General features: G+C 35.7%; 1 protein-coding gene across 2 annotated transcripts; it reads left to right on the top strand.

Moving 5' to 3' along the window:
• The first annotated feature begins 18,079 nt into the window (after positions 1-18,079).
• LOC131051302 (uncharacterized) lies at positions 18,080-62,887 on the top strand. 2 transcript variants are annotated; one of them, XM_057985756.2, is made up of 10 exons: positions 18,080-18,366; positions 22,848-23,049; positions 23,354-23,463; positions 24,324-24,442; positions 24,682-24,779; positions 46,993-47,080; positions 47,166-47,306; positions 47,475-47,565; positions 47,832-47,980; positions 62,448-62,887. In XM_057985756.2, the coding sequence occupies exons 2-10, from the start codon at positions 22,988-22,990 to the stop codon at positions 62,490-62,492; spliced, it is 903 nt and encodes a 300-aa protein (XP_057841739.2). In that variant the 5' UTR covers positions 18,080-18,366; positions 22,848-22,987; the 3' UTR covers positions 62,493-62,887. The 2 variants fall into 2 exon arrangements, with proteins under 2 accessions (XP_057841739.2, XP_057841738.2); XM_057985755.2 differs by having other exon boundaries at positions 18,100-18,366; positions 22,976-23,049.
• Positions 62,888-72,089: the final 9,202 nt, after the last annotated feature.

Raw genomic sequence — 72,089 nt, 5'->3', positions numbered from 1 at the left:
TGGGTCTTCTTGTATTTAGTTGCTCATCCAACATCTTTGATGCTTCATAACTCTTCTTCAATGTTTCTTTGGATTTCTTCTTTATTTCAAGTTCATTGATCAATCTTGATACTTCAAGTCTCAATGCTTGATTTTCATCATTCTTCAGAATTGCTTCATGATGTGCATAACCTAGTTGATCTGTCATATTTTGTTGAATCCCAGTTAACCTTGTGATTTCATCATTCTTATCAGATACAAAGACTTCAAGTTGTTGTTTCTCTCTTTGTAGATCTCTTGCTTTATCCTCAGTTGTCCTTAATGCATCTAGATTTTCAGTCATCTGTGTACTGAAATGTTCATGTTCTCTTTTCATTGCTTTTAGTTGATCAGCCAATGCTTTGTTCTTTTCTTTCAACACTCCAATCATTTCTTCAGTTTCTTCAGATATACTATTCTCAGATGATGTCTCAATTTGTTCCACTAACTCTTGAGAATCCTGCAAGTCATCAGATAATCTTCTTCTTACTTTCAAAGATTTTTGCATTTGCCTTTGCATGTCTGCAATCACTTGATTTGCATGATCCAGCTCTTCTTGCAGATATACAATCCTCCGAGATTGTTTATAGCCTTCCATTGATAAGATCTTTCTCTTTAGGTAGTTAAACCCTTTTCCAAGTTGCATTTGCCTTTGCATGTCTGCAATCACTTGATTTGCATGATCCAGCTCTTCTTGCAGATATACAATCCTCCGAGATTGTTTATAGCCTTCCATTGATAAGATCTTTCTCTTTCGGTAGTTAAACCCTTTTCCAAGATTCAAGATCTGATACCAATTGTTAGGCCCCATATGGAAAGCTAATGTACTAAGAGGGGAGGGGTGAATCAATACTCCAAAACTTTTCTTGAATAATAACCTTACCGTTATGCGTAAATAGAATAGTGCAGTAACATAAAATAAAGTTAAAACAAATAGATAACAATCATACATGATTCACTCTATAACACATATATTTTGGTTACGCAAAAACTCTTGGTTAGAGAGAAAAACTGCGGTGGGGATGGCACCCACAACTTCACTACTGCAATAATAAAGAATGCTCGGTTAGAGCTACATTTAGCTATTTCTGATAGCTTACCCTGTTAGGAGTAACAAGATCTGTTAGATCTACCTTGCTAAAGGATTTTACAACATTTATTATGAATGTTGCACCTGGTTAGAGGCTTTACAATTTATAGACTTGATTAGAGTCGTTTACCCTGTTAAAGGTTTCTCTTTCAATCTTCACAATATTACAATAAAATCATTACAAATATCTGCAACTTTACATCTGAAATGTTATAGCAGATTCTATGTGCTCAGAAAAAGATTACCTTGCTTATAGCATACCTCGGTAACCCATATAGTAACTCGGTAAACCCTTCTGTTTACTCTGTTCTCTGACTGTTCTCTGAAAACCTTCTCGGTGACCTTTGTGTCTCTGTAACGGTCTTCCTTCATGCATACATGCACTTAACTTATGTTGTATAAATAGATCTCTTAAAACGGTGATCCAATTCATTGCTTCGATCTTACAAACAAGATTCCTCGAATGAATAACTAAACAAAATATTTCATTAGTTAGATTGTCCTTGTAATCATACACAATCTTCTGGTGCAATTTCCAATGTAATAACGGTTAGATGTGCCTCGATCTAGTAACACGTTTTCATATGCATGTCCAGGTTCAATGTATTTGGTAACATGTTTCACTCGGTGAATATCAACTCGGTGTGTCATCTTTGATGCTCGGTAGCCATAAAAAGATACTCGGTAGACGGCTCGGTGTGTACTGTGTTCTGTGACTACTTTCTGCTATAACTAACTAGACTATGCATACCGACTTCTCTATGTATATACCAACTGCATGATTCGGTAGTGGTAACCGACTAGAATATATAGTATGACTTTGAATATAAAAACTAATGGCAATTTGATAATTAGTAACATTGTTATGTGTTCTTAAAGGCCTTCTTATGAACATTATTTCATGTGTTGTGATCTCATTTTATGTGTTACCCTATGGCTTGACATATTGTTAGGGGGAGTGGGCTTCCTTGTGATGATCGAGGTCACGTGAGTTAGGTTGCTTGGCACCTAGACCGCCAAGGAACAATGGGAGTTTTCCTCTTTGTAATTCAGTGATAACATATAATAATTGATTCGGTTTGGGTTTCACCTAATAAGATAATTCTATGTGGTTGGGCCATATGAGATGGCAATTCAATCTCCTTTGTACTCACATAGGTTGAGATGGCTCCACATGCCTGTTAAGGGATTGTTTTCACCCTTCTTTTGTGAAGGTAACTTGTATGACTATTAGGAGTATGGATTGCTATTCTTTGTGAGGATAGCATACATGTCTAATATGGGTGCATATTTACCTTCTTTGTGAGGCTAGCATGTAGGAGTGTGACTAGTAAGGATGGCCATATTCCCTTCTATATGAGGAAAACATGTGATGACACTCCAGTCCTACATGTGACCATGTCCATATGCCATGATTTTATTGTACACCTCTGGGAGAGTCTATTGTTGATTTTAGCCTTGTGTTGTCATGTGATTATTGTTATATTGAGTTCATTATATGCTATGTTGAGCCCCATGGTTTTTAGGCCTCATTCTAGGTCTTGAGTGAGTGTTGGAACCCCATATCATCTCCTAGCACGGAGGGTGGATCCTATTTGGTTCCACATAGTCGGGTGGTTTGATGCCTTCTTCCATTGGGATGTTCTTCTTTGAATGTTGTGTACGTTGAATTGGATTTCTATTATCTCTTCGTGTGGATGTAAATTGGAACATAATCTATGTAATTATGGTTGTTATCATGCGGTATGTAACTCAAAAGGATGTAATTGTAAAGGAATCCATGTAACCAATATCTTGGAATATGTGTAACGAGACTTGTAGAGGATTGATTTCAAAATGAGATACATAGGATAAGATTATTGTAAATGAATATTCATGATGAATGTAATTTCTAGCTAGTAGGAATTAAATGATTGCAATGATTGTGTATATCATGTGGGTGGTAGTGAATATAATAATGATCTTGTATGCCTTGATTTGAAGGATGTTAAACCTTAATGTTAGTTACTCTTGGGATCATGTGTTTGAGTTATGAAGCTGATTTCTATCCATTAGGGTTAATATTGTATCATGATTATTTGCTAAATGTGGATACAAAATATGTGCTCTTGTGATTTGTAATATCCTGTAATATGATGTTGAAAGATTATGACCTTGGAATGTATTAAGATAATGTGATGTTCATTAGGAATGGGTTTGGATTAGTTTATCTATGTGTGAATCTTGGTGGTATCATGTGCTAAGAAGGGTTATTACTTGTTGTTATGATCTGTGTATGAGTATGTGATTAGTAATCTTGATGTGATGATATGTATATTTAAGAAATGATCTAGTTCCACTTATAGAGTTGGATATGTGGTTTCATTGCAAGTTAGATGATTCTTGTAAGATTGTGAATGAGAAGCATTGATGATCTTAGAGATTGAAGTAGAATGGAAATTGTAATAGTGCATTGTTGACATTTCATATGGTATGTGTTAAGAGATGCTATTATGTATGGATTAGATGGAAATGATATATGTATATTAGCTGGCATCGTGCACCTATAATAGTTAAGCATTGATGTTATACTTCATGTACTTGTATATGTTAGTAATCCTGTTGTTAAGTATTGTGAATCTTATATGTGTTTGGATTCATAATGAATAGAATGGATGTGTAATTATGGGGGATTAGGAAAATTTGAATTGGTTCTCTAAAATGAACTTAGTCTATAGGATGTTACTCTTAAAAGTAGTGACTTTGACATACCCTAGGGGAAAAGATGATACGATGTGTTATTCCGCTTGCATAGTTGTGTTATGATGTTATATGCTTTGTTGTAATTAGCAAAAGATGCAATTTGTAATGATTCATTTAGCAGATGATGTATTTGATATGCATTAGATGGATGATATAGATGTATGTGTTGTTTAGTATATGAGCTTTTAATTTATTTTTTATCTTTATTTTTAATTAGATTAGGTGAATTTATCTCGGGTATTTTGGCGGGCATTACAATGAATATATGTATATAGTATGCTACCACCACAACATGTTAGATTCATTGTAAACCTAATTAATATAGATTCATGGTATGTGCATATGTTGTCTTTAATAATACTAGATTATTTAATAACTTTTTTTCATATTTATGTTACTAATTTATTGCCTCAACTGAGGAGTTAAGGAGATTCAAAAACGACATCGACTGATGATTTTGGTCACACTTATTTGATGAGTTGGAGGCCAAATAAGAAGTTGAACCCCTTAAGAGGAAAGACAAAACAATTATATCAATAGATTATTTGAGTTGAATCATTTTAAAATAAAGCTTCGAAGTATAATAGACAACAATAGAGGAAGTTTACTCTTAAAATAAAAGATTGGAAAACTATAAATAATAGCTTTTGAAAAGTTGATGCTACCTTAATACATCTAAAACTTTATGCAAATAAAGATTTACTCCTTCCAGTTATTGAGTTAATAAAGTTTTTCAAATCATGGATGAAAATGAGCTATTAACTCTATTTGAATTATTGTGTAAATCACTAGAGAGATCACACACTGCACATTCTTATTCATAAAGTGCACATAAATAGTGTCATTTAGAACATTGAGAGAAATGACAATATTTATGACAATTTTATAGTTTTATATAGGGTAGAAGCTACAACATTTTGTATTCTTACTTTGAAATAGTTAAACAACTTTAATGAAAATCCCCAAAATTACCCTTAATAAGATGAATCTATTCAAGTTGATAAACAACTACATGGTAAAGTTGGTGTGCCTTTGTGGAATTCTTATGGCTAGTGGCCCAAAATAACTGTCTCACTTGGGAGAATTTGCCAAGGCCTTTCTATCTATGTTTTTTATTTTAACAGTGAAGAATGCACTTCCCATATCTTCTTCCAATGTTAGTACTCCAGGGAGATTTGACAATGATAGTGGGAAGCATGGTGTCATGGTTGTGTTCATGCCACTTCTTTAGTAGAATTTTGGGAAATTTTAGGTAGACCTCTAGCTAAGACATCCTTTCTTCAAGTTGCTTGGGTTATTGGCCCTACTTTAGTTGGGATCATAAGATATTTCAAGATTCTAAACTAGCAGAGGATTATTTATGGCAAAATATTATTAGTAAGCTTCAAGAGACTATTGTTGAAAAATGTGAAATGAATCCTAGTGATTTAGAGGATAGTAATTTGGGTTGTTCTCTTTGTAGGAGGCTTCGACAGGACAAACAAAAGATTCATTGAGAAGGGAGATGGACTTCTCCTCCCGTGGGAATCTTGAAGGTTAATACTAATGGGTCCTCCAGTGGGAATCTTGGACATGCGAGAATTGGTGGCATTGGTAGAGATAATGATGGTGGTTTTGTGTTTCTTTTCTCTATTTACAAAGGACAACACTCTAGCAATCTAATGGAGGCTCTTGCTATTTTGATTGTAGTTGAGAGAGGGAGAGCCCTTGGTCAAAAGATTATTTACGAGTATGATTCATAGAGTGTGGTGGATTTTCTAAATGAGTAGAGGTTAGAGGGAGTTAATTGGAAGTTAGCTTCAGTGGTTAAGGAGATCCTAAACCTTTGCAACTCTTTGGATTATACTTCCTTCTATCGTATTTCTAGGGAATGAAATAGTGTGGCGAACTACCTGACTAAGTGGACCTCTAAGAATTTAGAGGGTTCAAATGTTGGTGACTAGGGATTACTATCCCTAGATTATTCTAAGATTTTGGAGAATTTAATCATGGTGGATAGGAATATGTAATGGCTCTTTCTAGGTTGTTCCTTTTGGAGCTCTTGATGGTGGATGTCTTTTGTCTTTATTGGGCCCGAGGCCTTTACTGTTCTATTATTGAATTTATATTTGAATAAATCTATTGGATTAATTAGGATATTTATCTAATTTTCTAATTAATTAGGTCCATTAATTACTTTTTCACTTAAGCTAAACTCAGGTGCTTTTTGTTATCTAGAGTTTTCTTTTCTAGCTTTAGTTCTAGATGTAGTTGAGATTAATTTAGTTCTTACTTTGCATTGCTTTCATTTTCCTAATTTTAGCATTAGGGTTTTGCACCCAGGGTTTCATTCATCCTTTATAAGGATTCACTCATTTATTATAATTATCTCCAATATTGTTTGTGCAATAATACAAAATTCTCTGGTTGTTATAGAGTATATAATTTTTGCTTGATCTCTTTTGTGTGATAGTTGTTTTGCTTGCAGATGAATCTTGGCTCCTGTGGTTGACCATCAACTCCTACAAAATCTTTTCCCTTAAAATAAAAAATAAAAAATAAAAAATGAAACTATTCAAGTCCTTTAAGTTATCCTTACGTGTATCTATTACTTAGTATTTAACCTATTTGAGGTAAGGATAAAAATTCACCTCATTGAGCTTTTCAAAGAACTTTGTTAATTTTTAAAGAATATTGTTGACAAACATTGGTAACCACTAATATCCTTAGCTAATAATTGTAATTCTAATGGCCTAAGAGGTAGATAATAGATCTCAAATAAGTAGTTCCATAAAAATCATCCATATATATATGGTATGAATTAGTAACTTTACCATGAATCCAAATAAAAATGGGGATCCACATTATATAATTGAGCTCTCAAGCTAGACCATATGATAAAAATGATGAAGCAAGAGAGATAAACATTTTAAATATGAATATGAGTGCACTCTGAGTTGATGTCTTCCATACTAATATTATTTGAATTTTGGTGAAAAAATGCTAAATTATGTGTCACTTGTTGGCCCATTATTAAATTAGTGACACGTAATTTGGCATTGTTTCACCCAAATTCAATTAGTGTTTGAGTTTATATGAGTAAAAACCCAAGTATCTCCCAATTAATGTGACTATCATTGACAGTTTTGACAGTGTTGTGCTTTGTTATCCATATCTTACGAACTGAACATAATTTTGGAAATCTCTCCTGTGAGGATCTATAAAACTAGGTTTTCTAAAATATATCAAAAATTCATTTAAATCCAATGGTTTAATTGAGAGTTATGCATCCCGCACAAAGACTGATTTTTCTGTCTAAAAACAAAAAACTCAGAAAATCAGTGGTTACAGGTTGCATTGAAGCTTGACATTGAGCCTTAGACAAATCACCATTATCAAATTGTTTGGTAAGCCAACATGTTATACTATTTCTTTAAAACATCGAACAACTCATGCTAATGTTATTAGATTATTAAACTCGTTGAATTTTGAAATAACACACTCTGAACCTGCATCTGTTTAATCTGATGAATCTCTGAACTCTAAATTTGAACCTCTAAAATTGAACCTGTGAACTCATTGAACTTTGAACTTGAACCCAAACTTTGAACCTGAAATTTGAACTTGAACCCGAACTTGAACCTTGAACCTACGGGGTTCAATTAGAAGGTTTAAAATTACAACATTTGCCCACAATATACTTCATTAATCACTTTGTCTTCACATTTAGCTTCGCATTGAACCTTTGAACCTTGAACCTTGAACCAAAAAAGGTTCAAAGTTCAAGTTCAATGACCAAAAATTACAAAGACCTTACACTCATAAAACTAAAGTTGCGATACAACCCACTCCAGTTGAGCTCAAACTTTGAACTTTGCAGAGGTTCAACCGACAGGTTCAAGTTCAAGAAAAACTTCAATAAGACAAAAACTGAGAATTATACAAGGTAAGACTGAATAAACACTCCTTATATGAGGACGGGAGAGACATAGTGCAAGCGAAAATATGGAGGGTAACATTGGCTTTGACTGGTGAATGAGGATTGCAAGGATGAAGAGAATCCATAACATCTTTGGGCAAGACTAGTGCCTTATCCATTGGGCAACAGAATCAAATAAATTGCAGAAATAAAGGACATTGTTTTGCAGAAGGGTGGAGGGAACAAGGCAAAAGCTGAATACTAACAAGCCAAAACTGGAAATCCAAAAACACTAAAGACTACAACAAATATGTACAAGGGTGGTAAAGCCCCTTTACCTCAAGGAAACTTCAGGCTGCTCATGCAAAACCATTAATTGGCTGGGAGAAATATGAGTCAATGCAGAAAAGTGGTCGGTAAGAAAGAAGCTTCATTCCCAACTACCAGTCTGCAACCACCGTGAGAAGAGACCCAACAACAATGTATTGTAAAATATTTTCAAATAAAATATTGGGTCCAAAAAGCCACTCTGCATTATAAATTTCTGAAGCCAATTGAGATGTCTTGACATTATGTTGTACATGCTGATTTAAATTTGCATTAGAATGTTGTGCTAGATTGTCTAAATAATTAACCAGACTCTGAATTGGGAAACCTCTATAAATATTTTGAAAACAACACTCATCCTCATGTGCTGATTTATGAGAAAGAGCACTCATTTATATAATGAGATATGGCATCATTTTCAAAATAAAAAGACTCTAGCATCAGGAAACTGCTTGTCTCTTATAGGTACAATCTATTTTCAAAACCCTCATCACCAAATCTAAATGTTTCGAAGTCTGGCTGCATATTAGATATTGTATCAATAGTAGATAATTCATTACCTTCCACTTATTTCTTGATGCTCTCATAATTTCTCAAACACTCAGTTTGCAAGTGTCCTTCACCATAGCTACAAGTGAATTGAAAAAAGTCATAATCCATTTGCATAGCAACCTCCAACTATCCACAATTATCTATTTCTTTCTCATGCTAGTCCTTTATGCTTGCTTGATCATTTGTTGAAACTGCATCAGAAATTTTAAATGTGAAAGATTCAAAATTAGAAGAGAAATTTTTTTCCAGAAAACTTTTGCTTAATTCCTCAATATTCATATCATCAAAAGTTTTATTAATTGTAGATGTGGCTGGGCAAGCTGCCAATTCTTTTGGTTGAGTGACATGATCATCTGCATCTCCAAAAAAATCAAATCCATTAGCCTGAAAATAATACTCTTCCAATGTTAGAAATGCCATTCTCGGTCTCAGAAGATGCTCGAAAATATTTTTCATTAAAAATTGTCAAGTTTTGACAACAAGAAATAGATGATGCTAGCTTTGTTTATTTTGTGACAATATTCTTTTGTGAAGGCTTCTTTCTTGGGTAAAAATTTTGATTATGAAAGTAAATTTCAGATTCTGGAACTTTCACAACACATTTACTCATGCATTTCATTCCACTCAAAATCATATCATCCTCTATCTCAACAGCTTCCTTATGCGCATCTTCTAGATTTTCACCTTCTTACGTTTCAACAAAAACTTAATCGCAGAATGTAATGCAACAATAAATACACATAATTGATTATTTTTCAGTCAGTTGAGACCCATGAGGAATCTTTCCAACACACCGATTAAATCTTTCAATGAAACTTATAATGGGCTCATCTTCTTTCTTTTGTATTTGAAAAAAAATTAAGCAACAAATCATACGTATCAATCACAATTTTGAATCTTTCAAGAAATTTTACCTTTAAATCATTCCAATTGGTAATGCATCTATATTCTAAATTTTGAAACCATTCTACAACATTTCCGATGAGACTTTCAACAAACAATCTCACAAACACATCTTCTTCTTGCACTCCAAGAATTCCACAGGCAACAGTAATTGCTTTAATATGATCATCTGGTTCTTGAATCTTATCTCCAATAAAATTTGGAAAGCATTCGCTTGATCTTTTAGGTAGGGTTGAATATTATGGTAGAGAAAATGGACCAAAATGAGTTCCCCATGGCTGTGTTATAGCCAAAGCCATGATTTCAGATTGGAATTCTTCAACCAGACATAAACAGAGTCACCAATCTCCAATCACATAGAGATTTCTTTAAAACCTAAGGAAATAAAGGATTGATCTTTTGATTTTGAATCCCCAGCAGAGTCGCCAAAAATCTGTTACTTAACAGATTTGTTCTTCTTAAATACCTTTCAAAAATGACTCCCAAATGCCCAAATTGAAAGACAAAAATAAGAACCAACAGTTGAGTCACTTGCAATGGTGAGTGCAAGTGCTCTCTGAATTTTGATTTGAAAGTACAACTCCCTTCGTTGGATAAAAATGTATATTTTATGAATATGCTTTTAACCAGAAAGCAATAAAGGCAACTAACATCTGCTCATAGCCATGACACATATGCGAATAGCATATTTATAATGAAGTGAATGAAGATAAGTAAAACAAAGTTTAATTACCCCCACCCACGAAAATACCCTTTCCAATAGAATCAAAATACCTTGGACTCTGATCGAGTCTCTCTCATGCCTCAAAGGACAAGGGGGATCAGAATACCGAGACAAAGAGCTAACAACATATTTCTTTCCAACATACAAATTATTTCTGAAATCAAAGTTTCAGAATCAAATGCATATACACAGTTTGATGTAACAAAAAATGCAATGAAAGGTAATTACAAGAGAAACAAATCTCATGGTAACCAAAAGAAAATATTGCCAGATACGCAGATCAACAAAATCTTCTTTATTTCATCAATGCCAAAATGTATGCTTACAGACTCAACACTTCTGAAAAATAAAACCGTGTAGTCCAAAAAACTACGCTGCCTTCTCTTTTTTTACACTAGACCAAAAAGAATTCCCATCTTTTTCCTTTCATTACATATATATAACCTCTTTTTTTTAAGAGACTTTCAGTTATCAATAACTGGTTCTTGAAAAGATTGTTTATTTCCTTCTCACTTAACATTCTCGTGAATACAATTCTCACCTTTAGGGAAATAAAGCTCAAATATTTTAATACATAATTGCCCTTTCTAGCCTCGAGGAATACTTTTTCACTTATAGGTGAAAATACTTTCCCACTTTCCTTAGTGTTTGAGTTTATATGAGTAAAAACTCAAGTATCTCCCCATTAATGTGACTGTCATTGACAGTTTTGACAGTGTTGTGCTCTGTTATCCATATCTTACGAACCAAACATAATTTTTGAAATCTCTCCGGTGAGGATATATAAAACTAGGTTTTCTAAAACATCTAAAAAAATCATCAAGATCCAATAGTTTAATTGATAGTTATTCCCTATGCACAGAGACTGATTTTTCTGTCTAAAAACAAAAAACTCAAAAAATCCGTGGTTACAGGTTGCATTGAAGCTTGACATTGAGCCTTAGACAAATCACCATTATCAGTTTGTTTGTTAAACCAACATGTTATACTATTTCTTTAAAACATCGAACAACTCATACCAATGTTATTGGATTATTAAACTCACTGAATTTTGAACTAACACACTCTGAACTTGCATCTGTTTAATCTGATGAATCTCTGAACTCTAAATTTGAACCTCTGAAATTGAACCTGCGAACTCGAACCCGAACTTTGAACCTGAACTTTGAACTTGAACCCAAACATGAACTTGAACCCGAACCCAAACTCGAACCTTGAACCTTGAACCTTGAACCTGTGGGGTTCAATCAAAAGGTTCAAAATTATAGACTTTGCCCACAATATGCTTCATTAATCACTTTGTCTTCACATTTAGCTGCACGTTGAACTTTGAACCAAAAAAGGTTCAATGTTCAAGTTCAATGACCAAGAATTACAAAGACCTTACACTCATAAAACTAAAGCTGCGATACAATCCGCTCCAGTTGAACTCGAACTTTGAACTTTGCAGAGGTTCAATTGACAGGTTCAAGTTCAAGAAAAACTTCAACAAGGCAAAAACTGAGAATTATACAAGGTAAGACTGAAAAAACACTCCTTATTTGAGGACGCGAGAGACATAGTGCAAGCGAAAACATGGAGGGTAACAATACCCATAATAAAAATAACATAGAATATTTTTAACAACCTCAAACCATCCACTCACAAGAAAAAAATAAAATTCAACCATCGAAAAAACTCCAATATCTTAGCTATATGAGAGAGATAGACGTGGAACCCTCCTTAGGACAGATATACCAAATTAAACTTTGGTTAAGCATCAAAATATAACCTAGGATTAGTAAGAGGAGGTTTATTTCTCCAAAATGTAGATGTGGAGTTCCTCTATATTAGCTCTCTCATCCTTGGTATAAAAATGAATAATAAGGTGAAATAAGAAGCTCTCGTAGTAGCATAGTGAAAACACGCTTTCTTAAGTTGTCTAAACTAATTGTAGAAGGATAATCACAAGTGTATCTCTTACAAGAAATGTTAGAGCAGAATTATTATTTAAATTATTTTATATTCTACTTTATGCATTAATCCACCTTGTATAAAAATGTGTCAATTGGAGAGTTAGTTAAACTCTTCAAAGATATTTATCACTTCTCATTTGCCACTTGGTAGAGCATTCTTGTCACCTTGAGTTGAGCTCTTGTACATATACTCAAAACTCAGGATTTTATATGTGCCATATTTTTTATTGTAAATATCAATTCCACTTTATCACTATCAATCCATTTTGTAAATTGGTAACAACTTTGTGCCCTTGTTTTATGTTATATTTTTGTAAGGTTGATGCTTGCTCTCGTCTAGATCAATCCTCTAAATCAATATGGTATCAAAGTTGTCTTTGGTTTGTTAGTTAGGTTGAACTTGCATGATCTCTTGTGAGTATTTTCAACAACAATGGCCTCTCCTTGGACTTTTACATAATGAACTCATACGCATGCAATTGTTTATGAATGTTTTTCATAGAGGAAATCATTAATATATCTTAAGGTTGAGATTCTATTTGTACAGTTGGGCATAAATGTATGCAGTGAAGGTCAATATATTGTTTATCTCTTGTAAGTCCTTGTTTTCATTGTGCAAGTCAATGCCATAAAAGGAGGCCACGATATTTTCTTATTACATTATGAGTGTCAATTTGTTAGAAGGCCTATTCATAAGAAGACGTCCTCTTAGTTTTTATTTGCATCTATTCACACCCAAGTGGTCCCTCTTCTTTGTGACTCACTAGACTTGTCATTTACATGGTCACACAACCATAAGAGAAGGCTACAACTCACTATTGAATCACATTGTTAAGACATAAAGAATGGAGATAAAGAACACTCTTTAAAAAAATTGAGCTATATCACATGCATACATGACATTCAATATTTACCACATCATGGAGAGAGAGAGAGAGAGAGAGAGAGAGAGAGAGAGAGAGAGAGAGAGAGAGAGAGAGAGAGAGAGAGAGAGAGAGAGAGAGAGAGAGAGAGAGAGGCAATAAATTTAATTGTATTGGGATAAGAATGAATATGACAAGATAATATAATAGAGGACCATGCATAAGTGTCTAAAAGTAGAAATGACAAAAATGTGGGTATTAAGGGGATCTTTCAAAGGAGTTGTAAAGTGTAGAAAGGCCATAAGAACACAAATCATATACAATAGAGATGTCGTAAGGGTTTAACCAAATCATTCAAATTTTCCTTATAAGTCCTCTTTCACATTGGTGTTTTTCTATTTTCTATTAGAATGATCTATTAGAATTGCACATAGGAGACAAAATAGTTAAAAGTATTACAAAGTTTATTTTGGTAGGCATGCAAGTTTAATAGAGCGTGGACATAAAATTCATCTAACATATCAAATTCCTAAAAGTGAAACTCACAATGTACATTATCATATCGTTACCTTAAAGATAAACATGAAGAGAAGGGATACATAGCTTAAAGGGCATAATTTATTCAATACCATAAACTAGTGAGAAGGGGGTGTGTCTTATGGGAGTATGTATGTTAGTGCGATCAACCCAAAAAGTAAACAAAATATAAGAGTGCCAACTCATGCCATGTCTGTCAAATAATTTTTGAATAATTAGTTTAATGATTTTATTAGTTCCTTCTATTTTTCCATTTGATTGTGGACAACAAGGAGTGGATAAATTGCTGGCATTGTGTTGTCATTGATGTCAACCGGTATAAGAGATGTATGTGCAACACTGTCATTGATATATACCAGATGTGATGGCTTTGATGTCACCTAGCTTAGCAGGTCACCGGTACACAAGTTAGTGTTTGACTTGTGTTGAAGATATGGATAGGGGACCGATATGATATAACAACCAGTAAATGATGACATTTGTAAGAGAGAAAGATGAGGATGCTGGTCGATTGATTGTGATGAAGAGGGGGAATGTTATCTAAATCACATCAACACTAGAGGAGAAGTATGTACAGGTCATCGATATACTGTGTGGATGTCAATCAGAGGGACTCCCACCGGATAAAGATGTAGTCACCATTTGAAGAGATGACTGATAGTGAATGTGCCCCAACCAGATCACATGTGCCTATTTGAAGATATGTTGCTCAAACAAGGAAACCACATTGGTGCATTGCAGGATGCAGATGACAAGGACCCACTCCCACCGGTAAGTGGAGCTTATCTCTTATTATGCATGAAATTTATCTTAGTTCTTGGAGATAAGACAACAAAGTTAAAGGCAAGTGATTGAAGGATCACACCGGATGAACTGGTGAAACACTAAGTTGCCTTAGGTGCATAAGATCAGGGATGTGTACCGGATCAGCCAGAGAAGGCATGATGGGTTATCAGGACAGATGAAGAGTGAGGGGTTTGTCACTTAGACAAATGAGTCTGCCATCTTGGCAAACTGGCTAAGAGGAAAATCGGTCAAATGATGACGAAGGCAAAGTTGGAACAACTATAGACAGAGGACATTGTCAGATTAAAGATGGAGTTTGGTGAAGGTTGATGACATGGTGTCATCAAGGTGGTTACCGATAAGTATGTCCACCGGTAAAGCTAACAAGATGCAGAGATGTTCGACTCTCATATGTTGAAGATGTGCATAAGGTAGGTTAGCAAGTGTGCTGATTTGTTGAGTGTTACACTGAAAGAGAAGCATAGTGCAAGGTTGAAAGCAGACCGGTTAGGGTATAACCGACAGGGTTTGTGAACTGGTTGATGAACTTGGTTTTGGGGTTGGTCAGTGATCCTATCCAGACTGACACGGATGACCTAGCAAAGGTGGATGCCGACAAAGTGGCCACGTAGAGTTGAAGTGGCATGTATGCATAGGACGATGAAAGTGTTGTTGGTGAAGTAGGTGGTAACTGGTCAACATTAATGTCAATAGCGTGTTTCACGGGTCGAAGAGCAGAAGAGTGTGGATCGAGACTGATGAAAGGACATAGATCTAATTTTATGACTTCATGATCGAAGGCGAGTGTCCAGGTGCTGATTAGGGTATGTGAAGCTATCTGCATGATCGCTTCATAGGTGTTTGGCAAGTGCAGACCGAAGAAGGAGCCGTGTTTTTTAAACTTAGCAAACGTGTATTGGAAGTCACACGATTGGTGGAGTTGATTGATCCATTGCAAGAGGTAAATCTTTGGAACGAGATCTGATTGGATTTGGTTTGCCTCAAGGTCGATGAAGAAACCCTAACCGCTTGAAGTTTGAAATGGTTTTTGGCGGGAAGACTTGTTTATAAATATGCAAGTCTAAATCGATGAAACTGTTGCTGAATGAGAGAGTGTTGTTGTTGCATGTGAAAGAAGAAATCAGTTAAGTGCTCAATGAGTATCAGGGGAGAGACTATGTGAGAGAGAGATTCGGGTTGAAGAGTTCAACCGGTAAGAGTGAGGCAACCGGTAAACGACCATTGATTTTGACAAAGGAGTAAACCGGTGGTGACCAAACTGATAGAGAAGAGTTGCAAGAGAACCAACAAAGAAGGCAAGATGAGAACCAACAAGAATCAGATGGTAGACATCTGACGAAGTTATCAAGACCGGTGGTGGATAGTAGCAGTGTGGCAGAGAGATAACCGATAGAGAGAAGAACCAATAGAAGGCAGAATCGACAGAGCAGAAGAAGAGGTTGAATCAACGAAGGAGAAAACGAGGAGAAAAGTGAAGCATAGAGTGGGTCGCAACAGGAGATAAGGTTCCTGCAGAGAAAAAGCAAAGAGAGAACCGACAAACATCTGAAGAGAGAAGATCCGACGGAGAGACATACATGAGAGTTATAAAGTTCTTTTGTAACAAGAAGATAACTTTGGTATTCAAAATATGATTTTGTAATCACTGAGTTAGAGCTCAGTGCAGGGGTTGGTGCCCTAAAATCAGGGGTTGGTGCTCTTTGGGTTGGTGCCCTAAAGCAGGAGTGGTACTCCTTGCGTTGGTGCCCTAAATGTTGTAACCAAATGTTTCATTGTGAGGCTGGATTGGAGCAGTAGTCTCCAACAACACTTCTCATCGAGGTTTTTCCCATCTTGGGTTTTCCTCGTACATCCGGTGTTATGTGATGTCCCTTTTATGTGTGGTTGCATGTGTGCGAGTCTCCCATTTACCAGAAATATCTTCTTTATGATTAGATCTGTTAACCAGTATACACGCATAGGATTGAAAAGGGAAAAGTTTGTAATTCACTGATTCACTCCCCCCTCTCAGTGACATCTAGTGTTCAACATAAATGATGTTTACATGGAATGTTCAAGAAACATTTTGACTTCTCAATTTTAAAAGAAAACCTGCTATTTAAATCAAATATAGCCACTAATACAAATCATTATCTAATATTTATATATACAAAGTTATAAACGTCCTTGGAAATGGTCATTTTAATAGGGATATCTTCCACCCATTTTGTGAAATAACTGATATTCTTTAAAAGGAGAAATCTTATTAGTGAGGTATAAACTTGTCCAATATTAAAGTGGAGGCAAGATAGGGTATTACCCTAAGTGATAGAACATGTGTTAAGGCTAGTTAAAAAATATTACGATCAAAAGACACATCTCTTCGTATAGGAATATGATCTAGCAATAGTATTAGTGTAAATAGGCTAAGATTGTAATGAAAGTTGACTAAAATTTATAATTTGTAGTTCAACTTTATGCTAGATGTTGACAAACATTGAGGCATATGACAAGTGATGGGGTGTCATCTAACCTTGTACTTTAATCAATTGTTATTTTATCAAACCGAATGATGTCTAATAGATATGTTTAATAGGAGGTCAAGCACCCTAATGTAATGAGTACTTTTAAGCTAGGAAATAAAGGAGTGCACAAGTTGTAATAAAATCTAACTCATAAATTATTTAGAATCTCAACATATTGAAAACATTTAAAATTTAATCTACAAAGGAAACAAACTTTCTAGGCTATTTGATAATTGTAATAAATGTTTTAGTGGTCATGTACAAATCCATGACCACAAACTTGTCCTAAATCTATGAACTTATTTGTAGGCTACCCTTCTTCATTTCTCTTGATGCATCTTAATATCTTCAATGCTTCTTTATAATTATGAATTGGTAGTATTTAGACTACCTTTGTAAGATTGTTAATATGTCATAAGGCTACATGTTCTTCTAGGTCAACTTGGAGAAATGTGCATGAATAATAAAAACAACAACAAACTTCACTCATGCATATGTTCCTAGAATGTTTGTGCAAAATTAATTCCTTTTAATGCACCAATCAAGTGTTTTTGCTCCTTTAGAATAAGAGATGATTCTTAAATATTCAAAGTTGTAAAATACGTATTGAATGCCATTAAATACAAGATTCACACAAAATTTGTTTAGAGTTGGCCCTTGGAGGGAAATATTGAAATTTAAATTTTCGATCTATAATAAAAAATATACGCATAGGTAAGTGTAATTAGCACATGGAAAGGGAATATGTTTAGAAATGTACAAATATCAGGGTGGGACGAGGTAGATGAATAGTAATGGGTGAATCATACAAATTGGACATGAGCTAAAGGCATAGATGGATGTGATAAATGCCCCAAGACAAGATGAATTTATAGATGTGTGTGTGGATAAGGATAACATAGCACCAACTTTATTAGGATATATGTGTATGATAGATACAAAATTAGAAAAATGAACCTAATTTTATATAAGATTGTGTTATTTATTACTATATTTACATTCATTTCTTTGAAATATATACAAAGTAAATTAAAATAAATATAAATTTGACTATATAATAAATAATAAAAATAATTAATTAAACAATTTTTTCAGAATATCGAAAAGACCAATAATCCATAAAACCAAAAACAACTAAATGTGTAAGGTCAAAGTATGTGCTTTAACCCTTACAATAACAAAATTCAAAAACCTATACTGACAACGTTCATTTCTCTTGTGCCCAAGACTTCTTAGAGTTGAAGTCCGGAACCCTCGTAGGGTTTTGAGGTTTAAGACTTCTCGCAACAAAAATTAGCTCTTTTTCCGAGCGAACTAATTCACATAAATTGCTTTTTAACCATACTCTGTTACATAGAGAGAAACCAAGGCGGTGGAGATACAATGCATACATTTAATGCTCCAGATTATATTGCCACCTGACACTGAGGACGAAAAACAAATTAGGTATGCCGATAGTCAATTTTGCTAAATTTATTCGTGTTACAGTCAGTCCTCGTACCTGCAATTGCATTCACATACACCCCATACATGACGAAAAAAATATATTTACGGATGCTTTTATCTCTCTTAAAGCATTTCTCAAGTTTGGTCATTGCGCGTGCAAGTTTCAGATAGTCTGTTGAAATTGGGGAGCATAAATTGGTTTCATTATGTTCAAATAGATGGCTTAAATAGGAAACATTTATGGATAGGTATGTCTCTTGTATGTATCTTGCATAACATAGGTATGTCTTCATGGCAAGTGTATTGGAGTGACAAAATTTAGTTTATATTTTCTTTAACATTGCTCAAACTTTATTTTATCACGCAACTTAATTACATGATGGGGCCGTGTATAACAAATAGGTCTATTAGCTAGTCATATACAAATGAAAAATATTTAATATCAATGCCTTAGCATTAAAAAACTTATCCTTGTTTTGAATAGCCTTGATTACTTTTGTCCATCATTATCCAGTGTAAGATATTCTTCATGGTCATATCAATAAAGAAGGTGGAGCATTTTCAATGATCCCAAACCTTCATAGATTTAGCAACGATCTTTGTGATCAATTTCAATAATGATTTTTGTGATCAAAATTTTCACAGATTTAGCAATGATCTTTGTGATCAATTTAAACAATGGCTTTTATGATCAATTTCAACAATGATCTTTGTGATCAAAACTTTCACAGATCTAGCAACAATCTTTGCGATCAAAACCTTTACATGTTTAGCAATGTTCTCTGTAATCAACACTACGACTTTTAGGTTTAACAATAATCTTTACGATCAACGTTACAACCATTCAATAATGATCTCTATGATTAACTTAATGTTTTTTTAGGTTTACCGATGATCATTGCAATCAACGTTACAACCATTCAACAATGATCTTTGCGATCGACGTTACAACCAATTAGCAATTATCTTTCTGATCAATGGTAATATTTTTGCATATATGAGTGCTCCAATTTCAATTCTCACACCACTACATGGATAGAACTGAAGTAGCCCTTATAGTAGTACAAAATCTGCAGTTTAAATTATATGGTTTATAGGATGATGTTTGACCTAGCATGATTGTTATTTTGTTTGATGTGGGAATATTTATGCTTGTACAACATTTTGACCATAGTCATGAACTTTTTCCAATTTGATACACCGATCCATCCACAAATACTATCTTTTAAAGGTTGTTTCTTCCACTTTCTGGTCCAACACAATTTCTCAGACTGATTCTTCAATCCACAAATAGTACAAGGATGAAGACATGTTTTCATTTTATGTCCTTGTATATGACAATGAGAATATTGCATACATTGCATTCTTCTAGCTGATTCATTTGAACTTGTAATACTTATAACATCGATTTTATTTCTTTAACCACTAACATATCCAAGGATTTCATTCTTTGGCCTTGCTTGGTTCAATTGGCTCTTTAATTCCTTGCCCATGTTTTTTCAAACCTTTTCCTTTATTTCCTATTCTTTCTATAATCTTAAAACAAATTTTTGTTGAAAAGTATCTTTTTTCATTATCCTCACAACTACCAAGATTTGTAAATTTAAATATGTTGTTATCTCCAATCGTACACTTTTTTTTATCAAAATAACCTTTAACTATATCACATGATGCATCAATTGAATAAAATAAATCATTTTTATGACACGAGACATTGCACAGTGTAGGTTTACAGTTTAGACATTGATTTTCCTTTACGTATGCTTCAAGCAATTGATTGAACAAATTAGTTTCTTCTCTCAATTTTGATATTTCTTCTTTTGTGACCAACTTTTCTCTTCTAATTTTTTGTTTTCCTTTCTAATTTTCTTCAGCTCTTCTTCCAAAATACTCTTTTTACACATTAAGTTTTTATTTTCCTTTTTTTCTCTTTTACCAATCTTTTCCATTTAAAACAAATGACTTCAACTTACTTTGGTTATACACTTGGTTATGATTCAATCAAGTGCTGTGATTCACTAGGATTTAATGGTAGCTTTGTGTGCCTTCACTCTTTAAAGATTTGAAATGATCTACCACTGATTTTGTATGTCTTCAAATAGGCTTTAACAAGTACCACAAACTTGATCAAATCTTGCAAAAATTTTTACTCCCTTTCAACACTATGATCTTTTTGATCTTCAGGTCTCTTCCATGATCTTCTTATGATTTCTTTTTCACCTTGGCTGTTGTGAATAATGCTCCAGCTGACTAAAATGGTAACAATTTCTATCTTTCAATCAATGCTATACTTTTCTTCGATAGCTGCAACTTATTTCAAGATTTCACAAAAAATCCTTCAATTCCCTTTAAAAGTGTGTTGATTGTGGCTTCAAACCTATGATTGCTTTGACTTTGATGGCAACAATCTTTTGAATACTGTGAATCTTTGATTTCCACTTCATAGCAATAACACAATTTATCTTCACCTCTTCATGTTTTAAATTAAGGACAGTTTCACCCAAATTTGACAGCCTTAATTTCTCTCTTAAAAATAAACTTTTATCACAATCAACAATCACCTTTTTAGAGCAGTGGCTGGTTTGGCGGCTTCAACCTTGATTCCTCCTTGCATGGCGGTTCTATTTTCCTTGACAGTAGATCTCTCTTACTCCACCTTTCGAGTGGCCTACAACTTATTTGACTGGCAAAGCTTTCAAACTTGGGCAAATCATTGAATGAAAGAACTTCAATCCTCTTGACTTCATCTTTTACTGGGCAAACTTCACAAAATAAACTTTGACTTATATTTTTACTGCTGGGCTGTTCAAGGCATGAGATCTACCTTGTCCTATGATCAGGCACTGATCACATGGTGCTACAGTTCCAATATTCAATGGCAATGATTTAAACCTTTATTCATGATATCTTCTACCGTGAACTCCTCTTCAAACTTTGCAAACAACAATCTTCGAGAACTCTCAAACAATCAGCCCTCATATAATCTTTTGATTTGCACTCCTCACCTTACATTTCTTCTCCAATTAGCAATTTCTCTTCTCCAAATGTCTGATCTTTCTTATGCTTTGGCAATGGCACCCTTTACTCCTTGGGCTAGCGTAATATCTTTTTCTTAATAGCGGCTTTTTAATTTTTCTTTAATACCTGCAATCTTTCAAAACCTTTTGCAAATCTCCTATAGGTTTGGCTTTCAAACCTGATCTGATATCCTTTGCCGACAGTGGCTGTTGGCTTTTTGATTCTAAAGCTATTCCCTTCAATATCTAGGATCTACTTGATCTTCTCTCGATCTCTTCTTTAACATTGCCCTGGTAATTTTCTTGAAGCTAGATCTAACTTGGCTTATATTGACAGCAAATCTCTTTGACAGTTGTACTCATCCTCAAATAGCAAACCCTGGATCATCCTGCTTTGATACCAATTGTTAAAATTGGAGAGCATAAATTGTTTTCAGTATGTTCAAAATTTAAAATAGATGAATCCAGAGATCTTTAAATAGGGAACATGCATGGATAGTTATGTGTCTTGCATAAGACATTACTCTCCATGACAAATGTACTGGAGTGTGATGAAATACAGTTTATATTTTTTCCAACATAGGTGAGATTGAATTACATACCTTATTAAATTCTGAGATTCCAAACACCTCTATTGAGATGCATAATTCTTGCCGCTGGTGAGAGCCTGAACAATTCTTCTGAGGTGTGAGAAATAGTTATATTGGAAAATGAAAAACATGAATGTATCTAAAGCTATTCCCTTCAATATCTAGGATCTACTTGATCTTCTCTTGATCTCTTCTTCAACATTGCCCTGGTAATTTTCTTGGAGCTAGATCTTACTTGGCTTATATTAACTGCGAATCTCTTTGACAGTTGTACTCATCCTCAAATAGCAAACTTGTATCATCCTGCTTTGATACCAATTGTTAAAATTGGAGAGCATAAATTGTTTTCACTATGTTTAAATAGATGAATCCAAAGATCTCTAAATAGGAAACATGTATGGATAGGTATGTCTCTTGCATAAGACATTACTCTCCATGACAAATGTACTGGAGTCTGATGAAATACAGTTTATATTTTTTCCAACATTGGTGAGATTGAATCACATACCTTATAAAATTTTGAGATTCCAAACACCTCTATTGAGATGTATAATTCTTGCCGCTGGTTAGAGCCTGAACAATTCTTCTGAGGTGTGAGAAATAGTTATATTGGAAAATGAAAAACACGAATGTATACTCAAAACAAAAAGCAAATCTACCAGCTTTAAAGTATTTTTTTTTTCCCATTTCAATTTGAAAGTTAGCGCCAGTCACAACGTTTGAGATAAATAAAGCAGCATTATCAAATAGTAGAACTTTAGAGAGAAAAAAAGCTAAGTTTATTTTTTCACAAGCTTATCTTATCTTATCCTAAATGCCTTTTGATTTTATTCTAATTCTTATCTTATCCGAAATGCTTGTTGATTTTATGTAGACAAACTTTCAAACCCCATTCTGCAACTGATAAGGCCTCTCGGCATAATAATTATTTGAGGGCAAGGGAGTTTTTACTGTATTTTACAGTTGAGGATAGTGCAGATATTCAGTTTTTTGAAATTGTAGACAGAAGCCGCTATGCAGCACGACGAGGTAATATGGCAGGTTATTCGCCACAATCATTGCAGCTTTATGGCCAAGTAAGTGGTAATATCTCCCTTTTCTTTGAGCTCAATAGAAGCTAGGAATTTTTAATGTTTTCAAAATGTCAGAATGGGGATAGTTTTTGTGGCTTCAATGGTAAATTTAAGTATTAGCATGACTATAAATGATTTTCCTTGCTTCTGAAAATTAAATTTTTGAAAGCTAAGAATTATGGTGGTTTCAGTAGCTTCTTGTGAGCTTTTCTTTTGGACGCTTTTTGTTAGCTTAATTTTTGGTGGCACAAGAAATATGTTGAATTCTGGAGCTATATCTAAATCACTCTTTTTTTTTTTGAAACAGAACCCAAACACAGAATTTTTGTCGAAACGAATACAATGTTACTGGGCTTTGCAACAGGAGTTCATGTCCACTTGCCAACAGCAGATATGCGACTATTCGGGAACATGAAGGTATCATATACATTTCTTATTTCTTTTTCTGGTTTTCCAAGTTTTCCTTGCCAAGTGACCTTGTACTTTGGCTCTTCTGTCAAAGTCTCCCAGGTTTGGTCTTGTTAGCTGGATTCAAACACACCTAAAGGTTTGAATTCAGGGCTTTACTAGGAAAACCTTAATGATTTGCCCATTTGAGCCCATCCCATTTGATCAGGAGTATATTTTGTGAATTTTACCGCTAGTCAACACTTCATCCTGGCCCCTTGAGATGTGTCCATAGGGATTCACTTTGAAAGCTCTAATGCCTTAACATTTGGGCCCATTCCATTCAATTGAAATATATTTGTGAATTATTAGACTATATTTATGAATTATGTTAGTGTTTTTCTACCTTGTTTTTGAAGGCCATTGCTTTTGTATCATTGTTAGTGGCATGAGTACCATGGAATTTGCCTCAGATTTAAAACCCCTTTAATATAGACTGCTGAACTAACCTTCCATTTAGATTGATACTCAGAATTAATACTTAAGGGTTATTTGGCCTAGCATCATTGACCAATCAATTTTCACAATTTTCAATTTTCTGAATTCATGTTTCCTGCTTACATGGCTTTGTATGCTGTGTTATATGTAACTCTGATCATTTGTATATTATTTGGACAATATACCTTATAGGTTTGCTGGTAATAGTTCCAGTCACACAAATTTCCTCAAAAGTGTCCCAATGGCCATTTGCCAAGTTGTTTGTGACATTATTTTGTATCTTGGTTTGCATTTTTTCTATTCAACTACATTATTGCATATCAAGTTGATGAACTGGCAATTCGGTCAGCTTGTGATGGATGACATAAGCACTGCATTGCATTCTTTTGCAGGAATTCTCTATCTGTACATGAAGTCAATTGAAAGAGCTCACATGCCAAACAAGCTATGGGAAAGGGTTAAACTTCCAAGAAATTATGAGAAAGCACTGGAAACAATTGACAAATTTTTGGTATGCATCCTATCTTATGGTTTGTGTGTCTATTTTAAATGCTTTTATGAGAAGGCAATTATGCGGCGTTTTTTTAATCGTACAATGTGAATGCATCGAGAATTTCACAATTAGATTCTTTCTTCTTTTGAAATCATTGCTCTTATATCTCATCACAAAGAACAAAAGAGTTACAGAGCAAAATTTGCTGGTTAGTGGAGTTTGCATTCTCATTAGTTGTTTGTTCTTTGGATGGGCAGCAATATTGGCCAAAATTTCTCGTTCACAAGAACAAACAACGGCTGACGAAGATGACACAATATTTAATACGTAGGAGGAAACTTGCCTTAAAAGTCAGGTATTTTTTTTTTCATGTCAGGCATGGTTGATGGGAATATTGTGGTGAAGATAGTCTTTTAGTATGCTGAATTAAGCAGTATGTTGTTTTATTTGAAATTAATTTCTGGAAAAATATTAAGTTGATTGATTGTTTCCTTAAACCAAAAGCCATAAAATGGTAAACATTACATCTTTCTCGATAGATCTAACTCCACAAGGAAGAGAACAATAGGTAACCCTATGCAGAAGATAAACATTAGACAAATCCACTAAGATAAAAATTAGACAATATGATGACTGAAGATGAACAAAATTTGCATTGCAGTACAAACATGGGATATGCATTTAATTTATATCTTTTATTATATTCAAATCATGACCAAGGGTTCTAATGATTTCTATAAGTGCTCCAATGCATATTTCTTGAGTGAATGTATTCTACAATTTTAGTGAGTTGAGAATATAAAATTCATCCAAAAGCTCTATTATTGTGTTTGCTTATAACCCATGCTGTAGGTGGATCAGACAGATTGTGGTCTTAATTTGGTTAGGGTTCTGGTTGAACCTGTGGGTTCAGTTTGGGTGCATCTTAGATTACCTGGGCCAAAACCATAGGCATGTGTAGAACCACGGGTGTATCTAGAAAGACCAGAGATGTACCCGAGTCACACCCACAGGCATGTGCAAAACCTTGGATGAAGTTGGTCCAACAGTGTGTATATATATAAGCAATCATATATATTAATATCATTTCCCTAGGCGGTATACACATCATTCAGCAGTGAGCAGTCATAAACAGATTCAATATGTTGTATACATCACATGAAAACCCATATCAAATCACATATAATATTAAGCTGTTATATGCCTGAATTGATTATCAATGTCAGATCCGATCTGCCTTCTTTTATTTTCTTTTTTCCTATTTTCTGATGTCCTTGATGATCCTCAAGACCTCTCCTTAATACCCTTCAAGTGCCCTTTCCCCTAATGGTCGCCTTGCTTCAATGCAAGTTGGCCAAGTATAAAGAGTTATTTAATTTCTTATTAATTTCTTTCTTCCTAGCCAGGTCGACCCCTTAGAATAATCTTAATCTGCCAATAATTATTATCTTCCTGGGCTGGGTTGGCCTTAATTGTATGGTAATCACCCTTGCACTTGTTTTGACAAAACCCTAGGTTGGCCCTTTTCATTTATTTGCCATCACCCAAGCCTTAATCACTATTTAAGGCTGCAGTTTAAGTTTGAGAAGGCTGCAATTTATACGTATTTTGCCCTAGTTTCAGGTGGGGCATGACACCTTTGGCAACAATTTTTTGGTCAAACCACCACAAGCTCTAATTCCTTGGCCAGAATCACATACAAGCGAGATTCTCCTATCCTCATTTTAGCATTTTTTACAAAGACAAAGATAACTCCTGCCTCTAGAAAGCTGCTCAGTCTTGTCACATGTCACTAAAGAGGTGAAAATGGTTGTCAACCCTTGGTCCATAGATATTAAACTCGGTCGTTTCAGACTATACCTATGTCTACACATTTTAAAAATAAATAAATACCAAGAAAAAGAACAGTAACATAGCCCTGGCCTGCCATTACTTGTTAAAAAGAGAACAAGAAATTAAAAAACAATAACAATCTATTTTCAAGAAAGCTCTTGTAGAACTCGAAAAGAACTTTTTTTAAATACAAAAACAAAGCAAAAAAAAACTAAACTTGAATGAAAATTCTCCTTGACGCAAGTTCCTTGATCTTCCTCACAACTACCTAACACTACTTGAGGTCTAGGAATAGTGAGAGCATGGAGTTTGAAAACAAAGAAAACTTGCCTAAGTAATGAATAGAAATGTAGTTTTTACTGGAGGAGGAATGAGAGATAGGAATTTATTTTTGCTTTTGTTTTGTGTGATTTATGTGTTAGTAACTTAAAAGTCACTTATAGGGTTTGTTAGTTGTTTCTTCAATAAAAAGTCTTTCCTTATGTTTTGGAGGCAGGCTCTTCTTGGGTTCACCTGGTTTGGACTAAAGTTTTAATACTCGGGCTTGCCACGAACTCAGCAAACCAAAAAATTGGACTCAAGACTCAGACTTGCGAAAGGACACGGCAAAAAAAAAAACCCGTAGTTTTACAAAAAAAACATAAAGAATTTAATGCATTCAGAGAACATAAGAGCCATAATTGAAACATTACACATGTCATATGATCTCCAAACACTCAATATTTGAAATTTCATCATTCATACTCATAGTTTCAAAATTTAAAATGTATAATAGCAGCATAAGTTTATAAATGTTTACAAAATTACATATAATGATACGTCCAAATGTGAAAAACAACAACGAACAAACTAAAGAGAAGGCTACATCTTCCTCTTTGTTCTCCTAATATAGCTCAATTTTTCAGGCCTTGAGCTAGTAGTAGTAGTAGTAGGTGTTGAGGTATCTAAATGGTGAGATGATTCTTCTTCAAAATCAAAGTCCTCATCTTTGTCCTCATCTTCATCCTCCTCCATTTCATCCAATCCTGTTGCTTCTGCTTCTTGTGCTGCTCCTCTCTCTATTTCTGCAAGTTCTTCTTCGGTAAGGAGGACATCACCACCATCATTTTGTTCATTGACAGTCCAATCACCATATGGATCAATTTCATCCAAGTCAATGGCCTCATGTGAAACACCCTCCACCTTTCTAACTCAAAGGCGAAGGTTGTACCAAACAAAGACAAGATTGTTGAGGTGCTTTTGTGTGTGTCAATCTATTTCTCTTCTTTGTGTGAATGCTTTCAAATACACTCCAATTCCGTTCACACCTAGAAGCACTGCATGGCTAAGACAAAACACGGATGGCTATCTTTTGAAGATTAGGCGTGCCAGCACCATAATTCTCCCACCATAAATCTACAAAAAAACATTTAGAAATATTAGAATTGAGAAAAAAATGTAATAATCAAGTTTGTAATTTTTTTTCAGTATTGAACTAAATTTTTTACCTGCTTGTTGTCTTCCTCTCCTATCAATTGCTTGTGAAGAGAAGAGTCTCCCCTTTGCACTCTTGTAGATCTTGAACAATGAACATTTCCAAACTCATAAATAGATAGTCAAAGTGTCAAACTTAATAATGAACATTTCCAAATTCATAAATAAAGATATAGCAAATGTCAAATCTCACCTCCAACTCATCAAGAACCCTGTCTCTCAACTTAGGATCAGGTGCCATCTTATCAATGCATGCAACAAAACTTGCCATGACCTCCTCATTAGCCCTAAATGAATTAGAGAAGTAGAATTTTGGGTTCAAGAAGTAGGCGAAGGCATGTATCGGTCGGTGGACTTGGTTTGTCCACCTATGATCAATGGTGTGCTGAAGGATTTCACATTTTCTTTTATTTCCACGATAGTAATGTGAAATGGCCTCTTTGGCCCTATCCATGGCCTCATAAATGAAACCCATTGGCATGCCCTCTCCATCCACCATACGAAGAACCCTTACCAAAGGTTCTGTCACCTAATTTAAAAAAAAAAAAAAAAAATTAGTACAAAATTAACCCTTAAAAAATAAAATCAGCAAATAGATTATCATGTATAAAGTTTACATTTGTGTTTGTTACTTACCCTAGTCAACTCCTCTCCACTTTTGGTGAACCCTTCATCAAAAACAATGCTTACAATCTTCTCTGCTTTAGGTCTTTTGGAGTATGTAGACTCCAACCAAGCATTAGACACAAACATCTACTTAAGATGAGGAATGGCACCAAGAATGCTCTGCAAAGTGATGAAGTGGCTAGCAAATTGTGTCACTCTAGGTCGCACAAGGTCCTTGCCATTTGTGTGTTTTCTCATCAAAGAAAGGACCCAAGTATGGTTGTAGATGAATTTGGTGACACTTCTTGCATCTATTAGAATAATATCTTTCTCTTTGTGTTATTAATGGTCATTTAAGTTGTTTCTAATTTCACCTCTAGTTAACGATTGTTTCTTTTAGAAACATTGTCTTTGTAACTCTATTTAAAGGAGCTTTGTCTTCTTGATTAATTGAACAACATCGATTCTTTGAAACCCATATGCTTTTGCATCTGTATTAGAATAATATCTTTCTCTTTGTGTTATTAATGGTCATTTAAGTTGTTTCTAATTTCGCCTCTAGTTAACGATTGTTTCTTTTAGAAACATTGTCTTTGTAACTCTATTTAAAGGAGCTTTGTCTCCTTGATTAATTGAACAACATCGATTCTTTGAAACCCATATGCTTTTGCATCTGTATTATGGTATCAGAGCCTTGGTTAATTTTCGAAATAATTTTTCAATTAAAAATTTGTCATGAATTTTTAATAGTTGTTTTTGAAAAATTTCTTTGTTTATTCGAAATTGCTACTTTGGCAGTTCGTTTTGGCTGCAACTACTAGGGTTTTCTTGCTATTTTCTGCCCTCTCCCGCGACCCGTCTCTCCTGCATTTCGCGCAACCACGCGACGTGTTTTTTTCCCCGCCTGCAGATTTTTTTCTACCATTTTTGGACGGAAATCTGCATTTTCGGCTAGGGTTTTGACCCTCCAAATTCAGTCGAATTTTTTTTCCGAGCACATATTCGTGGTGGGTTTTTCGAGATTTCAATTGGGTCGTCGTCAAAATTTTCTAGGTGCCTCGATTTTTGAGCTAGCGGATCCAGATTCCGACAGTAGATTCCTTCTGGGTTTTTCGCAAGGATTTTTGGTTTTTCTTCGGATTTTTTTGGGTCAGCCGAATTTTTTTTCTTGAAATTCGTGCCAGCCGTACTTCATTTTTTTGAAGTCTGTACCTGCATCTGCCTCTATTTTTGCATTGGGATTCAAATTTTTTGAATTCCGTGCCAGCACCTCTTCTCAGTTTTTCGTTTTCCGTGCATTGGGAAACGTGCAAGATGGCGTCATTGACCAACTTGATGCTGGAAGGCAGTCAGGTTTTGTGCACTAAGCATCTTCTCAGTACCTCGTTTTTCGTGCCTCGAAAAGCGTGAAGATGGCTTATGGGCATCGATGTTTGTTTCGGTTTTTAATATTTTTTTACCTAAAAAAAATTCTGATGGGTTTTAATATTTTTTCCCTTGAAAAAATCTATGGGTTTTAATAATTTTGTCCTAAAAAATTATTTGTGGGTTTTTAAATAATTTTTTGTCCCTGTAAAAAAAAATAAAAATCATGAGGTTTTATGGTTTTTTCCTCAAAAATTGTACTTTGCTGCAGTCTGTTTTTCGTTGCACCTGGAGTTGTTGTGCGAACATCTGCAATAGTCTCTTGTTTGCATTCTATTTTCGGGCATCTTGCTCATCTGCAATAGTTTGGAGGGTTTGCCGATTTTTTCCTCAAAATCGTGACATCTGTTCTTGGTGTGTCTCTGGTTACAGGGAGGGATAGTTCTCCAACATCAGGTTGGACGGTTGGTGTTATTTTGGGTATCTCTAGAAGTTCTGCAGTTTCTGGTGGGTTGGTGGCAGACTCATCTCAAGTGGCAGAGTTAGTGGCATGCTCTTGTCTTCTGTTGCAGCGTGTTTTGAGAAGAAGGGGGCAACCTTCTCTGTTATTTCTCTTGGTAGTTAGAACGATGACCATTAAGGGAGGGTATTAGAATAATATCTTTCTCTTTGTGTTATTAATGGTCATTTAAGTTGTTTCTAATTTCGCCTCTAGTTAACGATTATTTCTTTTAGAAACATTGTCTTTGTAACTCTATTTAAAGGAGCTTTGTCTCCTTGATTAATTGAACAACATCGATTCTTTGAAACCCATATGCTTTTGCATCTGTATTAGCATTTTCAACCACCTTTTTCACCCATCCAATCTTCCCAATGTCCTCTAACAACAAGTCCAAGCAATGTGCAACACAAGGACTCCATGTAATCGTAGGATGCCTCTCCATAAGCATTCTACCTGCAGATACGTATGCAACTGCGTTGTAAGTGATAATATGGACAACATTCTCAACTCCAACTTCTTGAATCACCCCATCCAATAGATTACACAAAGTCTTTGCATTTTTAATTTCATTTGAGGCATCTAAAGACTTTAGGAATACCATTGAACCATTTGAAGCCACCAAGAAGTTGAGAAGAGTCCTATTCTGTCCATCTGTCCATCCATCCGATAAAATGTTGCATCCTTTTCTCTTCCAAAATTTTTTCTGATCATCAACCACAACTTGTGTATTTCTTATAGCTTGCTCTAGCAATGGCCCACTGAAGTCATGACCTGTTGGGGCCTTAAACCCCTCACCTGCAACTGTTAATGCATTAACCAAACCTTCCCAATGTTAATGATAGAACTAGAAAGGTAAGACACAAAAATCTGAAACTTAGAAAATCTCACAAGAACAAGATACATAGAATTTATCCTGGGAAAACGCTCTACCTGAGGGTGAAAAACCTAGCCACATAAAGTTGAATTTTATTAAAGACACGAATCTAATACAATGTTCTCATGTAATGAACTAAACATGATTGTTATCTCCTTAACAACCATCAGTATAAGCCAACAAACTTCTCTGATAAATGAAAGGCTTCTATCATACATTCGTCATATATCCTTTCTGCAGTATGAAGGATCACACATCAATAGAACACAGAGAGATAATACAAAAAGACTGATGAAGATGCAACGATTCTGAAGAAGATAATATTCCCGAACTTATCCACGATAAAACACCAACACATATTTATGTAAAGAACTATTCTCCTTAAGAATTTCACCGTGCTAAATAGAAGAACCAATGCACAAAAGGATATCTTGTGATGAAGAAAGGCAGAAAGTCAGGACACCATCCACTTGACGACAGTTACAAAACTTGACGATACAAACTTCGGCACCGACAGGAGACAAAAAAACGTTGCCATAAAAGAACCTCTAATCGGAAGGAATGCAAAGAGAAAAGGTAGACGATGCCAGCAAGCATGATTCGATCTTAAATATACACGCAATATGGGATGGTTGGTGACAGGTAACAAGAAACCGGAAACACTTCCAGCTAAGAAGGAACTCATAAATGCAGAAATCAATATCTTCATACAAAGATGAACTGATAAAAGTAAGGCACGATATCAACAAAATGGTTGTTAGTTTTAGTACTTTCAGATTAAATAAAAATTAGAAAATCAGAATTTGTTTCTACCTAGGTTAATTAGATTTATTGTTTTTCAGATTTAAGCATAGTAAGAAATGAATGCATAAAGACAAGACAAACTTACTCTGGGAAAACCTCCTAGGAGGAAAAACCCAGCCAGAAAAGATCCTCAGATTTGATTATGGTTTTAGATTCAATTGATAATTACACACTTATCTGGAGTATAGATGTTGCAGTCACAAGGAAGATGACATAGAAGACTACACAACTAGCTTACTGACAAAGATCATGATTTGCATTCCTTCTAATCTGTCTTGCTGTGCATAACAAGAGTTAACTGCACCTTTTAACTAGTTCGCAGTCCTTTGCTTTAGCCTTCAATGGAGATCACTGTCTTTAATGATGACCTACTGTCTTAATGAAGTTCGCTGTCATCTAAATGGTAATCTGCTGCACATAAATGGAGTTCGCTATGATCTGCTGCTTACAAAGAAGTTCGCTACCTGAAGATGTATTTCGCATTTACTTGAAGACTGAATCGGTAAGATTGTGAAAAGTATATGCCTTATTTATATGAGAGCAAACACTTCTAATCAAGTCGGCTTGCCTTGCATTTGAACCTTTTAATTTGTCTTTTAATTTATTTTATTTCTTTTTGTGCGAAGTGGATAGGGTCGGCCCTATCATGGTGGCGTGTTGGGTTTGTAGCGTGGGGACCTTTTGGAGTAGCCGAAGGGTATAGGGCCTGGCCCTATATGTTGGGGAAGGGGCTGGCCCCCTTAGGCGGATTCCAATGTTGTCCAAGGCAATTGGAATCCGCCAGCCCTAATTACAAACAACACTCCCTCTTAATTAGGGAAGAGAATCATAACCATAATCTTCCATCTTGCACACAAGCAACATATGGAACTACATAATCATAATCTTCCAGCTTGCACACGAGCATAGATTGGATCCACCTTACATTGCCCGCAGAGGGTGGAGAGGATCTTTTCTACCATCTTACATTGCCTGCAGAGGATGGTCAACAATTACACTAATACCATCTTACATTGCCCGCAGAGGATGGTTTAACAATTACACTTCTCCTTGAGAAGATTTATAATACCATCTTACATTGCTCGCAGAGGATGGTTAACATTTACAATACCATCTTACATTGCCCGCAGAGGATGGTTAATAATTATACTTCTCCCTGAGAAGTTTACAATACCACCTTACATTGCCCGCAGAGGGTGGTTTGATACAACACAATGTATCACCGAGATTGAGACTCCCTCTCAATTAGAGTTTCATTTTCCATAATACCAAGTCTGTCCCTGAAGTACACAAACTTCACTTTGGATAGAGGCTTGGTAAGAATATCTGCAATTTGCTCATCAGTGCTGACATACTTCAGCTGAATAGCACCTCTTTGCACCATATCCCGAATGAAATGATAGTGGGTTTCCACATGTTTTGACCTGTCATGAAACACTGGATTGATAGACATTTTAATACAACTCTGGTTATCACAGTGAATAACTGTAGGATCCCAAGGCTGACCAAACAACCCAGCAAGAAGCTTACGAAGCCACACTGCTTCTCTGGAAGTTACACTTGCTGCAATATACTCAGCTTCAACAGTACTCAATGCCACTGAGGATTGTTTTCTGCAAGCCCAAGAGATCACTGCAGATCCCAAGATAAAACAAATACCGGAGGTGCTTTTCCTGTCTTTGACGCTTCCGGCCCAGTCTGCATTAGAATAACCTTCCAAGGTTATTGAAGTGTTAAGTGGATACTTCAGCCCAAAGCCAACTGTGCCTCGCAAGTATCTTAGGATATGCTTGGCTGCAATAAGATGAACATGTTTGGGCATGCTCATAAACTGGCTGAGAGCATTCACAACAAAACATATGTCTGGTCTAGTGTTAACTAGGTACATCAGTGATCCAATCAACTGCCGGTACTCGGATGGATCTGCAAAATCAGAGTTAGCTGCAGAAACACTTAACTTCTTTAAGTTAGATTCCATAGGAGTAGACATGGGTTTACAATCCATCATTCTAAATCTTTTCAAAATGTCAATAGTATACTTTCCTTGACTTAGAAAAATTTCGTTAGATCTTTGCCAAACTTCTAGACCTAGGAAATAATGCATTAGGCCTAAATCTTTCATTTCAAATTCTGAAGCTAGTTCTTTCTTGCATCTAATAATAAGTTCATCTTTACCAGTAAGGAATAAGTCATCCACATAAAGAACTAGGATTAGCATTTCATCATTGGCTACCTTAAAGTATATGTTAGAGTCAGCATCATTTTTACAAAAGCCTAGACTTAGCAAGTATTTATCAATTCTTTCATACCAAGCACGAGGAGCTTGTTTAAGGCCTTACAGAGCTTTCTTCAACCTGCACACATGAGTTAATCTATCCCGAATCTCATAACCCTCAGGTTGCTCAATATAGACCTCTTCCTCAATGACACCATTGAGGAAGGCAGTCTTAACATCCATCTGATGTAGTTTCCAACCCCTAGCAGCAGCAATGGCTATTATCGTTCTAATAGAAGTATATCTAGCAACAAGATCAAATATTTCTTCATAGTCTATGCCTTCCTTTTGAGAAAAAACTACGAGCTACAAATCTAGCCTTATATTTTTCAATACTACCATCAGCATTATGTTTAATTTTAAATAACTATTTAGAGGAAACAACAAATTTACATTTGGGTCTTGGCACAATGTCCCACACATCATTCTTGATGATTGACTGATACTCTTCATCCATAGCAAGCTTCCGGGCATGATGAATCAAGGCTTCTTCAACATTGCAAGGTTCAGTTTCAATGAGATTGCACATTAATGCAATGTAGTTGGAGAATACCTGAGGTCTCTTAGTTTCACGGAAGGTGCCACTGGGAGCAACAAATCTTTCGGCTTCTTGAATGGTGTTTCTTACCCAAAGAGGCCTCTTTTTGGTAATGACAATGTCACTAGGAATATCAGTGGGATTCATGGGCTCTGGAGGATCATTATGTTCTTCTTGAGGTGGAGGTTCAATCCGCTCCCTCTGAATTTTAGGGTTAGTATCAATGTTTATATCTTGATTGTCAGTAGCTTCATCAATAACACAAGAACCTTTCGATTTCTTAAAAAGAATGTCTTCTTCAAATGTAACATCCCTACTTACCTCAACATACCTTTGACCCGGGATGTATATCCTGAATGCCTTGGAGGATTCACTGTAGCTGACTAGCATGCCTTTCTTTCCGGAGGGTTCCAACTTTGATCGCTTTTCCTTGGGCACATGGACATAAACGGGACTTCCAAAAATTCTGAGGTGACTAATGTCTGGTTTGGATCCTGAGAAGGCTTCTTCCAGGGTCATGTTCTTTAGAACACGATGAGGACATCTATTTTGGATATACACTGCTGTTCTAGAAGCCTCAGCCCATAGGAAGGTCTGTAAGTCTTGATCGTGAATCATAGCCTTTGCAGCCTCCACAATAGTCCTATTCTTTCTTTCAGCAACACCATTTTGTTGAGGATTGTATGGAACACAAAACTCCCTCTTAATTCTTGACTCAACACAAAAATCATAAAAGCTACCGGAGGTGTACTCACCTCCATTGTCAGATCTTAAACATTTAATTCTTTTACCAGAGGAGTTTTCAGTTAATGCTTTAAACTCTTTAAATTTACTTAAGACTTCATCAGATTCTTTAGATTTCAAGAAGTAGATCCAAGTTTTCCTAGAGAAATCATCTATGAAGATTACGTAATAAAGAAATCCACTAGGAGATGCTATAGACATAGGACCACATAAATCAGAGTGAACAAGTTCTAGTTTGTCTTTAGCTCTATTTTCACTTTTATGAAATGGACTTTTAACATTTTTACCTATAGCACAACCTTTACAAGTGTTATCATGGATTTGACTGAGTTTAGGCATACCTTTGACTAACCTTTCAAGGGATGGAAGAGCTTGATAATGCAAGTGTCCAAGTCTTCTATGCCATAACTCACAGGATTCAGGAGCCCCATTAATGAGGGCTTGAATAGGGTTAGTAGAGAGCTTATAAAGACTATCATATCTATGACCAATTATACGAGCAGATTTAAAACTAGATTTCTTAGGCCAAGCAAGAACTTTTCCCTGAGAAAAAGTAATTTGATAACCTTTATCTTCTAGAGAAGAAATGGAAATTAGGTTTCTTTTAATTCCAGGAACAAACAAGATATCATTGAGATGCAAGGAAATACCAGAGTCTAAATTTAGAGAAGTAGAGCCAGAACCTCTTACCGAATAACGAGTGTCATCACCAATTACCACGTGAAGGCTGGTATCCTTTTCTACTAAGTTTGAAAGGTGATCACAGTAGCTTGTGATGTGTCTGGAGGCACTTTTGTCAATGAACCATGTATTGCTATCTGAAGGAACACTGCTAGACAGAGCGGAGATGAATAAGAAATCATCATTTTGTTCTGAGACTTCATTTAGGTTGGCTTCACTTTGGTTAGGGTTATTCTGACATTCTTTAGCATAGTGACCAAATTTGTGACATCTAAAGCATCAGACACGTGAGGTATCTCTTGGTTTCTTCCAAGGGTGTTGGGAACTAAATGGTCTGAGTTCCCTATTTCTTTTTGGATAAGGTTTCTTCCAATTTCCCCCTTTCTTGCATTGAGCTGCAAGCATGTGATGATCATCTACATGGGAACTTTTGGTTTGCCCTCTTGTGATGAGGCGAGACTCTTCTTGGATGCAATCATTCTTAAGGTGATCAAGGGTGGGTAACTCAGTCCTGCCACTTATGGTTTGGATAAATGACTCCCATGAGTGAGGTAGACCATTTAGGGCAATCATGACAAGGTCTTTGTCTTCCATGTTATGACCAATTAAACCTAGCTGATTCTTTAGTTCTGAAATTCTCATAAAGTAGGAAATAACATAATCTTCTTTTGCCATTTTGATATTAAGTAGTTGCTGTCTTAAAGTAATTGCCCTATTGAGATTGTTAACTTCATATGTACCTTGTAGATGGCTGAACATTTTCCTTGCAGTGGTAAATGAGGCAATAGAGGTGACTAGGTGGTCTTTGACTGAATCAATGAGAATCTTCCTGGCCTTGACAACATCCTTTTTGAATTGTTTTAGCTCGGCTGCATCTATAGGTTCAGTTAGCTCTTTCGCTTCTATGAATTGGAGAAGATCTTCTTCCTCTAGAGCCAACTTGATTCGAACTTTCCATGCAGTAAAATTGAGATTTCCATCAAGCCTATCTTCAACTTTCAGCCCCATTGACCTAACCTGCAAATGCGACAACAATCTGGAAATAAAGGAGTACTGATTTCTAAATCTGAAAGTTTGATCTAGCCTATAGCTCTGATACCATGTTAGTTTTAGTACTCTCAGATTAAATAAAACTCAGAAAATCAGAATTTGTTTCTACCTAGGTTAATTAGATTTATTGTTTTTCAGATTTAAGCATAGTAAGAAATGAATGCATAAAGACAAGACAAAGTTACCCTGGGAAAACCTCCTAGGAGGAAAAACTCAGCCAGAAAAGATCCTCAGATCTGATTATGGTTTTAGATTCAATTGATAATTACACACTTATCTGGAGTATAGATGTTGCAGTCACAAGGAAGATGGCATAGAAGACTACACAACTAGCTTACTGACAGAGATCATGATTTGCAGTCCTTCTAATCTGTCTTGCTGTGCATAACAAGGGTTAACTGCACCTTTTAACTAGTTCGCAGTCCTTTGCTTTAGCCTTCAATGGAGATCACTGTCTTTAATGATGACCTGCTGTCTTAATGAAGTTCGCTGTCATCTAAATGGTAATCTGCTGCACATAAATGGAGTTCGCTATGATCTGCTGCTTACAAAGAAGTTCGCTACTTGAAGACGTATTTCGCATTTATTTGAAGACTGAATTGGTAAGATTGTGAGAAGTATATGCCTTATTTATGTGAGAGCAAACACTTCTAATCAAGTCGACTTGCCTTGCATTTGAACCTTTTAATTTGTCTTTTAATTTATTTAATTTCTTTTTGTGCGAAGTGGATAGGGTCGGCCCTATCATGGTGGCGTGTTGGGTTTGTAGCGTGGGGACCTTTTGGAGTAGCCGAAGGGTATAGGGCCTGGCCCTATATGTTGGGGAAGGGGCTGGCCCCCTTAGGCAGATTCCAATGTTGCCCAAGGCAATTGGAATCTGCTGGCCCTAATTACAAACAACAATGGTTATACAATCATCGCAGGAAAAATAAAATCTCCTGAAGCGTATGCAAACATTAATACTCCCTCTTACCAAAGGAGATATTAATTTCTGATTTTCAAGTCATGGAGTCTCTCAACATGACAAACACAATGGCTACACCCATGTGTAAAAAAGTAAAATTTTATCACGGATTCTCTCAACGTAATAGCATCATGGATTCACTCAACATGATGTTCACCATGGCTACTCCCATGAGTGAAATAAACACAAGCTCTCATCAGGGAGTCACTCAACGTGATGTTGTCAAGGAGTCTCTCAACATGACATCCACCATGGCTACTTCCAGAGGGTGGAACAAGGGCTTTCACCTCAAACTTCTCCATCACAGAGAAAAATGCATTACAAGGGCTTTCACCTCAAATTTCTCCATCACAGAGAAAAATGTATTACAAGGGCTTTCACCTCAAATTTCTCTGTCAGAGAGAAAAATGCATTACAAGGGCTTTCACCTCAAATTTCTCCGTCACAGAGAAAAATGCATTAACCTAATGTTCATGATGACGAGCTCCCTTTGAACCTGATATCAACCTTCTGACCTCCTCGTCCAATGTTGCCTCTAATGAAATTTCAGGTCTTTCTGAAGTTGGATGTCAGGCTCTCTCTGAAGCTGAATTGTCAGGCTCCCTCTGAAGCTGAAATGTCAGGTTCCCTCTGAAGCCGAAAAGACCACAATCCAGGAATATGACCATCTTAAGATTAGAACAAAAATCTCCTTGCAGTCTGCTCCCTCTCACTAGGAGAGCCTTCTTGTCTCAAAATTAATATCTTCAATGTTGTAGCGATCAAAACATAGTCCGTATAACACCAAACAATGAATAAGCAACCCTCCCAGAATCCCGAGGCCTCCTGTGAGGGAGACGGCCTCAAACCTGGCTCTGATACCATGTTAATGATAGAACCAGAAAGGTAAGACACACAAATCTGAAACTTAGAAAATCTCACAAGAACAAGATACACAAAATTTATCCTGGGAAAACCCTCCACCTGAGGGTGAAAAACCTAGCCACACAAAGTTGAATTTTATTAAAGACACGAATTTGATACAATGTTTTCATGTAATGAACTAAACATGATTGTTATCTCCTTAACAACCATCAGCATAAGCCAACAAACTTCTCTGATAAATGAAAGGCTTCTATCATACATTCGTCATATATCCTTTCTGCAGTATGAAGGATCACACATCAATAGAACACAGAGAGATAATACAGAAAGATTGATGAAGATGCAACGATTCTGAAGAAAATAATATTCCCAAACTTCTCCACGATAAAACACCAACACATATTTATGTAAAAAACTATTCTCCTTAAGAATTTCACTGTGCTAAATAGAAGAACCAAGGCACGAAAGGATATCTTGTGATGAAGAAAGGCGGAAAGTCACGACACCATCCACTCGACGACAGTTACAAAACTTGACGATACAAATTCCGGCATCGACAGGAGACAAAAAAACGTTGCCATAAAAGAATCTCTAATCGGAAGGAATGCGAAGAGAAAAGGTAGACAATGCCAACAGGCATGATGCAATCGTAAATATACACACAATATGCGATGGTCGGTGACTGGTAACAAGAAACCGGAGACACTTCCAGCTAAGAAGGAACTCATAAATGCAGAAATCAATATCTTCATACAGAGACGAATTGATAAAAGTAAGGCACGATATCAACAAAATGGTTATACAACCTTCGCAGGAAAAATAAAATCTCCTACAGCATATGCAAACATTAACACCCAATACACATTGTTTGCCGCATTGAAAAGTATATTATTGTAAAACCAAAAGTTTGATGTTGCTATCCTTGCTTGTTCATGCTTCTCTCTATTCCATCCTGTACCTTCAAGTGAAGGTTGTGCTCTTGGAACATTGCGTGGAACAAAAAAATTAGGGTCTGATCTAATAGGAGTGCTACTAGCCTCACCCTCATTGTCACCAAAAGATGAAAGTGACTGACGTAAATTTGGGCTTCCACGACCACGAGTGTGACCAATGGGACCCAAAGAGGACAATGTGGGATTCATTGCAGCTGCCACAACTTCTTTTGTTTTTTGCCTTTCTTCCTTTTGCATATCATGCTCAGCAAGAAGGGCCTTCATCTCTCTAATAATCTCTGGAGTTGATTGGGGTATATCTCCGCATCATATCCAGGTATTTGTGCAAGGTGGTATTTTAATCTATTTATTCCAGCATTCATCCATTTTGTACATTCGGTTCAAGTGACCTCCCCCTTTTTGTTTTCTGGTATCCCATACTTCCATGCTTTGTCTTCCTGACCTTGGGGTTGCCCTTGGAGTTGAACTTGCCATTGCTGTTTTAACATGAAAAAATAAAAAAATCAGCAGGGTTTTGTGGAAAATCAACAAAAAAAATGATAACGAATCATTTGGAAAAAATAGCATTCAAAAACAAGAAAAAAATATAAGGAAATAAGTTAGGAAGGGAAATAGAATTTTTTTTGGCAACATATCCCCTTGTTTTTCAAGATTTTTTTGATTTTCAAAACATGGAAATGAAAAAAAAAGATAGGAAAAATCCTTACCTAGATCTCTTTTGTTGTGTTTAATCTTATTTCCTCTCCTCCTTCAAACCCTACAAACTTGTTTTCAGCAAGCAACAATGCCAAATGAGTGAAAAAAGAAAAAAAAAACCACTTCAAACCTTGGCTGGGCGTGCAAAACTGGGTTGCGCGAGTCCGAGTGAAAAACTTGCGAGTCCATTAAAAAAACTCGTGAGTCTTTTTGAAGGACTCGCCACAACTTGGTTCGTGAGTCCTTGGTGAGTCCATGAGTTTTAAAACTATTTATATATGTCCATATACATGTGTGTGTGGGTGTGTGTGTGTGTGTATATATATTGCATTTTTTACTTGCGTCTTATAGTCAACTGCTGTAAAAAAATGTTTCTCCTTTAGGGGTTATTGCAATAACATTCATTAAAGGCTGCCTTTTGCAATTTTTACATCCATTGGAAATGTTGGACACTCATGTTTCAGTCCATATATCTTTGATTGGTTTTAGTGGTGTCTACAATTTTCATTCTTTTGCAAATGAAGTGATGTCTACCTTCTCATACCCAAGACCTATGTAGCTAGAGAGTGTTTGACTAATTGCCATCACCATTTCTTGCTAATATGGTGATCTCACCAGGTTAGAAGGAAGACCATTGTTGTAAATGCAACATGCAATTTCTTTATTTTCATTGTACCTTGTCAAATTTGAAATGCCTTTTTCCAATGGGCCTCTTTTGTGGAAAGAAAGAGAGGGGTCTTCTTCTTGGATAGAGGGTGTCTCAAGAAAGGATATAGGGTAGCTAATATTGAAGAACTTATAAAAGGCCCCACTTGATCTTTCTTTGCTAAATCATCAGATTTTAGTTTTGCTCTCACTCATAGTATTAACTTTATATTCTCTAATATATGCCGTAATTTGTTCCTTTGGCAACCCCTTCTTGCTTGGCCCTTGAGAAATTCTCATTCTAGGGCCAGTCATAGCATATAGGTGAGTTTTCACTTGACTGTATGAGCTCTTATACTCAATCCTGCAGTGACTTAAATGCCAAAGAAAAAGCTTACTGTCGAGAAGTTGTTCAATTATTATGACACATTTTCATAGAGGTGACGTTAGATTTATTTTAACTGTCTAACTGCTTCTGGAACCTTTGAACTTTGATAGAATGCATGGTAAGAAATGTGAAGAAGCTAATATAATTAAAACAAACAATACGATGCTCTCATTATTTTTCAACACTCAATACATGGCTAATATATAGCCACTTACATAGCCAAACAACTTCCTATTTAATAGGGAGGTGTTATAACAAATATCCCGGAATACCATTCACGGGTATAACACATTAACCACTAACTATTGTGATATATTATTATTTCAACAATATATACAACTAACCATCCAAACATATATTAGTGAGTTGTTTACTTCTACATTAACACCTGAAATATAATGTAAACATTTAATTTTCCTAATATTCCCCTCCTTAATGTTTACATGGTAGAAAAACATTCACACTCTCTTCTGCAGTATGCTCACCCTCGTGGCATGTCCAACTATGCGACTCGTGACCTTGATCCAAAAGAAAGGCTTTCTCCTCCCATGGTTTTAAACAGGCTTACCACAAACCTTGATATGAACAGGAACCTCCACTCATCTATTCACCTCGTGTGGTTTTTTGGATCCTCCCACAAACCCTTTCAAGATCCACGAACTGACTTACTCTGGTGCTTTTTTTCGCCACTATGCTTGCACATCAGGGAAATTACATAGAAAACACCATACATATCACAAATGGGAATGGAACATTGGTTATATTCCCCCCCACAATGTGAAATTCCACTTATTCACAAAACCAAGAACACTGAAAAACAAAACACATCATGCTGCATACTAGAAAATAACGTGCCACCAAAGCTGATAAGTGGCCCCGTTGTTGGTGACTGATGAGAGGACGCTGAGTGTCCTCCAGCCTCCAATGCATCCTACCTCCAATTTTGAGGTTATCTAAAGCACATATTCTTCATCACTAGGACATGATAACTCTTCATCCTTCGCATGGTTTTCCCAATCAGTTTCTTCAGCTAAGGAAGCATGATGATCCAGTTTATCATCTAATAGATCTTGTGCCCTCTTCTTGCAATTCAAGACTACATGTCCCATTTCATTACAATAAAAACATTTAATTTTCCTTTTGAAGGAATAGTTTGAGATTTGTACTTTTCTTTTCTTGCTTTATTTCGTACAAATAAGACCTCTTCAGATTCCGAGTCTTCATTATGATCAAGTAGAATAGATATTACTCCTTCAAGACTGATAGTTACCTTGCTTAATGTGAACACCATTCCAGCCATATGTTTAGGCAAACTATTTAGAAGTATTGCTTTAGCATCATCATCTTTTACCTTTTCATTAATCCCAGCTAGCTAATTGAGAAGAGAGTGAAACTTACTGATATGATCTGCCATTTTTGTACCTTTCTCCATCTTCAGTCCATACAATCTTTGCTTCAATGTTGTCTTGGCACTTTCTGCTTCAGATCCAAAAAGCTTGTTTAACGACTCCCAAATCTCTTTTGCTGACTTCGCAAAATCCACATGGTGTAAATATGCCTTTGATAAGCCAAGGCCCAAGACCAATAGTTCCCAAAGCTTTCTGATTTTTTATATTCCACTTAGCAAGTTCACCTTCATCAGTTGGTGAAATTGAGTTTGGTTTGACGACATCCCACAGATCTTTTTCAATCAAATGTAACTGCATCTGTATCTGCCAAGTGTGAAAGTCTCTTCCTTAATTTCTCAATGAAAGTTAATTTGTCCATGATTACTCTTTTAATCAAAGAGTTGGGCTCAACCGATAATGCACCTTGACTATAACAATTTGAGACATGGATAATTAATTTTCTAAAAACAACAACAGTACTACTATAAGACTTTATAAAAGAAATAATTTTTAACCTACGGATGTCGACTTTAAAAAAACAGACTAAGTAATATAAACTTACTATTTGAAATGACTTTACTCACACAATGAACCATCACAACCTTTATGCTCAAACCATTCTCCAACTTGGCACCAATCTGACTATAATAAACCATGAGCTGCTATAAGTTCAACCACAAAATAGATATGCGCAATATCCTATGAGAAGCCAAAGACAACAAAGGTCGAGACAAATCAACCAAAGATCGCCACCAACGCTTCTGGACAATGCACAAGTTCTCCTCAACTTAACATCACGACCTAGGTAAGGTAGACAATAAGAAGCGACATGTCTGAATAAATATGAACCAATCAAATTGATGCAACAAAGTCCATGACCACAATATTAATGGCGTATGTTGGAAAAGTTGAAAAACACAAGCCAGATAGAAGGCTCTCCGCAGAATGGAAATGGCATTCACGGGCCTGATGATTAAAAATTGTATGTTTATCGATCCATTGATCTGTCAGTCATGCCAATCAATTTTCTATCATTCATGTCTGGCATAGATGCATAGGAAGGCACGGAACACTTAGCAGCTTATAAATCAAACTCGTCTGGTGGAGGATAAATCCGCTAACAAGAAACTGCAACAAATGCGAATTGAGAGACATCCCCTGCCAGCTCCAGAAATCACAGCAGAGATTGCATCTCACCCAGACGTGGAGTGGAGTTATTGCCCAGAATGTGACAGGTGGGAGTTACTGCCTAACAACTTTGTGAGACAGAAAAGCTCGTGAGAATGTGATTGAGCTTTGAAAAATAGAAACCGCCAATAGAGGATCTCTAGCTGATCAAGTTGCAAAAGACTCATCCAGTAATATCATCCTCGGACAAAGGCCGTAAAGCTCATACGAAAAGTACCCAGGCCGCAGAGAATGAAATGGCCTGTCAAGAGTATGAAGACCAATAAAACATGAACCTTTGGTTGATAAATGGCCTAACAAAATTATATGTAGAACGCCACTTGCGCTGACCTCCAAATAAAACTGCATAATCCTTTCTCCTAATTTTCTGTCATTTAATTCCAACGCTCAGTTCCTAAGGCGACTCCAATGAATCTGCACCTTATCTGAGAAATGCGGACAATATGCCCATGTTCCGCTCTGATACCATAATAGAATATATGGTAAGAAATGTGAAGAAGCTAATATAATTAAAACAAACAATATGATGCTCTCATTATTTTTCAACACTCAATACATGGCTAATATATAGCCACTTACATAGCCAAACAACCTCCTATTTAATAGGGAGGTGTTATAACAAATATCCCGGAATACCATTCACGGGTATAACACATTAACCACTAACTATTATGATATATTGTTATTTCAACAATATATACAACTAACCATCCAAACATATATTAGTGAGTTGTTTATTAACAACATCACTATTACAATAGTAATTACCCTTCTACATTAACACCTGAAATATAATTAATTTTCCTAACAACTTAAACTAGCGACTATATTAAATAAATTGCTAATATAAAAAAAATAAAAAAATGTAACCCTAAAGTACACGAATTTAGAAAAAAAAAAGAACAAAAAAAATACAATCCTACAATACATATAAAAGTAACAAAAACAAAATTCAGTGAAAAAAAATTCAAATTGTTAACAAAAGAAAACCTGAAAAAATTCTTCAAAACTTTGAAAGAATCTCACAAAATACTTACCTTTGGTTGATAAATCTCCTTTGTGCAAGCTAGATCCCTCTCATAGCACTCAGCAAATGCCTTTAGCATCTTTGCAATCCTTTACCTTTTAAAATCCAGCAAGCTTCACAAATACAAAATGACAAATTGGAATGACATTGGTTATTTTGTGCTTTATGATTTTGAAATGAACGATATTGGTCACTTTTAGAGTTGTCTTTCATGTTTTAAGGTTTTTTAGGTTAATAAAATGTATTTTTAATGTTTAAAAATCACTTTTCCAGTCATGAAATGCCACTGGGACTGTGGATGTGCTTGGGAGTGCTTTGGCATGTTATAAATGAACCCACATGGTACCTAGGGCGGCAGGGACCTGTCTTGGACATCTCATATGCGAACGAGACTCCACTCTTGAATCAGAACCCATTGGGCCCAATACTGCAAGAACCCAGTAATGTGGGAAGTAATGCATACCAAAATGTGTTGAATATGGATCAACGTAGTTGAGATTAAGTTACACCCACAAATCATGGAAGTCCCAAATGGTTAAGTGGGTGCTAATCTCAAATAAGATTTGCTGCAGAGCTAGGCCTTATTCTTCAATATAACTATGCCCTTTCTACACTGATCTCTCTGCTGCACGCAGGTCTTTATCTGCTGCTATCACTATTGTACCACCACTGTGAGAACACTAGTTGAGCAACTCAAGGTAAAAATAACATTTTTCAGGTGCCAACAAATGTTTTTTTTAGATGCCATGGAATGGGTTCTGAGACACTTATGAAAGTCCTGTTGGTCATCAGAAATGAGTGATGCTCAGATGCCTGCGATTTCTAGAGTCCCACAAATAAATACTGCTTTGCCTTTTTGCAATCACTGCTACTGCTTAATGTATACAAAAATTAAAGGAATTAATGCATGCTGGAATGTGTTGGAATATGGATCTTGGGAATCATTTTTCAGAGTTGACATGATTGAAGATTTTTTATTTTATTTTGGAGTCCATAGGTGATGCCATCATTGTTAGGAATCACTTTTGTAGTCACTGCTATGCAAAACAGTAGATATTATATTAAGTATTCCTGCAGTGTTTTCAGATGGCACCAATAATATTTTTGTACTATCATATTTACTATTTATTCTTGTGGCATTATTGGATTAGTTTCAGACTCTATAATTAAATTGATAGTATGTTTATGTTCATTGATTTAGAGATTTTATATGTTAATAACTTAATATCTATTGATTTAGTTTGGTGTAGCTTGCCAATCTTGGTGTTTTTCTTGCAATAGATTCCACCAAGAAAGTCTAATATTATGGCACTTTCCTTCAAAACCATTTTTTATGGTTTCCATTTTATTCTTGTGTTGTGACGTTATTTGGTATACTGTTTCAGGCCATTCTGTTTCATTTATTCAAAGGTCAAAGTTGACTCTAAAGTTCTAAACACTGTATTTGAAATTCATCTTCCATTTAGTGACCACCTCGAGTGTACCCATGATAATTGATATGCTACACCCTATATTACCACAGCACATTGAAGCATAAACATTCTGTATTTGGTCACGTTTAAGATATCGAAGTAATTAAGTTTGAGTACCTTCATGTTCTGAGGGAATTTGTATGCTTATTTTATGTAGAGGCTAGTGAAAAATGGTTTTAACAAACTATTTGCCGGCTGAGATAGTTGTTTCTTATGCCTTCCGGTTCTTGTTTTTCAGGGAGAAAGTTATGACTATGCCTACCAAGCAGAGGAAGAGAGAAGCAAGGAGAGAAGCAAAAGCTGAAATTGCAGCTGTTCTAGATAGAGTAGGATAGCTGTATTGTTTTTTCTCATGTGGATATCTTTGTGCTCTTTTTTATCAGTTTACTGATGATTTTGAATCTTGACCAGGCCATAGAGAGAGAACTAATAGAAAGGTTACAAAGTGGCACTTATGGTGACATATACAATTTCCCTGTCAAAGAATATGAAAAGGTCCTAGAAATGGAGGAAATGCAGGCAGCTAGTGAGGAAGAGGACAATGCTGAGGAGGTTTGTAGCACTATTTTGTTAGATGTTTGATGTCTCTGCAGTAGGTCCATTGTCTGATTGCTTCACGTTTATATAGTTGTTTTTGCATCTTTTGACTTTCATTCTGATGCATAATGCTGCTTTTGTTTTTCGTTCAGTAAAATCTTCTTTATGTTCTTTTGTTAATAGGAGCCAGAGCCTGAAGTAGAGTATGTGGAAGACTATGAAATGGAGGAAGATGACATGGAAGACTTTGTTGTTGCCAGTGCTGATGATGAAGGTGAAAGTTTGAAGAGTATTCGCAGAATTCTTCAGATTATAGAACTGTTGTCATTATAGATTTGTGTGCTAAGGAAAATAAAAGCTTGCTATATTTTATCAAAATACTTTGGAAAAACAATAATTATTATGAATGCAAATATTGGTCAAGAGTAAATGTGAAGATAAATCTAAGATTGGCATTGTGTAAAATGACTATTAGCTTCAATATTTACTGATTTATTGTAATTATTATTTCTCTTAATCATCTACAAAACATTTACACAGATGACATGGATCAAGATACCGAAGATGTAAATATGGTTGGGGCTGTGAAGACAAAGAAGTCACGGACAGAGTCAGGGTCAGCTCAAAGAAAGGTTGATACAGATAATTTTAAAACAAAGTTGAAGAGGAAAACAAGACCCTATGTGGAGGTAAGCTGTAAAGTGTCCTGTGATCAATTTCTCAAAATAGCATGAAATACTTCATATAAAAAGCTTGAGTTGGGATTTAAATATTTATTTCATTGCAGCTTACCTGCTAAAGCACTATTAACACAGTACATACCATGTGGTATCACTAAATAATAAGATCAACCACATCCTTACAATTTGCATTCTTTTCAATGTATTGCCATTGTTTCAGCTGTCCTTTTATCAAATAATGAAATATATATAACGTACCAAGTTACAGAAAAGCAAGCAAATATATGATACAAACTCAGAAAATGTAATGTCCCTTTTTGTAAATTCCCTAGGTTTTGCCCTAAAAGCACAATTCCAAGACCCTTTACTACTAGGGTTAGGAACATAATCTTAATCATAAGATATCTCTAATTTATTGGGGAAATTCAATCATATGGAAGCTAGAATAAGGTGACTCGATAGGGTGCCCTAGAGATCCTCTACCCTAGGCCCAAGAGCGGATATACCATCCCTCTTAGCCTCATCTGGCCCGTTGCATCCATATGAGGTGGTGTACCTAGTGAGGTGTCCTATAACTGTTCCCCTCAATCTTGACACTTCTATCCTACTTCCCATGATTGAACATTCTTGATGCATTCATCTACCATGATAGAAATCATGAGGAGCATTCACAATAGGGTGCCCTGGAAGTCCATCCTTTCTAAGCCCAAAGGCAGTAAGTACCCTTTGTACCCCTCCCCGGTCTTATACCATGAGGTGGCGTACCTAGAAGATGACCCCATCACCATTCTCCTACTTGTAATTTCCCCCCAATTTCTCTACCATGGCTGGTTATATTCAGAACACATGAAGTGTTCCAGTATTATGCACACATTCTACATAAACAACAGCAAGATATTAGTAAATGTTCGTTCTGATACATATATACAGTCATAAACATATAGCCTATTACAAGCAATCATAAACAGTCATGTATATTATAAACAGTTATAACCAACAGCATATTATAAATAATCAATGAGCAGATAACATTCATCATGCTGTGCTTAAAGAATTCATACCCCAAACCCATAAGTATTTTCAAACTACTGTATATTTAGTTACTAACATTCAATCTGATTCCATTCAATGGTTGCATATACCCCCCTTTCCAAATCTGCTGATAACATATTTATGGTCTGCTGTTTATACTCAGAATTCTGCATTTTTTCTGCACTTTAGGATGGCATCCCGTATCCTCCTTTCTGCCCTTTTTGTCTGCTCTAAAACGGAATCCCCTTCCACTCTCCTTCTCAAATGAAACCTTCTCCCCCTTATAACTTCCAATGTGAAGGACAGTCATACCCCTTCATCATGCCTTCCCTTTGCAAGGGTCACAACCTTTCACAATTACCACCCCTTCAAAATGTCGCAACCTTTCATCATTTCTATCTTAAAAGTCACTTTTTTATTTTCTGCCCTTTCCTTTCTTCTTCCATTAATCCTTCCTTAATCCCTATTCTCCATTCTTTCTTCCTTTTTTCCATATCCCTCCTCTATATTAATTGTTTACTCTTTTTATACCCTCATATCTCATTGAGGAGATACATCTCTTTGGTTAGAGATTTCCCTTTAAAAGGGTCATGTCTCCTCATTGTTGTCTTATTTAATTCAGATCTGCACTTCTGATTGTAGATTGAAATTGTTGTTTCAAATGAAGTTCTCTTCTCCCTTTTATACCTCTAGTTTGAGGAGGTCACGACTTTTCATTTCATGCCTTTTGACCATTCATTAAACCTAACTAATTTTTAATTGTTTTAATTTTATTCTTTTATATTTTAATTTTATTTTTTATATTTCTTCTTTTAATTTTATTATTAAATCCTATTTCAAAATGGGGACATTACAGAAAATGGAGAGAGAAAGGGTTATCCTGTTCTTTGAGTCCGTCAAAAAATATTAATTATAGTGAATACATAAATGGAGATAGACAGCAGGGGGATGGTGGGGGAGCAGTTATACATGTGTACACACACACACACACACACACACACACACACACACACACATACATACATACATACATACATATATATACATACATATATATATATATATATCTTGATCTCTGCTCAGATGAAATTAAAAAAAAAAAGCTTAAAATAGCGCTATTTTATTGTCCATGCATCGCAGAAATCTGGGGCTGTTGGATGCCATTTGTTTGTAGTTAGAATCCCAAATAAAGATCTCAATTTACCCCATTGTCACTGCTATTGTTGCTATTTCATTTTCTTACAGTGCCCCAGTTTTGGCTGGACCTCCTCTTTGAATGGCATAGTAAATGGATTATGTATGGATTCATTTCTCTAAGTCATGCCTATTTTGTTTTGGATCACCTTATGTAAAAAAAAATTTAGTTCTTTTTTGATATTTTGATTGAGTTGATAAGGTCTTTTCCTTGTTAGTTTGGTGTCACCCCTCACCTGAATTATCATAGCGTTCGCTTCCTTTTGATCCCTTTTAACTCCATGAAACTTTTTGTCATTAGATCTAAATACTCGTAATTTTTTTAATAGCTCTATAATTTTATCTTGCTTGCCTTTGCCTCCTCTTAGTAATTACCTATGATTACAATTTTAGGATTTTCTGCATCCTCAATGTTCTCTTTGCTAGAAAGGCTGATAAAACTAATTTTTTGTGTCTTCATCTACTGTCTCTATTAACTCATGTTCTCTCTCTTCAAATTGTAAATTTAGGTGCCACAGGTTATCTTCTTCTAGGTGTTATCCATCCTTAATGACATTAATGATTACTGCACTGGGATACCTTCTCCATCTCCCAATTTCTAGTAATAAATCTAGTTTCCACAAATTGCTATGACCAAATGGTACTTACATACTCCTGATCTGTAATTTCTCCTTATATTAGATTGAAATTAGAGACTCAAGCAAATAAATTACCGTTCTACTTGGACATCCAAATGTTAGTGTTAATTTGAAGGAATTAAAGACTTGTTCAGAAAGCAATGAAATGACAAAATGTAAATAAGCAACAGAAACACAAGGTTTTATACTTCAAATTAAAAGCCTAGTTGGTAGTGTCAATTTCTCTTCTACTCTAGAGTTTATTGCTCAAATAGACAAGTACATGTGTAGTACATTCTCCGCCAATCCCTTCTACTTTTAGATGATACAATCTTTTAGTTCTCTTCTTTATAGATCACTATGAAACTATGAATAGAAAAACCAATACTTTCCATCTTTCTTTTAGATGCTGCTGTTTGCTCATACCTCTTGTCGACATGGAGGACTCCTGAACAGGATTGTGTTGTGACCATTTCACACATCGCCCCATTAGAATGGGGACCCCCTCTTTTTCGCTTTTGTTTTGCCTGTTCTTCTCTCTGCTTTTAGGGTTTTGGGTGAGTGAGTTGTCTGTCTGGGCTAGGGCTAAACCTTAGGGGTTTCTTTTGGATGTTATTCAAGCTGAGTCCAGTCAAATTTTGAAAGTTGTTAAGCGTCCTCCCGAGGATTGAGATTGTTGAAATGAGGTAAGCCTGTCAGGAGAGTCAGATAGGTCTCAGGCTAAGTCTAGATTGAGGGTTTTCAGGGTAAAATCCAGTTTTGACTAAGTGTTAGCATTTTGAAGGTGAAATTGTGTGTTTTTGCATAGGTGAGTTTTGATCAATTTTTTGAAGTAAGATGATGCCTGAAACACAAAAATCGCTCCTGACCCTTGCTAAGGGTCCAGGGCGAAATTCATCCTGAGTGCAAATTCTTGTTTTGAGAAGGCTTGCTAACTGGTTCCTGGCCTTGAGAATGACCTAACTTTGCCTTGTGAAGTGATTGGAGACTTAAATTTTGAATAATTTAGCCAGAAAGGGTGAAATCGCTCCTGACCCTTTCTCAGGGTCTAGGGCGAAAATGTTATCTAAGGCATATTTGTCACTGACTTTTTCTAAATTGTTTGTGCAGGGTCTCCAGGAGGGATGATTGGACGTGGTTTGATGCTTCTGAAGATTTGAAGGCATGAAAAATGGTGAATTTTGAAGGCTAAGGGAAAAATCACTCCTGTCCCTTGTTGAGGGCCCAGGGCGAAATTTTGATTTCCCTCATCTGGCAGTGAAAGAGGACAAAGTGTTGAACATGAATGGAAAACAAATGACTTTCTCCACCCGCCTGTAGGAGTTTTAACTTGAGATGATGAAGGATCTTATTGGAATCATCAAATTCGCTCCTGTCCCTTGCTGAGGGTCCAGGGCGAAAAAACTTATTAGAGTCATTCCTGACCTTGTTTGGTCAAATTGAGATATCAAAGGCGTGGTGGAAGACAAAATGAGCATGATGAAGCATCCAGACTTGATTGAAGATAATGAAATGATGGAGTTTTGCCCAAGAAGGGTAATTTCGCTCCTGACCCTCTCTGAAGGTCCAGAGCGAAATTTTCAAATGGCACAATTTTTTGCAAAGTCAAAGTGATTTTTACAATTGGAATAGATAAAGGCAAGTGTGTTTTACCCATTGAATATAATTGGGACGATCAACAAGGAGGCAATCAAGCCAGGTTTGCAAAGTCGCTCCTGACCCTCTTTGAAGGTCCAGGGTGAATTTCTAAGTTTCTCTCCTTTCTTTGAAGAATTAAGACAAAATCTTGCTTGAATGAGTGAGGAAGGGTGTGTTTTGACCGTTGAAGATAATTTGGAGGGCTAGCAAAAGATGGATAAACTTGAATTTGCAAAATCGCTCCTGACCTTCACTGAAGGCCCAGGGCGAAAAACCTAATATCCAACCTTTTCCTCCAAAATTAAATGAAGCTAAGCCTTCACACAAGTTTGAAACGATGTTTGAAATGCCTTGAGGTGGAATTGAGATGCTAAGATTACAAATTTTGATGACAATGGGGAAAATCGCTCCTGACCCTCTCCAAGGGTCCAGGGCGAAATTTCCCAGTATGCCCACTTTCCTTGCATTTCGAGATGATATTTTTGTTTCCAAGACTCAAAAGGGAGTGGAGAATGATGTTCTACGCCTTAAGAGTAATTTGAAGTTGGAATGATCAAGAATTTGTGCAAAAGACTCAAATTCGCTCCTGACCCTCACTGAAGGTCCAGGGCGATTTTTACAAAACCAACAACTTCCCTCAAAGATTACGCTAAGGCAAGGTTATGCAAAGGTGGAAAAGGTCTTCTAAAGCGTGGTGAACAAAGATTTGACTTCAAAACTTGATAATCCTAGGCTAAAATACAAAAGTTGCCCTTGTCCCTCACTGGAGGCCCAGAGCGAAAATCTTTGGAGCACCTATTTTGCCTTGCAAAAGCAAATTAAGCATGCATGGAACGAGTGAAGGAGATCATTGCTTATCCCACAAGGAGAATTGGCAAATAAAAGGATGAAGGATTGAGAGCAAAAGTGAAAAATCGCTCCTGACCCTCTCTAAGGGTCCAGGGCGAAAAAATCCTAATAGCACTTTCCTCCTAGAGATCAAGTGAAATTAAATTCAAAACTCCAATAAGAAATGCCATTTAAATGCCTAAATGAAGTCTTGGACAAGAAAAATGAGGAATGCAAGGCCTAAATTGAAAGTTCGCTCTTGACCCTTGCCAAGGGTCCAGGGCGAAGTTAGTGGCATTCTTTATTTTTACCATATTTGAGCATTAATATCCTCCAAATTGTATTAAATGCCAAAATTGCTAACTTCGAAGCATTTGAAAAATTAAATTAAATTGGCATTTAATAAAAGACATATTGGCATTTAATAAATTAATTTTGAACCTTAAAAAAAAATCGAATTTTTATTGTAAAGGCATTTTAAATTAATTTTTATCAAATTAAAATTAAATATGGAGCGCCTAAGGTCTTATTTTTATTTATTTTATCAAGTCGACCCCTCCTTTTTGCAAATTTATTTATTTTTTTAAGTCTATTTTGCCAAGTCGGCCTAGGGGGAGCAAGGTGGTAAGCGCTCTATATATTGGAGGTGTTTTTTCATCATTCAAATCATTCACTCATTGCTTCAAGTGCGAATTTGGAGAGCAAGAAGGAGGTGCGAAATCTGGTCTATTTGGAGCGAATTTATCTCAAGTGTTGGAGACTAGAAGGAGGTGGAGTTGATTCTTGTGAAGACTAAAAGAGGCGCATTCTATTCAAGGGAGAGCTTTGATCTACATTTTGCCTAGCAAAATTCACCTATTTTTGCATCATTTCTTAGAATTAGTACTCAAGTGGAGGTATGGCGTAATCACCTTAACACCATTGTTGAAGATTTGAATTTTGAGCTTTGTTTTGAAAATTCTAAGTTTGACGTAGTTAATTAGGAAATGATAACTCAAGATTTATCATGAAGTTTCCTAATTAAAATCCTAAATCTTCTTTTCTACTCTATATTTCTACGCTTCAAGATATATTACTAATTATGAAATGTTGTGTAGGTGTCAAGATGGCGACTCCAAAGGCAGGAGCATCTACTAGTCGTCCAGCTCTCATGAAGGAAGATCAGAAGAACGAAGAATTGGAGACCAGGATCGTGTCCAAGTGGAGCAATATCGGAGATACCAACTTGGGAAACTTCAGTGTGAAGAAGTTTCGAGAGGTCCCTTACATTGGCAAGCCATCGCCTGTCGCAAAGAAGATAATTGAAAGTGGCATCATCAAGGCGGCCGGTTTCCCTCCAGCAGTCCAGTGTCATGAGCTGATGATCGAGTGTGCCCGCGATTATGACTCACAATCAAGATCGATCGTATCCAAGGAAGGAAACACTTTGGCTTACCTGTCAGAAGAGGCTATAAGTGAGGCTCTCCATCTTCCAGAACATAAAGATATGATTTACAAAAGCCTAGAAGGAGCCAGGTCAATGTATGAGGATGATCCCGACACTTGCCTAAATCTCATCAATAAGAATTGGTTGCTCAAAAGTCGTCCTCGTCTGAGCAAGATTCCCAACACACCACATAGGATTGACTTCCAGGAGGAGTACAGAGATTTGATAACTTTGCTCAATCGAGTTACAGGGGCTCCTCAAGCCTTCTATTTCGAGAAATGGATGTTCTACTTCATCCAAGTGATAGTCCAAGGAAAAGGAACGATTCATTGGGCTAGAATTATTAGCCATTGTCTGGATGTGCAGTTGAGAAGACTTAAGCCTACTAGATCATTCCACATGAGCTCATATGTCATATATGCCCTGATCAGGAGTTTCGAATATGTTGGGCTATCTCACAGAGGAGTGATTGGAAGAGGACCCGGAGAGATGAGAGTTTGTGACTCTTATGATCATTTGCATCATCCACCTAGAGGTGACTACAAGTTAGTCAATGACACCTTCATGATGAACATCACTAGGATATTGCAAAGGTGGGATCCATAATCGACTATCTCTGGATGCACAAGAACTGGTGAAGAAGTATGTTGCATGGTTTATCCAGTTTCAAAAGTTTACATATATCAGAGTTCATGGGTGTCCTTTACCTCCCTACATGTTGCCGAGGTATCCGACAGACAGGATAGTGCTACTTGAGGTGACTAGACAGTTAGCAGCTTATGCAAAGGCATTCAGACACAAGCATGGAAATGGAATTCCCGTGCCCATCATATTGGAGAATTCAGTTGAGGTATGTCCTAATACTCAAGCCTTGGATGATGCAGAGAACGAATTGGCTTTATATTCATTCACATTCTTTGCCTCGAGGGAGAATTTTGATCCTCACGGTTATATGGAGGACACAGTTGGTAAGAGGTACAAACACGAATTTCAGGTAGAGGACTTTTGGATGAATCTCTCAAGTGATTTAGAGGTTAAAAGAAAGATGCATTCCAGGCTACCCTTAGATCTTATCAGAAAATGCAAAGTTTATAGGGTAGCAGATCAAGCACAGGATAGCGGCAGACATCTCCAATCATCTTATGACAGAGAAGACAAAGCTGTGAAGATAGATTGGAATGAACCTGAGGTTTTGGACTTGAGGGCTTTGATGGCTCTAGTTTTGTCATGTACTCGCAGATGGCTGGATGTACAACATCAGAAGCTAAGAGAGCAGAACATACCAATGACTTTTACTTTGGAGGAAAGACCAGAAGAAGGAGGAGCGAGCGTAAGTGAAGACAATTCTCATCCTAGAGGCGCAAAGAGGAAAGAAAGACCTGAGAAAAGAGAACCTTCCAAGAAGAAGCAAGAGGCCAATTGAGATCGCTCATCAGGCACATCTTCTCGACATGGAAAGAAGGCAAGTCAAGCTGAAGGACAAGAGAAGACGGTGCCTGAGGTTGATGAATCTATGGAGTCCATGGTACAGAATGATAAACTTGGAAAGGGGCAGACACCTCAGCATTCATCAAGTCAATCTCCCCAAGTTGATGAGCTACATGAGGAGAAGAATGATGATGAAGCGACATCTCCTCTCCGAGAAGATGAACCATTGCCTAAAGAAATACAAGTAAGAGAGATGAGATCTGCCATTCTGGATTGGTTGAAGGAGAGACTGACGAGGGTGATTGTGATTGAAGATGAAGATGATGTAATTGACTTAGAGAGCCTTATAGGAAATTCTCAAGAAGTAACGGAGAGGAAGAAGGCCACCAAGATGTCCAAGGTGATCAGAGATGAGACAGGATCCAGGAAATTGCAGATAGCTACGCTAGTAGTGGACAAATGTGAAGGTGAAATCCTTGCAGATGAGTATGATGTAGAAACATTTGAGCTTGGTCCCCTGACTACTGAACAGGCACTGGATGAGGCAACCGATTCATTTGAAGCACTTAAGGACAAGCTTAAAGAAGAAATGGAAAAGAATAGAAAGCTTGAGAGAGAAGTTGGTGCTTGGAGAGGCTACTTTACCCATCTCATTCAGCCCTTGGGACGTCAGGATCCGGCAGTATCTCCTGTGCAGGCACTTCCCCTCGAATCAGTTGGCGAGGCAGAAAGAGTCAAGAGCTTGGTTCAGCTTATGAGCTATTGGATTGACAAATCCCACACGGTAGTTGTTGAATTTACAACAAGAATGATGAAGACAATCCACCGAGCTATCCAGGTCCTTGAGATCGTCCACAATCTAATGATAACTGTAGCCGCTTTCGCTCACACTAGAGATGTTATCATTCCTGTTCTGCAAGTAATCAGGCAAACACCAAGGAAAATCCTAGCACAAGAAAAGATAATGGATGGAGGAGCTCATAACCTACTTCAGTGGTCAACTCTACTCCAGATGAAGGAGGTTCTTTTCAAGGACATCAGCACCAAATGCAATCAAGTTGAGGGCGTCATCCATCCAATTCAGGATAAGGTGTTTGAAGTGTTATGTACCATTCTTGGCAGGAGGATCGAAGTTGAGACGGATGTGGACCTCCAAGAGTTGGAAGAGAGAGTCAAAGTCATCTTTTGCAAAAATGAGAATGTCATCACAGATGAGCAACGGGATCTAATGTTCACTACTATGCTCCTGATTGAGAAGATCAAAGAACTCGAACTTGGATGGGAAGCTGCCCTTCTCACTGCCTTTGATTAGGTTATCCACTTTGAGGAGCGCATGAAGAATATCCCCGAGATTCCTATTGCTGAGATTGAAGGAATTGTGTCCAGATTCGTTGCATATGCTAAGAAAGAACATTGGAAAGGGAATAAGATTCTAGAAGAAAGGTTGTTATAGAATGATGTGGCATCTTAATTATCATTGGTCCATGTTTCCTCGACTTTTGTGCCAATTAAATATTTGGCTATGCATTTAATAATGTTCATCTAAAAAGGGAACTTTTTGTAACAAACCCTAATTAGGGTTTAGGTGTCAAAATCTCAGCCGTCGATCTTCGTTTGATCTGGGCCGTTCATTGTAATTGAGGATGCTATATATACCCTCACTCATTTTCATTTTGTCATTAGAAATTAGAAGATTAGAGATTAGATATTAAGGAGATAGATAGTTAGAGCTTTTGGAGAGAAGAAAATTATTTTGTAGCAAAATTGAGTAGTGAAGAAATAATTTCAAACAATTGTTGTCTATTTTGGCTTTGAGATCAATAAAATATTGAAGTTATGGTGTTTTATTGCAATTCTTGTGGCTATCTTCATGGTTGTTTACTTTCTTGAATCATTCTCAGTCGAAGTAGTATTTAAGTTTGAAGGACTAAGTGTTGTGCTTGATCTTTGGTGAGATTCATGTTCCAAACCACTAGCTTCTTACTGATTGTAAGGACGCCTTGCGTGGTCAACTGGAGATATTTAGATTGCTTGAACCTTCAATCATTATTGAACTATTGATATGTATCTTTATGGTAGTATCTATAATTCTTGATGATTTGAAAACCACTAATCACCTTAGAAGATTGCATCAATTTCAGTGGAGTTGTAATTCCTTGGCAATACTGAAATTGGTAGAATCTTACCAAGTCTAGCCTACATTGAGTCATTCTTAGGATTAGATTAGAATTCATCTCTTGCAAACCCTATCTTTTGATCTTTTTTGAGAACCTGTTAGCTTTAGGAAAATCCTATTCCTGCAGATCGAAAACATAAGGCCCCTTGAGGAAACAGCATTTACAACGACCACTGGTGCTTATCCACACGTAGAGATCCTACAACGAAGAACCTTGAAGTCATCTTGATTGATCCTTTTCGCGATATCTTCAGCATTCAGAGGCTTTACTCAAGAGAGGATAAGGTACCCTTGGGTATTTTATTCTGTGTTTGATAGTGTACAAAATACACATCAATAGATTGGAAGTGGAAGAGTCGGCTGTTTGTTCTACATTCTGTGTTTTGTTGTTGATGGTTAATTCTGTATCTGGAATTGACTTGAGTCATTTCTGCAGTTGTGGATTCGATCCACATTATTTGATACTGATTTTCCTATTTTTTTCTGAAGTGTTTACATTCTATGAGTGAGCTTATCTACTTCTGGATCTATTATAGATCACATCTCCCTTCTTGGAGAGCTTTTGGTCCCACAGGTTAAATTTTAGGATTTCCGATTCAGCAAATCTCCTCCCAATCATGAATTTGTTTTTGGTGTGTAACAGCTTAACAACTTCTGTTGTGCTGAAACTGCAATAGCTAAAATCTTTTGTGATGCTAATGGCATACTACAATGGCTGCTAGTCAGGAACAAGAATTTATCCTCCCTATGCATGTGAAGTGTTGCCACCTACATATTGTAATAAAAGACCAGCATTCTACAACCCTTGTGCGTGCTTCTTAAAGGATTTATGTTTCTGCTGATTTTCTTCAACCCCTTGTGATGTATACATGCTATAGTGCTTTCTTTTTTCCGATTTTCTTCAATCTTCTGTGCTGTATAAATAGTGTAATAAAGATTAAATGTTTCCATGGCCACTACAAGGTACCCAAGGTCCTTTAGAATTGAGACCTTGGCTTGTGAAGTGAAAATCCTTTTTACTCACTATTTTACTTCATCATTGGGCTTTAATGCTAGGGTTTTTAACCATAGTTCCTAGGAGACTGGTATTGGTACTGGGTATGGGAGATTAGTTATTGTTAAAAATATAGGAGATAAGTAGTAGTAGATGACAAATATGTAAGTAAAATAAAAATTGTTTATATTTTAAAATTTAAAATAAAAAATACTGAAGTAAAAGTAATGACTAATATTTAAATTTTACATAATTTAAGATGTAAAACTTAAAAAATAAATTATAAACATAAAGTTAAATATTAATTTTTAATTTTCAAGTATTTAAAACTAAAATTTAAAGTATAAATTTAAAAATATTTAAAATTAAAACCATAATTAATTTATTGGATTGGAATCCTAGCAATTTAAGAAATAAGAAACTATTTTTTATATTGAAGATAGATAGTAAACATACATATAACCATATGACCGCAAGTATCAAGGTTGACTTAGTCAATCACCAAAAAGAATCAAAATTCAGATCATAATTGATAATAGTCACGCAGGGCTCAATTACTACTTAGAGTGCCATAACCTATAACTGTATAAGCTTCTAAACTACAAAAATATGTATGGCAGCATATTAATAATTGTCTTGATCATTATACCCTTCTCCATCCTGTGATATTACATTGATATTGCACTGTGGGTACCAAGCTAGCTCCTAAAAAGGTATCCTTTTCATCATATTCATTAGAAGTTTCTGCTCTCGCTGAATTGATCCAAGTCCCTCCATCCAATTGGGGGGTCAATATTGGAGATTTCTTCTTTAGAGTTCACTACCTCCATGGCTGAACACCCCCTTGGGTTCATGCAGAATCTGGTTCCCTTGGTCCTTGCTTTAGGTTTCTTTGGCTGTTTGCCTTTGGGCTTCTCATCAGTCTGTTTCCCATCATTTTATTCTCTTACAAACTCTTGAAGACCTCTCACAATGGTTCATAATCTTCTCTGGTATGCGTCCAAGTGTGACCATATGAAATCTCTGAGGAATTGACTCTATTTGTACCATCTTCCAGTTGCTTCTCAAATTTGAATCTTGATATTTTCAGTGTGATGGAATCTGCATAGCAGACATAAGAAACTTAGAAAACAGTACTGAAGTTATATAAATAATAATATGGAATATTAAAAGTAAAACTTAAATGGTAAACCAAAAACATACCTAGAAATGCCAATGGTATTTTCAGGAAGGACCCAGAAATTTGGAGTTGTTTTTGAGATGAACCCATGCTATATGAAACAACAACCATAGTTTCTGATAATTTTTTTGGATTACACTATATTGTTGTTTTTACAAGTTTTTGTGGTAGGAAGATCTTGTAAAAATTAGGCACTAACAACGAGCATTTGTGTTACCAGTGCTTTGGTTCCTAATTTTTGGTAACTGTCTCAAAGTCTTTTATCGAGTAAATTGCATTTTTCATCTCCACTGACCATTTTATTGCTTTTTGAACCAAAACACTCCTTTGAATATTTCCTTTTCTAAACAGTTCACCCTTTAAAGGGATGCTGGTAAAAAGCTAACAACTATTTTAGGAAAGCACCTTAAAAGCTGGTGGTGCAATTCGATAGGAACTTTTATATAGAGAAGTCTGTTGTATCTTTGACGTTGAAGTTAACCTCAAATGTGCGCTTCAAATACTTATAATTCTGAATTTAATTTCATCCATTGCATACTGGTAGAGCATTTGTGCTTTAGATTGGTAGGCTGGAAATTATATGGTTTGTAAATTCTCATGCTTCAGATATTTCATTCGTGAGAATACTGAAGAAGGAAAGGGTGCTGGGGTTTGGAGCATGGTTTTATGGTAGTGAAGGATTATTCTTCAAAGCATTGTTTCCAACATTTAATACAACTACCTGTTCAATTTTGTTAGGATATGAGTGGAAGTGAATCTTAGCAAAGGCAGTAGCCTTAGAGTGACTGAAATTTTCTGGCAGTAGGTGGTCCTATAGTTTGTGATAATCTGGTCCGTTAGGAGTAGTGTCTACCATGAATACAAGTGCTTCGGATGTCATGTCTGTGAATGACATTGATTGCAAAATAAGAAAAATGTCAATCAAGATGATAATCATAAAGTGACTGAGATAGTAGAGGTTGAACTGGCTTAAAAGCATATCCTAGGTTACTTGGGAAGAAGATGCCTTGGTAGTCAAGGAACATTAAAGATTTCAGAGGATGGCTGATGATGAAAATGACCTAGAAGAAATGTAGAAAGTTAATCCATTTCTAAAGGAGTTTAAAGTATTTAATGATGAAAGTGAAACTGATTGATGACAGACATCCAACAGACAAAAATGTATATGTATTACCTGCCATTTCCTTCTGTTTGCAAAAATCTGGTGATCTTTTTGCCATCTGAAAATGTGTCCCAATATCCCTTGTCCTTCGGTCCTGGAAAGTTGCAGAACAAAATTCATCACATCTTCAAAGCCTCTACATAGTTAAATTTTTTCAGTCAAAATGTCAAATTCAAACCAGGTATAATCACCAGAAACTCCAGTAAAAGGGACCGGGAACACATTTATTTTAGTTTCCACATCTTCTGGTGAATATTTATATATGATATACCTGTACCCTTATTAATTTACTCATGCACTCTGATTCAAATAGTGTCACTACAAATGACTACAGAACCAATTGACAACAGTTTTGACAGATTTATGGCACCTAATCATTGTTATAGGTACCTTAGTAGGATGGGCTTGTTTTAAAAGAATCATCAATGAACATTAATCTCAGCTTTATAAATGTACCTTGGTAGGATGGGCTTGTTGAGTTTAAATCCTCCTACATGAGACTTCTTGTAACAATATAGTTCTCTAGTTATTTCTAGATGGAGCCCTTCAAGGTGCCTGCTTTACTGTCAAATTACTTATAGACATATTATAAAGTTGACAGCATGTTTTAATGAAGGTTTGTTTATGATTTATTTTATCTCTATACTATTACTTCTTGTTAGGTTTAAATTTCATGGCTATCTATGTTAATTGCGATACTCTGGAAATTTCCAAAATAATTCTTCTGAATAACAGTCTATTGTATCTCAAGTTTTGAAGAATAAAGATTGAAGTTTGATACAAGGAATGTTGCTTTGTCAGGTTGAATATGAGGATGCTGCTCAACAAGAAGTTGCATACAACTAATATGAGGATGCTGCTCTAAAAGAAGTTGCATACAACTAAATTGGTGTAACATCTAATGGCTATTTTTGTATATCAACACTGATTTGGAAATGACAAATTCTTAAAAGATTAAGGACAGTAGTATTTTTTCCTTTGATGTAATTTATTGGTTTTCTCCATTGCCATCTCTGTAGTTGAATATGATTGGTTTGTCAGAATCTCATTTAGTGGGACTGCATTTATAAGTCTATGCTACCATTCAACAATGTTTATGACATTATGTTTTTGTATTAGCTCTAGTATTGGCTCATGCTGAGCTTTTTTGTTTGTATCCCAACTAATCATTTTTTGTAGAACAGTTTAACTGCAATTAATAATTCAATGGCATGGACAAAGGACCATCAATTTGGAACTCAGCTTATCTTACTTCAATTTGAAACGCTGTTTCATTTTAGTCCAACGATGATTCGTTTTGGTCACCAGATACACGTAGCTCTTTTGAAGGATGACGGCTTTACTTGGCTAGAGTTCAATGGCAAAAGAATTTCAAAAATTTGTGTATACGTGGGAATTGGTTTTCATTATGGGTATGTGTATTGGATTTTCTTATCCAAGATACTTATAACACGCATTAAATTAGAATTAAAGAATGACTTTTCGATTCCCTTATGTTGCCATGTGGATGTAACCTTGGCAAATTTGACAAGAATATTTTAGCTAGCTAGAAATTCTTTGAAAAGAAAACTACTCAAGTTGTATATAATTATTCTATGTCAAACAAAAAATATGATTTTCAAGTTCTGTTTTTTCACTTATATAAGTCTATGATTTTAAGGTTTTTAAAATGAAAAGCCTCATTTACAGTTTGAAAAATAACTCTAATGATTTTGTCTTTTCATCTAGATAAATTGCATGACATGCTTTTGTTACCATTTTCTTTTAAATGTACTGTTGAAACCTGCCTTGATACTCTTTTGTTTGTTGGTCCTTCGGTATTGCACGACAATCACAACCTTTATCCTAAACATTGACTTTGTTTTTGTTAGTTTAGAGTTTAATGTGACGTAGCTTTGTTACACCTATTAGGATGATTGGACGAAGAAGAATGTAGATGAACACAAACATAGAGAACATATATGACAATGCCATCTTCATTTCTCAAATTTAATCAATAATCAATGCATATATAAAGTACATGGCAGTTTAATCACCTATACAACCACCAAATAACCACCTCTTATTTAATTTGCGTATGGTTATTTACAACCAAGGAAATACAAGCATAGAGATGAGCATAGATATATGATGTATGTGAGCATATTCAACAAACCCCTTTTATAATTGAAAATCAAGATACACTTGAGAATCAGATACAAGATACGAGAACATGCTAATAATGCCCCTTCTAATCTGACGTTTAAAATCAAGTTATAAGGGATGGTTCTGTTAAATGGATCTACTGCAGCACCAAGCATCAGAGAGGAAATAAATTGAACAACTTAGATATATGTCGAACCAATTCTCCATAAAATCATGAATGTTGTACATCCATGAATTGCTCAAAATTTTATTTCTAAAAGCTCTCAAACAGGGCAATGGCTACGCAGCGGACAAAAGGGCCTGCCCCATGCCATGCCTTCTCCATGCCCCTCATGCCTGATGCCAATCACGATGCCCTATGCAGCTATAATTGTCCAATTAAACCGTACACGTCCTGCCAAATTGATCTGTGCTGACCAGTTGATGGTGGTGGATCTGTGTGTTATATCTGCCTGCTTAATTTGTTTTTATTAGTGTGTTATAATAAATATAAGATATATATTATATATAAATTTTAATAATATTATGTTTTCAACTTTTTAAATATATATAAGAATAATAGTTTATTTTATATAAATATGTTTATTTTTTAGATTAAAATAATTAAGTCATTTTAACATAAGAAATAACTAAATGATTTTAACATAGAAATAACTAAGTCATTTATATATTGGAAAAGGGAATTGAGGTTTACATTTTTTTTTAATTTGATCTAATCAAATATTTGGTTGTGAGTTTTAAAGGTGCAAAGTGAGGAAATTTTATATTCACTTGGTTATTTCTCATGTTAAGTAATTTTTTATTTTCTATGTTAACTCATTTTTTATTTTCTATGTTAAGTAATTTTTATTTTCTATGTTAAAACTACTTTACTTATTCTTAGGTTAAAATCAATATATTTATTTTGATAATATTTTTTGTTTACTTATTCTTAGGTTAAAATCAATATATTTATTTTGATAATATTTTTTGTTTAAATAACTATATTGATTTAAATAACTAGATTAAAACCACTTACTTATTCTTAGGTTAAAATCATATAGTTATTTAAACAAAAAAAATTATCAAAATAAATATATTGATTTTAACCTAAGAATAATTAAGTGGTTTTAACATAGAAAATAAAAATTACTTAACATAGAAAATAAAAATTACTTAACATAGAAAATAAAAAATTACTTAACATTAGAAATAACCAAGTGAAATAAAATTTCCTCACTTTGCATCTTTAAAATTCACAAAAAAAAATTGATTAGATCAAATTAAAAAAAAAAAGTAAACCTCAATTCCTTTTTCCAATATATAAATCATTTAATTATTTCATATATTAAAATGACTTAATTATTTTAATTTAAAAAGAAAACATTTTTATATAAAAGAAACTAATATTCTTATATATATTTAAAAAGTTAAAAAAATAATATTATTAAAATTTATATATAATATATATCTTACATTTATTATAATATAATTATTATTAGAAAAATTTGAATATATAATTTATTAATAATTTATATCCAATATATAAATCATTTAATTATTTCTTATATTAAAATGACTTAATTATTTTAATTTAAAAAGAAAACATTTTTATATAAAAGAAACTAATATTCTTATATATATTTAAAAAGTTAAAAAAATAATATTATTAAAATTTATATATAATATATATCTTACATTTATTATAATATAATTATTATTTAAAAAAATTGAATATATAATTTATTAATAATTTATAACATTTATTATTTTACTCATTGTAACTTTCAAAAAATAAAAACATAATACATTGGCAGATATAACGGATAGATCCACCACAATCAACTTGTCAGCACGAATCAACTTGTTAGCACGTGTACGGTTTGATTGGACGATTATAGCTGCATAGGGCATCGTGATTGGCATCAGGCATGAGGGGCATCGAGAAGGCATGGCATGGGGCGGGCCATTGCCCTCAAACAAATGAAGGTACATTTATAACTTTGGCAGAAAGGTGTTAATCCCTAAGAAAAATATGACTTAAGCTTGGTACAACCATCAATTAATCACTCAAATCATTGAATTCCTCAATTAAATATAGCCATAAATGTAGATGGCATATCCTTTGATGCTACTCTCGAATGATTATCCATTGATGTTTAGGCCATCTTCAAGAAATGGGGAATTTGCACTCCCAATCATTATTGTAGTCACCCTCCCTCCAAAGATGATCAACTCAAAGGCTGACCATCAATAAGTCTCTCTCATTTCTAGTAGTCACTAAAAATATGATGGTTAAAGTTTTCTAAGTCTTTGACCATCTCAAAACATTTTTTTAAGAGTCTTGGGCCAATATCATTTCTAGAATAAAAAATTCAAATCACCCTACATAGGTGGAAACTTATGTGACCAATCAAAGCCATTCATTTCTAATAGTCTTTTACTCTCATAATCTTTTAGGACAAATGTATCTTAATCTCAAAATCCTTTAAAAGGGACATTCCAATTGTGATCTCCATCAAAATGTAGCTAATCAACAAGTGGCTAAAAGGAGTGGTCTTTAGCTAATATCGTTGGTACAAGTTTCGATCATCATTGACAAATCTCAAATGTATTAATCAACAAATTGACATCAAAGCAACTTGAAGCAACAATACTACTTATGTTAGGCAAAGAGCTCTCATAAGAGGCAACCATAGATTCAACTAATACAAATAGGTGCACAATGAGGAGGATTGTGCACATTTCCAATATTCACTAGTCAACATGAAGCATCAACAACTACAATCAAAAGACTCATGCAAGATCAACACCACAACATTATCATGATTTCCAATAAGCAAAAACAAAAATTGAATCGCGATGCCGTCTGCGTCTGCCGCTGTTGCCCTAAGGTCGTTTGCGTCTGATGCTGCCGCTGCCCTAAGGCCGTCTGTTGCTGCAAAGCCGTCTTCGCTAAGGTCGGCTGGTGATGCCGTCCAACCCCTTGTTCCCCCTGGTGAGGTTGGTGAGATTTCTTTGCACGGTGCTGTGAATGGGGGCTTTGTGGGGGTTTCCTCTAAGGATGGTGATACGGTGCATCCAATGCCCTTTGTTGCTGATCAAGATGACAGTGGCTTGGGGCCTGTGGCTATTACTGTGTGCAAACCTTTGGTTTTCAAGGTGTCTGTTGATACGGATATGGAGATCATCCACACTTCTTCTATGTTTGAAGCTCATGGTCTGATTTGTAGGTTTCGGGGTTTTTGGCCAAGTCTTCCTCAGCTGCACACTTGGATTTCCCAAAGCTGGGAACTGATCATAAAAGGTTTAGTTAACATTTTTCCTTCAGCCAAGGGTTTTTTCATTGCTAAATTTGAATATGCAGAGGATAGATCGAAAATCTTAGGTATTAATCCTTTCAGCTGGGAGGACAAATTTGTTTTGATGGTTAAACCTTGGTTCTCGGGTTTTAACCCATCTACTGATTCATTTTATGAGATTCCTATTTGGGTTAGGCTCCCTAACCTTCCCCTTCATCTATGGACGGACTCTCTGCTAGAGGAAGTGGGGGAGGCTTTAGGCAAATTTCTAATGATTGATAAGGATTCTTTCCAAATTTATCATTCTACTTATGCTCGGATTTTGGTTAACATTGATGTCTCTAAAGGGCTTCCAGCTGAGTTAGAGATTGAATCTTCCTTGGGATCTTGGGTCCAACCGCTCGACTTTGAAGGTATCCCCTTTAGATGTCGAAAGTGCTTCCAGACTGGACATGTTGCTGCACAGTGTGAAACAGATAAAAAGAAAAAAAGATCTGCTTCTTGGTGGAAGGGTGCATCCTCTGAACACTATTTTGTTAAAAAGAAAAGCTTCTCTCAGGTGGTGGCACAGGTTCCTCAGGCCGATGGTATTGCACCTCTAGTTGCTGCCTCCGTTCCTCAGAAATGTGTGAATGCTTGCGGTGGCATCCCGACTGATCGTTTGAAAATTGCTGGATCTTCTTCTTTGATGGATGACCCTCCTTCGTCCCAGATTGCTGCTGGATATTCTGCTATCCCTACCTCTCTGGATGTTGGCTCTGTTCCTCCTGATGATGGGAGGTCCTCTATTCTGGACCCATCCTGTTGGAAAAAGGCCGTTGCTAGGGTTGAGGAGGGATGGATTACTGTTAAAAGTAAAAAATCTAAATTGTCCTAGTCCTCTTTTGATATGACCCTTCAATCCCACAAGGGTAGGACAAATTCTTGATCCTTCCTGGTTGGGTTAGGGCTGCTGGTTTTTTGCAGCTTGTTGGTTTTTGGTGTGGGTATTTCTTATGTTGTCCCCCCTCTTTTGATTGGCTATGCCGAGTCTCTTTTGTGTTCTGTTTCTTTGAGTGGACTTTCAAGTTTATCTTTCGGTTCGGGTTGCAGGTCCTTCTAAAACCTGTCTTGTATAGGGTTTCTGGTCCCTTAAAAACTTGTTTTTCCTTAATCAAAAACATCACAACATTATCAATTTGAACAAATTCGAGGTTTAGGTATGCCAACAATTGTCAATCGATAAAAATTTGAACACCATCACAAGGTGTCACATGGCACCTAAGCCAACTCAACATCACAAATGAAATAAAACAAATCACTGGGTACAACTTAGGTATTCACAATGACATCTTCACCAGGCAACTTAGACACAATTTGTATCAACAATAGAAATTACAACATTGCATTAATTCTATGATTATATTAACTTTGTCTTGAGGTTCTTCTCAATAAACGATTTGTATGAATGATGGGAACCGTAACAACATTGTGTCAACTCTACCATCAATGTCTATAGAAGTTGATGATCAACTACGAAGCCAGATTCATTTGCAAGCAAAACACCTATCATACAAAAGGCATCAAACAAAGATTGTATGCTCTATAGCAAGTAGATAATTTTGTATTATTGCATAAAGAATGATTATAGATGCAATTACAATGAATGAATGAATCCTCATAAAAGGATGAATGAAACCCAGGGTGCAAAAACCTAATGCTAAAATTATAATTAAATCAATGCAAAGTAAGAGCTAAATTAAGTTCAACTACATGTTTGAACTAATGCTAGAAAAACGAACTCTAGCTAACAAAAAAACACCAAAGTTTATTTTAAGTGAAAAATCAATTAAAAGATTTAATAAATAATTAGATAAACGTGTCCTAATTACTCTAACACCCCCCCTTAAGATTCCCTTAAGATTAACTTAGGGATACGCTAAAGAGCTAATGGATGCATGCATGAATGAGTCCTGATGACTCTGCTTGATTAGATACTTATGACAAATTGATGCAAGAAATGCAACACACCAATGCAACTCTCACAAATAGAGAGAATGAGAAAACCCAGTGGGAGAAAACTCCTATCCAAAAGAGAGAAAATACAATAACTGTACTAGAGAAAGAAGGAAAGGAGGACTCAATGTGACCCTTGAAGGACTGCTTTTGTCACAATAGTACAATGAATATCCCCCCATAAGAGAGAGAGAAACCGAGGATAAGAATCCCCCAATGAAGAAGTAGCTCTTGTGCTAATGGTTGACGCCTAAAGATAGAACATGATCTACTACCTGCAAACAACTTTTCTCACCTTTGGAAGAAACAAATCCACTAGAGATAGCAAGAGCCACTCCCATAAACTGGAAGATGTAGGAATCCAAATCCAAATTGTATGTGCCTCTAGAAACTGCTAAAATGTTGATATGTCCATGAAAGATGATGCCACAAACCAATCAAGTACATGCTTAATCAATGTAGAAGGTGATGAATTAGGACTCTGCAAAAACTAATGAAGAACACTCTCCATGGGTGATGAAGGTAAGATGACAACACTAATATGGCTATCGACAAAGAGGAAATGAATGTCCTCAAAATAATCCTCTAGATTTGCAATACAAGATTCCACAAACAAGGATGATATGCCTGTGTTGGTAAACATATTTGTCACTGTGATTTTGTTTCCAATGTTAACCTTGTTTGCTTGAAGAGCAGTGACAAACGTCCCAACAATTGGAGAGATTGTAGTGAAACTAAAATCTTCCTTTGCATTTGGGAGGGGTGACTCCCTCATATGAGGGGGTATTTATAATTTTTGTGTACTTTTAACCTAAAAGTATATAAAGGAGAAAAGAAAAAACTAAAGAAAGATGCTAATGAAAACCCCAACTGTAAACATATTAATACCTGTAATGTCCCTACTAATTAGAGATCACTGTCCTGCAAAACAAACTGTTAGAATGCAACAGATATGTATATAACTAATCTAATTTGCAATTAAACTTCAATTACTTAATTAAAACTAGTCTCAAATCTTATTAATAAAAAGGATACGAATGCAGTACTGGGTCATGTCCTTAGGTGGTTATATTGCCCACCTTCTTGGAACCCATCATGGTTCCAAGCCTTACTAGGAAATCGAAGGATATTTCAATTCATGTCTTGGATGTAGCATCTTACATCCAAGCCTACCAAGGAAGATCATCATACAAGATCAATTCTTTGCCTTGGATGATACATCTTATCATCCAAGTCTACCAGAGAGGACCGACCAAATCCGTTTCTTCTTGGGTGAACCTTGACACCCAAGCCTTAACATATATGCATATAAATACTCAGTATATACTGCTTACTAGGGATTATCATAATCCCTGAATTAGGCTAAGGGAATTTCCTCCCAATAGCCTCCATCATATAGCCACATTATTTATATAACATTCTACATTTTATTATCATTTTTCAATCCATAATTTATGCCTACATTTACATATTCCTTAATTCCCATTATTGATCGTATATACATATAAATATTCTATATACATTCATATATCCATTGCTACATACACATGAGATAATATCATTATCCTAGTATAACTCTGTTAAAGGAATTGGTATATTATTCTGTATGACAGAACCATCATTAATATATATGTGTGTGTGTGGCACACACGTCCACACACATATATACCCATGTGGCCAGTAAGTACCGCTTACCTGCTCGCAATCCACAACCCATAGTTTGCAGTTCGCAGTCCTCCCACACTCTCTCCTTCCGTGCCACTCCCTTTGCTATGGTTGCCTCCCTTATACCCCGTGGAGGGGAAGGGTTGCGTCCCTCCACGGGTCCCTTCCACGGGAAGGGGTGTGACGGTGGTCGCAGCCCAGGCTGCGACTATCGTCCCACCACTTCCCATGGGGGGTGTAGCCATGATTGTATTCGCAGCACTTATATGTAACATCTAACTCATATACCATTTTAATTTCATTAATTAACATGATTCACTTAATAATGCATTTTTTCATTATTTAATATATTAAATATATTAACAAGGTTTAATCATTTCTTTATATTAACCTTATTTAATATATTAACAATATTTAATGATTTATTTCTTTTTGCAATATATTAACATTATTTTAATGATTGCTTTCTTCATATTATATATTTCTATTGGACCCCATAATATATGCTATTATTATTATTATTTTAATAAAATGTACATCAGGTGATACAACAGGGGTTATCACAATACCCATTGAGATTCACAATGAAAAACGATTACACAGGGAGTTTAAGCATAAGATAAGTTTGGACATGCAATAATGAAAGGAAGATAATGAATCTCAATATACGAGGAAACAAGTTATCTTATCACATTCAAACCAAGGTACCAGGGCATGATTGTGTTTCATCAATGTCATTTGAATAAAAAACCAATGGATTTCATAAGTACACAAAGAGATTACCAACTTAACATACGATAAATCAATAATAATAACTCAGTAACACATTTAGACATACGAACCAAATGCATTCCTCATCATCCTTTTGAAAATATACAATTTCAAAAAGCTTTGGGTACAAAATGTCAAGCCAAAAGTTCCTATTCAATTTCTTTGAAAATTTATGCAGAGTTTTTTCTTTGTAAAAATCTCCCTTTTACAATACTATGAATTTCATATTTATAGACTCTTCGTTGAATAACTACCCATTTCGAATTTGTAACCAGCTTAATTTGAATTATAGCAATTAAAAATAAATTTTACTAAAAATAAAAACTACCTAGCTTTTACATAAAAAGAGTCTAAATTCTAAACTTTGGTTATAATGAGTTACGCTAGGATACTTCGTCGCTAAACATCTGCTCATCAACAATTGGTCTTCAAGTATAAGTACTTTGACTACATTCGTTCAACATCTTCATTTTTATGAATTTGTGACGATGTCTCTTGAAGCAATATGACAAACAGCTTGCATGCCCCTTCTACGGATGGCTTAAATCACACACACTAAGCTTTGACTTCTAGACTTAAAAGTATT

This window comes from Cryptomeria japonica, chromosome 9 (assembly GCF_030272615.1).
Source record: "Cryptomeria japonica chromosome 9, Sugi_1.0, whole genome shotgun sequence".
Classification (NCBI taxonomy): Eukaryota; Viridiplantae; Streptophyta; class Pinopsida; order Cupressales; family Cupressaceae; genus Cryptomeria; species Cryptomeria japonica.
Note: the sequence above shows the minus strand (reverse complement) of the source record. Positions and strands in the feature narration are given on the sequence as shown.

What these genes read in the sequence shown, in the direction of transcription:
- LOC131051302 (XM_057985756.2), top strand. Translation starts at nt 22,988, where the DNA reads ATGCAGCACGACGAGGTAATATGGCAGGTTATTCGCCACAATCATTGC. An exon ending in CATTGCAGCTTTATGGCCAA is followed by an intron (nt 23,050 to 23,353) that starts GTAAGTGGTAAT and finishes TTTTTGAAACAG; the next exon opens with AACCCAAACACAGAATTTTT. An exon ending in AAGAGGACAATGCTGAGGAG is followed by an intron (nt 47,307 to 47,474) that starts GTTTGTAGCACT and finishes TTTTGTTAATAG; the next exon opens with GAGCCAGAGCCTGAAGTAGA.